Source organism: Lissotriton vulgaris, chromosome 6 (genome assembly GCF_964263255.1).
Source record: "Lissotriton vulgaris chromosome 6, aLisVul1.2, whole genome shotgun sequence".
Taxonomy (NCBI): domain Eukaryota; kingdom Metazoa; phylum Chordata; class Amphibia; order Caudata; family Salamandridae; genus Lissotriton; species Lissotriton vulgaris.
Window position 1 is genome coordinate 1,826,990,020 of NC_141694.1, and position 72,089 is coordinate 1,827,062,108.

General features: G+C 45.0%; 1 protein-coding gene across 1 annotated transcript; it reads right to left on the reverse strand.

Moving 5' to 3' along the window:
* Positions 1-6,616: 6,616 nt before the first annotated feature.
* On the reverse strand, positions 6,617-44,884 carry LOC147709570 (uncharacterized). Its single transcript, XM_086926048.1, is given in 4 exon segments — positions 6,617-8,159; positions 14,330-14,614; positions 25,203-25,374; positions 44,194-44,884. Coding segments are annotated over 4 exon segments (2,691 nt in total).
* Positions 44,885-72,089: the final 27,205 nt, after the last annotated feature.

Here is a 72,089-nt window from a genome sequence, read left to right on the forward strand (position 1 = left end):
ACCCGCCGGACTTATGACTACGCCACCCTCAACGCACTCAACACCGGCAGTATCCCTGGCTGCCACCGAGCCACCCCAGGACGCACCCACGGACCCTTCACCTGCCAATCCTGCGAGTTCTCCTGCATCCGGACCTGCACCGCACCCGCACCCGCCAAGCCGAACACCAGCAGCAACCACTTGAAGTGCATCCTGCTCAACACTCGCTCCATCCACAGACACGCCGTGGAACTCTGGAGCCTCCTCAACACCACATCTCCAGATGTCGCCTTCCTCACGGAAACCTGGATGAACGCCTCCTCACTACCCGACATCGCCATCGCCATCCCAGACGGATACAAGATCACCCGAAGGGACCGCGTCTACCAGACTGGAGGAGGCATCGCCATCGTCCACAAGAACACCATCCGCATCACGACCAACTCCGACGACACCCTCACAGCCGCCGAACACCTGCACTTCCAGATCCACACCAACCCCAAGACCAGCCTCAGAGGCACCCTCATCTACAGACCTCCGGGACCTCGCACACAATTCAGCAAAGACATCGCCGACTTCATCAGCCCGCACGCCCTCCCCTCCGCCGACTACATCCTCCTCGGGGACCTCAACTTCCACCTGGAGAACAACAACGACCGCAACACCACCACCCTACTGGACAACCTCGCCAACCTCGGACTCAAGCAACTGGTGACCACCCGCACCCACTACGCCGGCCACACGCTTGACCCCGTCTTCTCCTCCAGCAAGGACATCTCCTTCAGCCACGCCACTGGACTCCACTGGACAGACCACAGCTGCGTCCACTTCAGCTTCAGAAGGACCATGCTCCACCACCACCCTCAACAGGTTCCCTGCAGAAGCTGGAACAAGATCACAGCCGACCAGCTCGCCACAGCCCTGAGCCAGAACCCTCCCGCAAGCTCAGCGAACCCCAACCAAGCTGCCAACAACCTCACGAGGTGGATCACCAACTGAGCAGACGACCTCGCTCCACTGAAGACCCCCATGCCAGATCCGGCACCAAGAAAGCATCCTGGTTCACCGACGAACTCAAGAGCTCCAAGAAGAACTGCCGGGCCCTCGAGAAAGCCTGGCGCAGAGACCCCACTACAGACAACATGACCACCCTCAAGCTCGCCACTCGAAAACATCACCAACTGATCCACGCCACCAAGAAAACCGCATTCAAGGAACGACTGGACAACAACGCCCACAACAGCAAGGAACTCTTCAACATCGTCAAAGAGCTCTCGAACCCCAGCGCCGGAAACAACGACATCACTCCCTCGCAAGACCTCTGCAACTCACTCACCTCATTCTTCCACAGCAAGATCGCAGACATACACAACAGTTTCAGCACACAGCCGACGCACCCTATGACCACACCAACGCCCCCCACTACCACCTTCCGCGCCTGCACCCCGATCAGCACCGAAGACACCATCCGCACGATGAACTCCATCCACTCCGGATCACCAACCGACCCCTGCCCTCACCACGTCTTCAACAAGGCCGACTCCGTCATCGCACCACATCTACGGGACATCATCAACACCTCCTTCGACACCGCCACCTTCCCAGAGAGCTGGAAGCACGCCGAACTCAGCGCCCTACTGAAGAAACCATCAGCAGACCCCACCGACCTCAAGAACTACCGCCCCATCTCGCTCCTCCCTTTTCCCGCCAAAGTCATCAAGGAGACCGCCAACAGACAGCTGGCCGCCTTCCTCCAGACGAACGGATTCCTTGACCACTCGCAATCCGGCTTCCGGGCCAACCACAGCACTGAGACCGCCCTCATCGCAGCCACCGACGACATCCGAACCCTGCTCGACAACGGGGAAACAGCGGCCCTCATCCTCCTGGACCTCTCCGCGGTGTTCGACACAGTCTGCCACCACACCCTAGTGCAGCACCTCAACATCATCGGAATCCAGGAGAAGGCACTGGAATGGATCATCTCCTTCCTCGCCGGAAGAACACAGAGAGTCCACCTCCCCCCGTTCAGATCAGAGGCCACCGAAGTCATCTGCGGCATACCACAAGGATCATCACTCCACCCCACGCTGTTCAACATCTACATGAGCCCCTTTGCGGCCATCGCACGCCAACACAACCTCAACATCATCTCCTACGTCGATGACACTCAGCTGATCCTCTCCCTCACCAACGACCCTGCCACCGCCAGAACCAACCTACACTAAGGGATGAAAGACGTAGCCGAGTGGATGATGAACAGCCACCTGAAACTGAACTCAGATAAGACGGAAGTCCTCATCCTGGGATCTACGCCCTCCGCCTGGTATGACTCCTGGTGGCCCCCTGACCTGGGCAGCGCACCCAAACCGACAGACCACGCACGCAACATGGGCTTCATCCTAGACTCCTCCCTCTCCATGACCAGACAAGTCAACGCCGTCTCCTCATCATGCTTCAACATCCTACGCATGCTACGTAAGATCTTCCTGTGGATCCCCACCGAAACCAGGAAGACGGTCACCCAGGCCCTCGTCACCAGCCGACTGGACTACGGCAACTCCCTCTACGCCGGAAACACAGCAAAACTCAAGAAAAAACTCCAGCGCATTCAGAACACCTCAGCACGCCTCTTCCTGGACAATTCCCGACACAGCCACATCTCTGCACACCTGAGAAACCTGCACTGGCTCCCCGTCAGCAAGAGAATCACGTTCCGACTCCTCACCCACGCACACAAAGCTCTCCACAACCAAGGCTCAAGATACCTCAACGACCGCCTGACCTTCTACACCCCCACCTGCCAGCTGCGATTGACCAGCCATGCCCTTGCCGCCGTCCCCTGCATCCGAAGAGCCACAACGGGAGGAAGATCCTTCTCCTACCTGGCTGCCAAGACGTGGAACACCCTACCCATCCACCTCCGCCTGGCCCAAGACCACCTCGCCTTCAGGAAGCAACTCAAGACCTGGCTGTTCAAGCAGTAGCGGACCCCCCTCCCCCAAGCGCCTTGAGACCCTCCGGGTGAGTAGCGAGCTATATAAATGCTTGATTGATTGATTGATTGATTGATATGCTGATGACACTCTGCTCATCCTTTATCTTAGCATGGAGCTGTATACTATTAAAATAAACTTCTTTAAGAGAATCAAAAATGTCAACAACATCTACAACAACTATAACTAGTCTAAAACACCTCTGCCTCACTCATGATCAACATTTCCTGTAATACTCATATCACTCACTATGTGATACACTTACACTGCCCCTATGACAAGTACAAGTATTTTTTTATCCTGATCACCTTCACTCACAAAGTAATTCTCAACAGCAGACTAACCTTTTTTAACAGCACTAATCTTCCTAGGCCAATTATTTTCCCTAAAATTTGGGTTGGAAAAACACTAGGTAAGAATTTGGTAAGTCAAAAGGCAAACGTTGTTTAAAAGTCAATTGAGTATCATTACAATGAGTCCAGCCTTTTGGACATTTTAAAAAAGCTGTGTAATGTCCTGCTGTTGTAGAAGGACCATAATGGAAAATAGTTGCTACAGTTACAAAAGTTCTTCCTGAAAATGATAATTGAGAAGCCACAAGATTTTTAATTAAAGTTGTCAATCTTGTTCCATCGGGTCTACATCGTTGGAGCATTAAAATTACACACTGTCTATATCTTTGTATAAATAATGTTGATAACATTTGTGAGTTACATTGGGTACAGACCATGTTTTGATTTGCTTCTCTAACTAGATTATTAAAAGACACTGATTTGCAGTCTGGTAACGTCAAATATATAAATCTTCCAGTGTCTATTTCAGTACTACTTGAAAACGAACAATTGTCACAGTCATGTTGCCATTTATAAGAAAGGCCAAAAAGATTTTCAATATCTATCTATACCTTCATCTTGTAATACAGCAAGCACATACATTAGAAATTCCTGACAATCTTGCTGAATATTATGTGAAAATTGATTTAGACCAGAACATATGTCTAAAACATTTCGAATATCAGAAACACTTTCTATATTTGTTTTACCACTGCTACATTTCTCAAAGACAGAATTCAACAAACAACAACATCTTTGATCCCGATTTTCAACATTCTGTTGTTGTAAAGTTTGAAGAAAAAAAACAACATTAACCACTACATTAGCATAGCAGTTGACACCAGAACTGTTTTCAAACTAAAATCCAACAACCTCTTCAATACTATCCTTTTTCTTTTTGCTTACAATTACTGGTTCATCTAGTTTTTTTCTTGTCTCTACAACCTCGCTACAATTTTTCTCATATCTTCTTTTTCGACCTACCACAAGCTTTTCAAATAAAGGATATTGAGGTAAATTTGGAGCATATTCTCTTCCTAACCTATTATACTCTTTCACACAATTTAGATCTGCACTAATCTTTGTCTCATCAAAATCAATCAAGTATAATCCAGATAAAGTTCTTACTCGAGATAAAGCAAAATATGCCATACCCTCCTTGAACACAGTACTTCCAATATTCACCAAAGCACTATCTACACCTAAACCTTGAGATTTATGAATAGTCACTGCATATGCCAAACAAACAGGAAACTGTTTTTGGCAGACATATACATCTTTTACAAGCAAAAATTGAGTCGAACAACGACTCAATTGTTGTACTTGCAATTTCATCAAATTTGATTTTCAAAAATTCAATGTCATCTCTATTTGGGTAATTCACAAAATCAACAACATGACCCATTGCTCCATTTACTAAACCTCTTTCCACATGTAAATTACGTTGTAAAATAATCCGACAAATTAAACATGCATATAGATTCTTTTCTAAGCCAGCCGTTTTAGATATTGATTTGTCTAAAAAATCCAATTTTGACTTCAACTTTTCTGACAAAATAATAGTAGCTCCTTCATGCTCTATTCTATCAATATCTTCCAGTTTTATAATTTCTTGATTTTCTAGCTTTAACATTTTTTCATTGAAGATTGAACATTCTTGCAGAGTTGGCATCAAGCATATCACTGATTTATTTTCTGCAATTTTTCTATATATATTCTCTGCACCAACATTTTCCTTTGGAAACAAATTTGAAAGTAATCGTGACTGTAAAGCTTCTTTGCCATGTTCACTCACTTTTCCAATTCTTATATCTTGAAGAATACTTTTATAATCAGCATCCTTTGCCTGTCGCATATTTGTAATGAGTTCTGTATATTCAAAATATGACCAAATATTAACATTTCCAATGCTTCCCAGGCACTTTCTGGTGTCTTCATGTGTAACTGTTTTAAATACTGGTTGTCCTTTCACAGGAGTTAGTTGGGGTAGATCTCCAAAAACTATGACGTGTTTGCCTCCAAATAACTCTTCATACTCTGTTTTAAGGATTTGTTGTATTATTCTTAAATGCACAAAGGCAAGCATTAAATTTGATACCATGCTTAGCTCATCAATAATGAGAAGTTTCATTTTTTTCAGGACTCTGGAAACTTCACAACAAGCTTCTCCAGATAGCTTGTGGTATTCTAATTTATTTTCGTGCTCTACTGGCAGCATCAATAAACAATGTAAAGTAATCCCTTTAATGTTATGTGCTGCCAACGCAGTTGGAGCGGTAACGACACAAGAGAGTGAAGACTCAGTTGTTTTCTGTAGATAAGTTGCAATTGCTTTAATTAGAAAACTTTTTCCAGTTCCTGCTTCTCCACTCACGTACAGTCGGACAGGTTTAAATGACATACATAAGCACTCTTTTTTCTCATGACATAAACTATGCTCAATCTGCTCTGTCACTTCATCGTATATTTGTTTTTGCTCAACATCGTATATTTGTTTTTGCTCAACATTTAGTTGTTTTTCCAATTCTTCTAAGTTTATTACATCCTCCTCAGCTTGTTCCATTGCTCTTTCCACATCTCATTTCTTTGTTTCACCAGACATCCTTCAGATCCAATCACAGCATATATACCTTTATTGATATCTTTTGTAATATTCCTCTTAAAAGTATAGCTTTGCAGTACTTCATAGAGACAAACGTTCTCAAGATGATTACTTCTATTTGGATAGTATGTATCCAACATATTTGTCTTCAAAATATCTGTACTGTTTGGTTCTTTCTCTGCTAAATACTCAATTTCTTGTACAGATTTCAAAACTCGGTTTCGTGTTCTTGCAAGACCTAAACTCACCCAAATGATTGTTCTAGATTTGGCATATAGACTTGTAGATGACAAGTGATCTGAACATTCATATGCTCCAATTTCTCAATGAGACAACATCTTCAAACTGTAGCTGTACAATTTTTTACTTAGGCTCTTTTCATGATAAATTTCCTCCCACATTTCCTTTAGTTCTGTCTTTTCAGATTTCGTAATGTAAGATGTTACATATCGAGCCACAGCAATGGAGTTGTCTGCAACATATTAAATATCCATGTTAGCATTCCACATGGACAAAATGACTGGGTTATAATCATTTATGTATTTTGACTCTTCATTTCTTCTTAAGTTGTAGGTATTTTTCGGAGATTTTCTTGTGACAGTATGTCGCAAAAATGACATAAAATTGTTCACTCTTCCTTTTGATAATACTGGACGTGGAAATGCAAATCGACATTTTGTGTAGAACTTATCCTTAGATTTGTACTTTCAAAAACAGTATGTTCCACAACGATTGGTTTGAAACTGTAAGACTTGATGCCTTAAATTCTTTTCCACTGTACTTTTGGGCACAGCACATGTAGAACATTGTTCAATAAAATTCATCACTGTGTCATCTGAATCTGTTCTAAATTTGGGGGCATCTTTGATCCATAGTAGCATATGTATGTGAGGAGCACCTCTTGCTTGATACTCCTTTCTCCAAAAGAAATCCAGAACCTCTCCAAGGGGAGGATTTTTTTTGTTTGTGATAAAAGACATCATAGCTTCAAATCTATGATAGAAATACCTGCATACATTAACTGGATCCAAAGAGCACAGTTTTCCAGGTGTCTTGTATTCTATATTTTTTATGTTTGCATTTGCCTCTCGAAGAAATTGAAGTAAATCTTCCCAAGCATGCTCAGCACAGCTTAGAGTAAGGAACCATGTAGGAGTTCCTAAGTTTCTTAGCATACATTTCAAATCCCCATGATGACAGTACCAATACTCGTTAGTACCACGCTGACATGCCATGAGATTAATTAGCTGAGATTCCAAAACAGTGTCTTTCTGTTGGACTTTGTCCATAAAGTCCCTTGCCAAAATATTTTGCAGATGTACTCCACTTTTTAGTATATGGTTCACTGCATAAGAAAGTCTAGATAAGTCACTCTCAAACAGAAGATGAAACAAATATGGATTACATTGGTGAAACCTTGGAACTTCTGCACATAATCTTGATGTCCGGTATTCAGATGCAGGAATCTTCACAGGTCGGTCATCATATCGTCCACCTTGAAATGTTGGAAATAACTGAGGAAAACAACGAGCCTCCAAGCTCTCTTCCTATACACTAATGGGACGTCCTTTCGCTTCTTTCATTTGGAATAACTCAACAGCATTCCCCATTACTTCTTTGGAATGCAGAGGATGAACACTATAATGTTCATAAATTTGTTCACTTCTGGACACATCCACTTTTTCAATTTGCCCAGCTGACAAATCAATGTCCTCTTCTACAGTCGTTTCCTCTTCTCCTACATATACATTTTTGTAGTATTGATTGTTTTTTACCAAATACAACGTTGCCTTTTTCACTTTCCTAACATCCACTAATTCTTGCCAGATTTTCTTACTCTTTGTAGGAACGCCAATAACTAGAATAACTAAAGGTTCCTCTTCCACTTTTTCTACACCAATTGTTTCAATATTTTTGTTTAAATCTAGAGGCAAATAGACAACTCTTCCCTTTAATCCTCTCTGTAAATCTGAAGGAGGCAATTTCCCTGTCTTAGGCTCCATGCGAACAATAGCCTGAAATGGATGCACACATTGAATCATAATAGACTCATAGGTATTTAAATCCATCAGTTCAGAAGGAATATTTACCAACTCAAGATTATTATGCACAGCTCTAGCAGGCATTTTGGTATCATTTAATTTATTATAACAATATTTACAAATACGTTGATCAGAACCCAAATCAAAACAATTCTCTACCAACAAATAAGTTGCAAAATCCTTCCACTCATTATTATTTTCCTTTTCACTTTTTAAATATAAATCAACTAACCTAGTCTGATTCTTATAATGAGTTCGTCGACAACACACACAAGAAAAGTTTGGCCTTTCACCTGAAATGACCTTAAACCTTGTAATTTCTTGGTCAAAATTTTCTGTACTAAAATTCTGAAAATTTTCTTCGATATTTCCTTCTATTAATGTATCAGTTTCTGCACTGTCCTCTTTTTCACGAAAGTAACTAACCTCAATTTCATCACAATTGTTCTTTACATCTAACACATATCCATGCAAAAGAGCACTGTTTAACTGTTTTGGCTTAAGTGTTGAACTTTTTGCATAATACAACCTTCTCACTAATTTCCTCACTTCGGTATGATGCACTGCTACCATCCTAAAATGGTGAAAAACAGTCTGGCATACTTTTCTAGAAAGACAAGCCAGAGAATGCCCTTACAAACCCGTTTTTTCTCTCAGTCCGCAAGGATCTAATTCTTGCAACATTTTAATCTTTTGTTTAAGACTTTTCTTAGTATACATACGTAAGAAATTACAAAACAAATCAATTGAATCCTGTCGTACACATACTACTACAATTTCAAGTGTACATTGGAGCCTTAGGACATCTCCTTAAAACTTCATCAGCTAACACCTCTTCTGCACTTCTTGGGACAATTTTCTCTTTCTCAATCGGACAACCGTCCTTCACCTCATATGCTCGACCGCTGGTGTCAACTGCATGCAACAAATCATTAGTCTGAAAGTAAGTCTCTTGTTAGACCTGGCATCTTTGGCGTGGTTTTCCCCTATCTTTTTGCCTCTACCTCCTGTATTTTTGATGCTGTGCTGGATTTCGTCTTTGCTGGTTTAGATGCTTTGGACACTCTGCCACTGCTGATCAGTGCCAGAGTGTAAGTGCTCCCTATGTAAAGTGTTATTCTGATTGGATATACATGATTGGCATATTTGTATCACCATAAAGTCACGAAGACTGACGCACACCCCATCCTCAGAGCTGATGAGCTCGTGGATCGGTTGGGAGCTGCCCAGTACCTCAGTACATTCGATTTGACTTCTGGGTACTAGTAGATTGCCTTAACTGATGGGGCCAAAGAGAGGTCAGCATTTTCAACGCCAGAGGGGCACTTCCAGTTCCGAGTCATGCCCTTTGGGTAGAAAAATGCCCCTGCGAAGTTCCAGAAACTGGTTAACCAGGTACTGTCCGGGCTGGAGGAATTCAGCGCTGCATACCTGGATGACATTGCTGTGTTCAGCTCCATGTGGGAGGAACAACTGCAACACCTCTGCATAGTGTTGAAGGCTCTGCAAAGGGCAGGCCTCACTATCAAGGCCAGCAAGTGCCAGATAGGGCAGGGATCTGTGGTGTATTTGGGACACCAGGTGGGGAGCGGCCAGGTGGCGCCCCTACAGGCCAAGATCGATACCATTCTGGCTTGGGAGCCCCCCAAGACCCAGACAGAGGTGAGAGCCTTTCTAGGACTCACTGGGCATTACAGACGGTTTGTCAAGGGATATGGCACCATTGTCGCCCCCTTGACAGAACTCACTTCCAAGAAGTTGCCCAAAAGAGTTGACTGGACTGACGCCTGCCAAACTGCTTTTGATGCCCTGAAAACTGCAATGTGCACAGCACCGGTGCTCAAGGCACCTGACTTTTCCAGTGAGTTCATAGTACGGACAGAGGCTTCAGAGCATGGTGTGGGAGCAGTACTCTCACAAGTCACTGAGGAGAATGGAGACCAGCCAGTACCTTTCATTAGTAGGAGGCTACTCCCCAGGGAACAGAAGTGGAGTGCGATTAAAAGGGATGCTTTTGCTGTGGTCTGGGCTCTGAAGAAGCCGAGGCCCTACCTGTTTGGGACTCACTTCCATGTTCAGACTGACCACAGGCCCCTCAGATGGTTAATGCAGATGAGGGGTGAGAACCCAAAACTGTTGAGATGGTCCATCTCCCTACAGGGAATGGACTTTACATTGGAACACCGTCCAGGCACAAAGTACGCCAACGCTGATGGTCTGTCCAGGTTTTTCCGCCTTAGTGAAGAGAACTCCCAAGAGGGTTGGTAGTTCTCCCCACTTTCAGCTGGAGGGGACACGTGTTAGACCTGGCATCTTTGGCGTGGTATTCCCCTATCTTTTTGCCTCTACCTCCTGTATTTTTGATGCTGTGCTGGATTTCGTTTTTGCTGGTTTAGATGCTTTGGACACTCAGTGCCAGAGTGTAAGTGCTCCCTATGTAAAGTGTTATTCTGATTGGATATACATGTTTGGCATATTTGTATCACCATGAAGTCCCTAGTAAAGTGCACTGGGTGTGCCAGGGCTGGTGACGGCAAATGCTACTAGTGGGCCTGCAGCACTGATTGTGCCACCCACAGGAGTAGCTCTAAAATGATGTCTCAGGCCTGCCGCTGCAGTGCCTATGGGCAGTTTAGAAACTGCCATGTCCTCCTGGTCAGTGTCCCCACTGACCAGGCCTAAACCTTCCCTTTTTGTGCACATCAGTCACCCCTATGAAAGGCCCAAGGTACCCCCCTGGACAGGGTGCAGTGTATGTAAAAGGTAGAGCATGTACTAGTGCAGGTGACATGCTCTGATAGTGAATGGCAGCTATTTTCATTTTTCACTATTGTAAGGCTATCTTGCTCGATAGGTCAACATGGAGGATGCTGGCTACAGTGGTTAACAGCATTTCTTCCCATAGGAACAAGATAGGACATAAGTATCTAGTATCCCTGAACTCAGAATTTAATAACACATCTTTTAGGAAAGGTTGTTTTTAAATCCTGTGTTTGAGAACAGCACTTTTAGAAAGTTGCTGTTCTCTTGTCTGACCCTTCTGTGTGCCTGGGCCTGTTTGTGTATTGACTGTCTGGATTGAGAGTGACAGGGGCTGGGGATTCCCCAGGAGGCTGGCTGAGTCAGCCCTAGGCTGAATGACTGCATTTGCAACCTGAGTGGTGGGAGGAGTTAGCACCTGGGCCTGAAAGGGCGGTGCCTGCCTGCCACAATGCTGGCTCCACCTCCTGCTTGGCGGCTGACGACCCTGCCCCTCACTCTGAAAGGAAAGAAGAAGCCAGAAAAACAAAGTACTCAGGAGACACCCGGAACTGGTTCAGACCGGGCTCAGGACCCACATGCACAGAGAGAACAAATACTTTAGGGGTATAAGTACAGGACCCCTGGCAACAGAAAATTAGATCATCCTGGAATCAAGAAGGAACCTCTGCCAAGGAGAAACCTGAAACTGAAGAAGGAAGACTGTCCTGCTGTTGCTCTGCTGGACTGACCTGTTGCTTTGCTGCCAAGGAAAGGGGAAGGACTTTGCTGTTGTGCTGAGTCCCCAGTCTTGAAGGAATCTCCAAGGGCCTGAGAAGAGCTGGCTCCCTGTTCTGAAGTCCCAGGAACAAAAGGACTTCACCCCCAGCTTCCCTGAACTCTGCTGAGAGAGTTCTGTCCTTCCTAGAGTGCTTGATCCAGTTGTGGGGCCTTTGGAAGTTGTACCTGAGCTGGAAAGCTGGAAACTAAGATTGAGAGACTTTTGCAATCGAAAAGTGTTGTATCGCTCGCTTGTGGAGCGCATCCCCGACAGTGCGAGAAGTTTCCCGCCGCTACAAAGGTCGAGATCATCGCAGCGCCTGACGCCCCTGCCAGAGCCGTCGCATCCTTCGTTTGCGGGATGCACCAGACCGGTGCTGGAAAGTCGAACATCGCTGCGAGTGTCGTCGCAGAGCCTGTCATCGGTGGGTGAGATCGCCGCACCGCTTGCTTGCGGACCGCATCACGTCGCTGCGAGCATCGTCGCAGAACCATCGCATCGAGGAGCTGCGAGAGAGAGGATCACCGCTGGACCACCCATCGTCGCCCCGGAGATCGTCGCAGCCCCTACGAGATCGTCGCATCGTGCCTTTGCGAGAACAGACTTCCTACGGAACCTACGCACCGGAATCCATACAAGTGGCCTTCCTCCCCATACAGACCGGATTCGTCGCAGCACGCCCGCTGCTGCAGCGGGGTTGTCGCATCGCCTCCCCAGGGTCTCAGGAGCAACGCATCGCTTGTTTTCCACCGCACCAGCTTCTGCTTTTGGAACTTTGTTGCAACTAAAAGGTACTGTGAGTAAACGTGACGCAACTTTGAACTTTTCACGCATCAGTGGTTTATTTTACCGCAACCTGAAGAACTTTATTGCAAACCTAAAGAACTCTTTTTGAAACCATATTCTTGAACTGTGTATGTTGGGTTTTTGTCGTTTTGGTCTTGTGTAGTTTAGAATAAATACATTTATTTTTCTAAACTGTTGTGGAGTCAGTTTGTGGTGTTTTCATTGTGTTACTGTGAGTGTTGGTACAAATACTTTACGCATTGCCTCTGGTTAGCCTAGACTGCTCGTGCCAAGCTACCTAGAGGGTGAGCAGGGGTTATCTTAGAGGGTTATCTCCTTGCCCTGACTAGAAGCAAGGGTCCCTATTTAGACAGTGGTACCTACCTCTGCCAACTAGAGACCCCAGTTCTAACATCTCTTCATTAAAAAATGGCTCACAACTTGAACTATGCTTCCATTCTCCAGAAAAAACATTACAAAAATTAGCTCTATTAATTAGTCTTTTCCACTTACTTTTCGCTTTCAAAAGATTGATTGCCTTGTCTAGTGTACAAATTCTATTGATTACCAAAATAAACAACTTCTTTTTTAATTCAAAAGCCTGATCAACAATACTTTCTATTCTTTTTTTCTTATAAAAAGCTGTTTTCCTTTTAGAAGTCTTTACATTTTTTAATAAATTTAATACAACTCTGTTATAAAACATTCTCTTGTGAATTTGAACAAACTGACTTTTTCGTCTATTACTATAGACAATTTAATCGCCCCATACTTTTCCATCATTTTTCTTTTTTATCTGGTTTTTCTTTGTCCTTACAGATAACTTTTTATCTTTTCCACATTATCCACACTTTTTTACTTTGGGTTAATATCCTTATAAAACCCTTTGTTGTCTTACCAGTAGCCCTCTTCTTTTTCTCTGTACAATGTTCTTTAGATAAATCTTGTAACTGTGTTTTTTTGGACAAGTAAGCCTGTTTATATTTTTTTCTTCTGGCATTCTTTGTAGGCATGTTGGTTTTTCTTTCAGTAGATAATAACAATCTATTGTGAAGAAAAAAAACATGTTATAGACCACTACTAACATACTACATAGCAATTAGAACAACTATATGATGTAAACACTGGTTCACTGTTATGTTATGTTATGTTAAAAAATTTATACCACGCACGTACACCGAGACGGTTTCTTGGCGCTCATAACAGACATAACAAACTGAGGCAGGAAGCATTACTCGAAGGCTAACTTAAAAAGGTGAGTTTTCAGGGTTTTTCGGAACAGTTCGTAGGTGGGGCAGTGACGAAAAGAAGAAGGGAGGGAGTTCCAAAAAGTGGGACCTAGAAAAGAAAACCGAAGGTTCACTTCATAAGTAAGTTTAAGGTACAGCAGCAGTGTCTGAGCAGAGTAGGAAATCATGCAGTGAGTGCTGTGCCTGAGTTCATGGCAGTGCAGTGGTGTTTCAACATTATAGGGGAATTTGCTGAGAATGGTGTTTCAGGGTTCAGAACAGTGCAGTGGTGTTTAGGCAGTGTAGGGGGTCGTGGTGGGATTGATATTTCTGACTTTAGAGAAATACAGTTGTGTGTAGGCAGTGTATGGTATCAAGCAAGGGCTACGAGTAAAAAACACTGGATGTCCTAAAGTCTGACTCACTCCATGAGTACATGTATTCCCATGTCTTAAAACATATACACCGAGCAAGTGATTCTGACACAATATTTTAAAAAACACACTGACTTGCATTCTAAATGAAAAAATGATAGAAATATGCCTTGACATTCACTGAAATGATTACTACATGTTAGAGAAAGAGTTGGTATGGCATTTCTACTGCACAGCCAGGATCTTCAGTACACAGCATAGAGACTATTTGCAAATTAAGAGGCCTGACAGACGTACTGCATAGCAGTTTCTAGCACTACATATCCTAAAGCCTGACTCACTTCATCAAAACATGTATTCCCATATTTTTAAACACATCAACTAACCAAATTATTACAATAGTACAAAAAGACACACTCGAATCATTTTTAATTCTAAATCATAAACATATTCTTAAAACATTTCATACTGTAATAAAACATCCAGCATGATTTCATCTATGATTTCGTTTGCATTGTCCTCAACTTCAAAATTTGCATTTTGAAACTCAATGTCATCTACTACTTCTATCAACTCATTGTCCAAACTTTGATCAAAGAAATCACTGCTTAAATCTCCTTCTCCATTATCTTCTTTATCAGTGTTGTCTTCAAAAGATACATTTAAGTCCTCTATGACTCCGTTGGAAATTTCAAAATTGAATTGAAATTTGTCCTGATTTTGATCCATTATATATAGTACAATGTTGCTGGTCCTTACAAAACAATATAAACACTTAATTATATCATTTTCACTAATAGATAATAAAAAACTATCTTTATCAACTTCATAAGTACATGTATTCCCATATTTTTAAACACATCAACTACGCAAATTATTCTGCCTCATTCTTCTGAAATGAAAACTGACTCACACTGTGATCTTAGACACAACACTTTCCCTTGCAATTCAGTAAAATAATTACTACAATGAAAGGGAGTCTTGCTGGGAGTATTCAGGGTTTACAGCACTGGAGTTGTGTTGCAAGAGTTTAGAATATTTTTCTAGGAATGGAGTCTCAGGGTTTTGGACAATGAAGTGAAGTTCAAGCAGTGTAGAGAGTCAAGGTGGGACTGAGAATGTACAAAAAAAATCACTGAAATAATTACTACATGCTACAGACACAGTTGCTTTTGCATTTCAACAGCACACCCAGCATCTAAATTGCACAGCATAAACACAATTTGAAAATTAAGAGGCCTGAGACACATACCGCATAGGACTTTCTATAGCTACATCACCTAAATCATGACTCACTTCATGATTTAGGTGATTTAGCACACAGAGGGAGAGAAAGTACAAACAAAGACAAAACAAGTAGAGCGGGGAAAAATTTAACATGGTAGCACTGTCTAATACACACCAACAGCCATATTATAATAGGCCTCTGCAGATGCACATGAGAGGGTGCAGGCAGAGGGAGAGGGTTGGTGCAGACAGAAAATGAGATATTGCAGGCAGAGACTAAACTGGTACAGGCAGAGGAAAGATGGTGCAGGTTTGCAGGCAGAGGGATAGAGGTTGCAGTCAGAGAAAAGATGGTGCAGGGAGAGGGGAAGATGGTTCAAGTAGAGACACAGATAGTGCAAGCGGACACAGACATGGTACACACAGAGGATTCAATGGTACAAAAGAGAAGAAATGCTGGAAACAGTGAAAGAAATGTTACATGCAGAGGCTAATTGGAGCACACAGAGGGGGAGATAGTGAAGACAGAGATAAAATGGTAATCGCAGAGGGTGCGAGACTACAGTCAGAGAAGGAAAAGATTTAACATGGCAGAGCTGTCTAATACACACCAGCAGCCATATCATAATAGACCTCTGCAGATGCACATGAGAGGGTGCAGGCAGAGAGAGAGTGTTGGTGCAGACAGAAATTGAGATAATGCAGGCAGAGACTAAACTGATACAATCAGAGGATAGATGGTGCAGGGCTACAGGCAGAGGAACAAATGGCGCAGTCAGAGAAAAGATGGTGCAGAGAGAGGGTGAGATGGTTCAAGCACAGACACAGATAGTGCAAGCAGACACAGACGTGGTACACACAGAGAATAAAATGGTACAACAGAGAAGAAATTCTAGAAACAGTGAGAGAAATGTTACATGCAGAGGCTAATTAGAGCACATAGAGGGGGAGATAGTGAAGACAGAGATAACATGGTACAGACAGAGGGTGCAAAACTACAGGCAGAGAAGGAAAAGATTTAACATGGTAGCGTGGTCTATTACACACCAGCACCCATATCATAAGAGGCCTCTGCAGATGCACATGAGAGGGTGCAGACTGAGGGTGCAGGCAGAGGGAGAGGGTTGGTGCAGACAGAAAATGAGATAATGCAGGCAGAGACTAAACTGGTACAGGCAGAGGATAGATGGTGCAGGGCTGCATGCAGAGAGACATATGGTGCAGTCAGAGAAAAGATGGTGCAGAGAGAGGGTGAGATGGTTCAAGCAGAGACACAGATAGTGCAAGCAGACACAGACATGGTACACACAGAGGATAAAATGGTACAACAGAGAAGAAATGCTGGAAACAGTGAGAGAAATGTTACATGCAGAGGCTAATTGGAGCACACAGAGGGAGAGATAGTGAAGACAAAGTTAAAATGGTAAAAGCAGAAGGTGCGAGACTACAGGCAAAGAAGGAAAAGATTTAACATGGTAGCGCTGTCTAATACACACCGGCAGCCATATCATAATAGGCCTCTAAAGATGCACATGAGAGGGTGCAGGCAGAGGGAGAGGGATAGTGCAAACAGAAAATACATTTCCAATTTACAGCACTATCTCTATACCAGCATTTAATCAAAACATGAGACACAATATCAAAATAAAGAGTACCCTATAAGCAGAGAGATGCAAATTGGGAGGAGACACAGGTGACATTATAGAAAAAGGTGCAAATATAATTCTTTAATTTACACAGACACTCAGTGTGATCCTAGTCAAAAATGTTAAAACCATACATTTTACCAAAACACATATACCACAGTAAATCATTCAAGAGACAGAACACAGCCCATGTAAATGAGCACTACATTACAGTGCAGAAACCTGACTCATTTCCAAAATACATTTCTAATATGTTTTTTTTTGTACTTTTATAGCGCACAGCTACCCGCAGTGGGTTTCCCGGCGCTTGTACGAATACCACAAGGGAGCCCTTCCTGGCTTTCCCTGTGAAGTGTCCACTCCTGGGCACCGCCATGGTGCACACCAGGCATCCCTCACGTTGTGGGGGCCGTTGTGGAGACTAAGCAAGCTATTGCCCAGAGTTGCAGCATGGGACCCATGATCAGAATAGGCACTGAGGCGAGAATATCCAGTCAGGGGAATTCATGAGACCGAGACCCGCCGGGGCAGGAATCGAACCCTGGTCCCTGGTCAGAGCTCTGCATCGAGGTCTGCCTGCTCTAACCATTGAGCCACACTTCTCCACTAGTTGCACTAATGCACCATTAGTTTTTTGCCAGCATTACATCCAAACATGAGACACAATGCAAGAAGAAAGAGGCCCAATATGCTTGTAAATCTGCCCAAGAGTGTATACAGCACTCTATCTATATTAAGTGGGTCATTGCTAAGAGGAGGTCTAATAAAACAGAGAGTATTATGAAGAATGCAGAGGCGGGAGTATAAAAAGAAAGGGGAACATCAGGGGACAGTAAAGACACCCACAATAGAGGGAACACAAGAAACAGTTAAAAAAATAGCACTCTCAAGAAAGACAAGAAAAAATAAGGAAAGATCGGAAATTTCAGAAAACAAAGGACAGTAAAAGCAGAGAGAGGTAGACTATGAGGAGAGACAGGGGAGATTGTAGAAAAATATCAAAATGTAATTCTTTCATGTAGACAGACACTCAGTGTGATCCCGGACCAAAAATGTTAAACCATATATTACAACCAAAAACAATACATGGTGCAGGGCTGCAGGCAAAGGAGAGTTGCTGCAGACAGAGGGCAGATAAAACAGAGACAGGGTAATATGGTTCACACACAGAGAGATAAATGGTGCACACAGAAACAGAGATAATGCACACAAAGGGATAACATGGTACAGCAAGAAAGAAATGCTGCAAACAGAGAAAGAAATGTTACATGCAGAGGGGGGATGAAACACACAGAGAGGGAGATAATACATACAGAGAGAAAATGAAACAGAAAGAGGGTGAAAATCTACATGCATAAAGAGAAAAGTAAGTGTAGCCCATTTGAGGGAGGATCCTGCTGATGCCCCCGTCCTTGTAGGAGAGAAAACACCCACTCTCCTCTTTGCCGACGATACTCTTCTCATGTCAAAATCCCCAATGGGGTTGCAAAAACTACTCGATCGTTTTTGCAGTTTCTGTACAGACAGGGGGTTGTCAATAAACACTTCCAAAACAAAGCTGATGGTGTTAACTAATAAAAAGAAACATAGGAAGGTAAACCTCAGGCTGAATGACACCCCGCTGGAGGTGGTAGAGGAATTTGATTACCTTGGGGTAAGACTTTGTAATAACCTGAGCTGGTCTGCCCATATCGCCAAAATGGTTTTAAATCTCAAAAGGGTTGCAGGAGTAATTCTTAAGAACCAGCGCCGATCTTTCAGTAGACCCATAGCCCCCACCCTGGCAATTTATGAAGGGAAAGCATTAGCAGCGGCAGTTTATGGTTCAGAACTTTGGGGGGCGGAAAATACAAAAGCCTTAGCTGTGGCCGAAAATAAGTTTATTAGAGATTTGGTCTCGCTACCCTTATCGTCCCCACTGAAACCCCTTTTTCTTGACATGGGCAAAAAATCGGTTGTTGATCTAGTGCAAATTCGCCCCTTGCTATTCTGGGTTCGTCTTAGAAGGACCCCAGAACTTTTTAACTATGCTCAGGTTTTGGATGAGCTGATCAGTTTGAACGTAGCAAACAAAATTAAATGGCTCAACAATTTAAAGAGGCTTGTAAAATCTATAGGTCTGGAGGAGAGTTGGATTTCGCAATTACCACCCCCAAAAGCAATTGTCAAAAAACTTTATTGGGATTGGGTTGTTGCTAAAGAACACATGAATCCTAACTGGGGTCATCTAACTAGTACTTTCCTTGATCACAAGCCCCTTAGGAAGTTAGAGCCCTTCTTGGATTTTATCCAGGTCCCTCGCGATAGAACATTGTTTTTGAAACTCAGATATGGGATTCTACCCCTTAACACATTCAAAGTAGGTTGGAAGGGATACAGAGGAACAGAGTGCAAATGCCCAGGTTGTCCCTGTCCAAAAGAATCCTTGGGCCATTTCCTATTTGCATGTGTAGCCTACAAAATACCTAGAGGAAGGTGGTTGAAACCTGTCTGTAGGAACTTAGGGGTGAGGGATCATAGATTAGCTATGCGTATTTTTTTAACAGATGTTTCTTCAATGTACATGGTCTGTGGGGTGGCTAAATATGTAGCGAATGCTTGGCTCATTAGGTCAAAACTCGTACCCATTGTCTGAATTGTTTTATGTACAGTTTATTATGGATTTATTATGGTTACTGTATACGTACTTTTATGAAATTTTGTTTCGAATAAAGTATTTCTAAGAAAAAAAAAAAAAAAAAAAAAGTAAATTATTCTGCTAGAATCTTCTAAAATGAATACTGACTCACACTATGACCTTAGACACATAACGGAAATCCTTGCAATTCAGTGAAATGATTACTACAGTGAAGGGGGGATCTTTCTAGTAGTGTTGTATAAAGAGAGCAAGGGTGAGGGAGAGAGAAAGAGGGAGACAATGGAAGGGAAGGAATAAACAGAAGGAAGTAAATCAGGTGGAGAGAGGTAGTTAGAAAACAGGAGTAAAGGAAAGGGATAATGACAGTGAGGAAAGAGATATGAGGGTGAGGAATGGAGAGTGAGAGAAAAAAAAGCATATTAAGAAAAAGGAAAAAGGAGTAAGTGAAACAGAGGGATTTATAGACAAGAGAGGAAGGTAAAAGAACAGTGGTGGAGAGAAAGGAACACAGTGAGAGAGAGTGAAAGAGAGGGAAAGTGAGTAACTTCCACATTAGAACACATTTGTATTATTAACTTAAAGTGCACAACATATATCCCCTTACAAATTAACAACTCACCTTTAAAAATGCTTTTGAAGATTTAGAACAGTGTCAATCACCCACCAGATTTTCTTAAGCAGAATCTCTGAAATGTACCTCAGACATTGCAACCACAAAATGGCCCTGATTCCCTCTAATTTTTCACACATATCCATGAACATGGCCAATGAAATTTCTTCTCACACAAATTCAAAACCAAATTAACATTTGAATTGGTTGTACATTTCAACACTTTCAAGCTCACATAATGTTCAACCTTCCCCCACTGCTCTCTCTGCCTGTTACCATGGTCACTCTCAATAGAACACCTACCTGAACTCAAAAGGTGAAAAGTTCATCATTCAATGTTGCAAACCAAACCAGCAAGTGTGTTTGACTTCTCAATATACCAGCTTATCCTGTGCAATGTTCTTTTCAAGGACTTTTTCTAAACCATAGTTTTATTCCTTTTAACCCCTTCAGTGTTCATGACAAGGTCAACTCGTCATGGGTTTTACCTGCGCTGTGCTTATGACGAGTTGACCTTGTCACAAACAATGGGAAATCTGGAGTAAAAGAACCCAGCGGGAATTGCCTATAGCACCCAAGGTGTTAAAAATCAGTAGTATGCACCCTAGTTTTCAATGTTAAATTATCAGAAACCACCAATCATTTCTTTTTTTTTCAAGTGCACTGAATCTCATCCACATTTTTTTCTAAATTCCTACTTTTCAAACTGCCATTTCATTTCCAGAGCTCATCTGAGTACAACCAGATCTCCCTTCAAGATGCTTAGAGTGTGGATTGTAGGACACAGCTTTATTTTCTGGAGTGAAAGGTATGCATTGTTCAAAGCTTTATTTCGATATACACACACGATATCATAAAAGCACATACAAAATTTAAAAAGAAAAACCACAATTCATAAACCTTACATTTTACAGTGTTAGTTACAGTAAAAACATTGGTGTTACAATAAATAAGTTAAGAGGCATATTAAACATTAGCAGCTTTGTAGAGTTAAAAAATGTAGTTAAAAACTAAGTCATCTCATAGCTTTTGCTCTAATTGCCCATACCCAGCTCAGAAACTTGGCAACCCCACAAACTAAAGATGTACTAGTGTCAGTCTTAAGTATTCTTAAAGCTACAGAATAATTGCTAGTTCCTAGCAATAAACATGCAGGTTTTAGCCATTTCTGTCTCGATTTTGCATAGGCTGGGCATGCAAAAAAAACATGAGCGATGCTTTCAGTGACACCTCCACAAATTGGGCAGTCAGGTCGTGTTTGATACGGAGGCTTCCACTTACAGGTGTAATCGTGTAAGGGTAGGTTTCCCAGCCTGAACTGAATAAACAGTGATCTATCCCTTGTTTTTTTATGAAATCCAAGTAAGGCTTCAAACAAGGCTTGGGTTTATGCTGTTTAAACTCTTCGGTCAGCCTTCCTTGGTTTAGGTCCCTTAGATCTTGCTCGTCCACCCAATTCCAATAGACTTGCTTAATTTCAAGCTTAGATAAGGGAACTCCTAGCTCCCAATTAATTGGCAAACCGATGTCATTCAAAAGCTTCTTAATATTACGAATCGAGCTGACTGTGTGGGAGCCATTAAGATTCATAACCTCTATCAAACCATCAAGATACTTAGAGAGCTCAGGGGTCCGCCAAAGCCTAGCCCAAAATAAAAGCGGTCGCAGCCTGGCTAAATCCCGGATGGAGCGGCGACCCAGATCGCTCAGTAATGGTTTGATTGGGGTGCCCATTGGGAGGGATACCAGCTCTCTAAGGAACTTATTCTCAGAAGTGGTGAGACCGCTAATGCATTCAAAGCCCCACAACTCTGCCCCATAGAGAGCGCTGCCAACAGCCTTTGCAGCATATATATCCAAGACAGGGGCAACGGGCTTAGAGGTGGACATACGATGTCCCGCCCCAAGACACCAGCCACCCTTTTATGGTTCAAAAGCATTTTATCAATATGGGCCTGCCACTTCAAGTTTTGAGAAATTCTAATTCCCAGATAGTAAAATTCTTTTACACGCTCCAATGGTTCTCCATCAAGAAAGAGGGTGGACCTGGAGGACTTACTAGGATTAAAATAGAGGAGCTTAGTTTTCGAGGTGTTAATGACAAGGCTCCTAAGTTCACAAAACAAACTGAAGCGATTCAACAACTTTTGCAGGCCCACAGGGGTTTTCGAAACCAACAAGGTGTCGTCTGCGAAGAGTAAGGTGGGACATTTATCGCCCGCCAGGACCGGGGCGTCTGCATCTATTTCAAGCAGAAAAGTGACCACACCATTCACAAACAGAGAAAAAAGTGTTGGGGCTAGCCGCACCCCTGTCGTACCCCATGCTTCACAGGAATCCTATCTGTTTTTTGCCCCTCGGAGCCCCGTCTAATACGAGCATAGGTACCATCGTGCATGCGTGCCAAAAGGTTTAAGATTGGAGGCGGAATCCCCATCACTTTCAATATAGTCCACAGGCAGTCTCGAGGAACCAGGTCAAAGGCGGTCTTCAAGTCAATGAATGCCAAATAAAGACCGCCTTTGCCAATGGTAACCACTTTCCAGTGGAGGAGTAACAACCTGAACGCTTGATCAGTTGTACCTGTGCATGCCCAAAAGCCAGCCTGGTAAGGGGAAATGATCTTATGTTCCTCTGCCCACGAGAGGATCCTCTCAAGGAAACCCTGCCAACAAATTTCTGTCCAGCGTCTATTAGGCTAATTGGGCGGTAGTTGGCAGGGTTCTCCCTAGGGCCCTGCTTGTAAATGGGAATCACCTCAGCCGCCTTCCAAGAGTTAGGGACTGGTGAACCAGCCATCAATGCATTTATTAGGATGGTGAAATATGTTGCCCAACCATCGGGGTTAGCTTTAAAAAGGTCACCGGGCACACCGTCCTGTCCTGGGGCTTTCGCAGATACTATTTTGGCTATTGCAGCAAGAACCTCCTTATTATTAACTCTTGTTGGCGTGAGCCACCCGGAACCATCAACCGGAGCACCGCTCAAATGCCCAGGGGCACCGGGCAGGTCATTCCCACCATAGAGTTTGGAGAAGTGTTCAAACCATTTGTTGCCTGTGATATGATTTGGAATTTGGTTCGAGCTGCACCCAGATGATTTTCTAACTAGTGACCAGAACAGGTTACCATCCTTGCTGTGACTTGCATCTCTAAGATTTTCCCAATGGGACTCTTCCCAAGCCCTTTTGGCGGCTATAATTGCCTTTTTATATGACAATCTGGCCGAGCGTACAGATACTGGATTAGACGATTTAAGGCGGAAATTAAATTGGTTTTCCTCCTTATACAATTACTATCAAACCAGTCCTGCAATGGCTTGGTAGTTGCCAGGCTCTTCTTTACTGGGACCGTAAACAACTTGCCAATCTGATCCATAGTGGCAGTATAGATGCTTTCTACCTCTGCTGACCCAGCCACCTCGTCACAAGCTACAGATAGCCTTGCTAACTGCTCTGAAAGGATTCCATCCAGATCCCGCAATCTAGACTCATCCAGACAGAACTTAGGCCACTTGAGAAATCTATTACAATTAGATGGAATAAGTTGCTTGGTTAATAGACCCTCGCTTTTTAAAGGTATGCACTCCCTTCTGTGCCATGGGTCTAGCAATGTAGGGGACAGAGGGTTATGGTCACTCTCCACCGATGGTATAATGACCATATCCACTACGGACTTCCAAGTCCTCCTATCTATCATTATGTAGTCGATCCTACTCTCACACAACACTCTATTATAGGTATTAGCACCCTGAGCATCGGAGGTAGTACGGCCGTTGGCAGCTCTTAAACCTGTTTCGATCATTAAACCATTTAATTGAATGACTACAGGAGACCATCTCCGCACGGGCTTAAGGGTTAGGGACGGAACGCCCCATTGTGCATCGTCCTCATGTACTCCTAAAATGTCCTCCACTGCCAATGTTTCGAATGAGCAGTTAAAATCCCCAGCAACCAGAACTAAGGAATCAGGAGCACACAGCCTTAGCAAGTCAGGTAAAATGTCAATTGTGGGTGATTTGCCCCCCCCCTGGGTACCTCTTACATATACATTAAAGAATTCCCAAACGGAAGCACCATTTATACCCTCAATGGAGAGCCTCATAATGTCCGGGCAAGAAGGGGTGTGGTGAGTAATCTTAAGATTAAGATCAACCCTTACCCACATTATGAGCTCACCAGAGGGACGACCACGCCCAATCGAGGTAGCGGGTACACAAAAGCAAGAAAATCCCTGCATATGCAGCGGTTCCAGACTCCATGTCTCCTGAAACATGCAAATGTCGAACCCATTAATAAAACCAATCCAATCTGGTAACAAATGCTTGTTTCGCAGACCTGCCACATTCCATGAAACAATTTTAAGATTGCTAACATTATCCCCGTCATGGGCTAAGACACTTGCAGTTTCACCCAAGGTCGGGTTGATATTAGTGTTTGTGATACCAGCAGGGTCCGGGGCTGTGGCAGTGGATTTTATACCCACTGACAGTTGCAATGCAGGTAGCTCTAAGAAGTGGTCACCCTGGGGGGAAGAAAAGGTACTTATTTCTCTTGCAATAAGGTCTGGTCAATCCACTGCATCCAGACAGTCATAACGATTGTAGTGGAAGAAGCTATCAATGTTTGCAGGGGGCATAGACCATTCTCCTTGTGCTACACCCCTCCTGCGCCCAGGAACCAAGGTCCATCCATCTAGTTGAGAAGAAAAATGGCCGGGGGAATAAAAGAAGGTTAGTGGGAGGGAGTGGACAGTCGTGCCTATACTTGGGTATCTCCAGTTGCAGATGAAATCTACAATTCTAGGGTTATTGAAATTGATCAAAATACAGTCTCCCCTTATGTTTTTAGCCAGATGTCCCACCCATGGGGTCCTGCGAATCATAAGTATTTTACCCACTAGGTGCAAGGGCAAGGGTCTGTTCACATTTAACCAATGTACTACCCTATTCCATAGTTTTGTAGGGCTTTCCCTTTCGTTTTTTGCCCAGTTCTGGGGCCCCCGCTAAGACCACCACAAATGGGCAAACCTCCGGAGGTACGTTTAAGATCTTTTTACCCGCAGTAGGTTGGTTAATCGGTGCCCCCCCACCAGTCATATTTTGGTCTGGAATTTTCTTACGTTGACATGAGTTATTCACATTGGGACGAGTTGTTTCTTTGTCAGTAGGAATAGCCACAGGAACAGATATAACCGACTGGGATGTACCTACACCTACTGACCCCTTATTGGTTACTGGAGTGATCACTTTTTCCTTAAGGGTTTTAAGCAGTTTAGTCAATTTAGGCAATTTAGTGACTGAGGGCAAAATAACTCTGAGATTGGGTTCAACAAGGCCCTTAACATCACGTTTGATCCTTTTTAGGTGGACCTCAATCTTGCTCAACCTCTCTTCTAGTGGAGTTAACAGGACCTTAACAGTGTCATAGATAATGTTAGGCTCACTCTTCAACTCCCTCTGTCGCATTTATTGGCTTGGTGACCCATCTAGAGCCTCTACTGCCCTACTAGGCGGTATAGAGACTGTTGATCCGAGAAGTGAATTAGCACCAGGTTGCTCCACGATGGGTGGGTTTGCTTTCCTGCCCTTGCGACCTTTATTTCTCCTCCCACCTGCATTATTAGATGGTTGGTGGGTCTTTTTAGGTATTGCCCCTGGGTCCTTCCCGCACTGTTGCCTAGTATTATATACCTTTACTACACTAGGTACAGTAGGAAACTTTTGAGGTGACAACAGCAATGATTCTGAGGCTGTGGACTGGCTACTAAGGGTAGTCTGTGACAGATTACAAAGGGGTGGCTGTGGGATTGGAAAGGTATGCAGCAAATAGATGCTTTCTCAACCTTGATTTACCAAATGTGGATATTATATGGATTGGCCAGAGAGGATTGAGATGTCACCAATTGATGCCATTGGTAAAATCCTTTTTGCATCTCCCACACCCTGACCTCCTAATTGTGCACTGTGGTGGAAATGACCTAGGCACTTTGACTGGGGTAGGTCTGGAAATGCTTTTAAAGGACACCTTTGGGCAATTGATGTCACTTTTTCCACAAACTACCTTTGTATATTCTAATATATACCAAAGGCAAAAATGGAACTTGTCCAACCAATATTGTCCGCAGATTGAGAAAGCAAGGAAACATGTGAATAAGTCTGTTTCTGCTTTCCTCAGAGACTATGGTATGGGTTCTATATACCACGAAAACTTGCGTTACAACATGCAAGGCATCTATAGGAGAGATGGTGTACATTTCACAGATGAGGGGAATAGAGTCTTCCTTTTAAACTTTAGACTCTGCATCTGTCCTTACTTGTAGGTACAAAAAAATACTCAATGAACACAACGGCTCTTTTTAGAGCCAACCAACATCTAAACCCTCAAACTTGTTATTTAACTGTCTTTTTTTGTTGTTTTTTTTCCACCGTGCGAGCACCGTGGGCGCACCTGGCACTTTTTATTTAAAAAAAAGGTTTTTTTGCCCTTTGGGGTCTTTCAGGGACCCCCTGAGAAGGCCTAGGGGGTCAGGAAGACTCTACCCTGCCCCCTTTTCACGTTCTCCACTTTTGATTTTGACTCTCTTCTGAAACTATACAAAATGGTGGCTGAAGGGTGCAAGAACCGTGCGCGCACCTCTCGATTTAAAAAAGAAAATGTTTGTTTTGCTCTTTGGGGTCCTTCAGGGACCCCCTGAGAAGGCCTAGGGGGTCAGGGAGACTCTACCCTGCCCCCTTTTCATGTTCTCCACTTTTGATTTTGACTCTCTTCTAAAACTACACAAAATGGCGGCTGAAGGGTGCGAGCACCGTGCGCGCACCTCGTGATTTTCCCCCCAAAAAAATTAATGGTTTTTTTGGCCTTAAGGGGTCCTTTTGAAACGCGTAAGGCAAAGTGAAGGAACTGCTGTAATCAAAACGTACGTGTGGCGCTGTTCATACCAAGAATTAAAGGTTAATGGTCAAACCTTCTCGGCTGTTCGAGTGCTTCCTCATTCGTGTGGCAGACCTAGGAGCAAGATGTAACAGCGGCAGCCCAGCCGCAAGGAGAGCAACCGCCTGTAAAGGTGGGGGCCACAAAGAAGGATCACCTACCTCATTGTGGAACAGCACGAGTTGGATAAGGACAGAGGCACACGTGGGGGCTCATCCAGAGCTTAGGCTCAGATAGAGTGACACGCAGTTAAGAAAGTGCATCCATCCAGGAACTGTAATACTTCAACTCCCACAATGCTGAGGGGCGTGGCATGGCTTACTTAGCTAGCATGTGGGAGTGTGCACGCATTCTTTGCATATAAGACTCTGAAGAAGAGAGATTTCGAAACGCGTAAGGCAAAGTGAAGGAACTGCTGTAATCGAAACTTACGTGTGGCGCTGTTCATACCAAGAATTAAAGGTTAATGGTCAAACCTTCTCGGCTGTTCGAGTACCGACTCATTCGTGTGGCAGACCTAGGAGCAAGATATATATATATATATATTCACTGAAAAAACCATAGGTTTGACACCAGTTATAGTTAGCTGGAAATTTTACTGACATAAAACCATTGAAATTCCCATGTTATAGTTAGTTGGACTCACTATAACTTGCGCAACTGCAATGCACTGCTGATGATGTCACATATTACATCACTCATGACATGGTCAGTGACATCACTCATGACATCACTGATGACACCATCCAGTGAATGTGTGTCTTTCTGAAAAATAAATATGTTTTATATATGTATTTGTAAAGGACGATGGAAGAATAAATGGTTAAATAAGAGTGTAAATGGATGTTTTTTTTAAAAAGAATTGATTGGTTAACTGCCTTATTAAGTGTATCTTAGTGAATACATATATTAGCGAGTAACTTTTAAATATTGTAATATATCTATCAGTGTTTCACTTTGTGTATAAGTGGCTGCATGGGTTGGTGACTGACTCACTGTTTGTATGTGTTTTGAAGACAGCATATGTGCAGGACTGTATGGGTGGATGAGTGTGTATATGTGTGTGTTAGTGAGTGAATGACTGTCTCACTAGTGTCTTTATCAGTAACAAGATATGTTTTAATCTAGTATATGTGAGTATTGATGTATATAAGTGAGTATATGAGAGAGTGAGAGATTGTAAGAGTTCCTGTTTAAATAAGTATGTGTTTCTATAAGTGATTGTTTAAGTGAGTATGTATGTGTAAGTTTCCTTAGAAGTAAGGTGGTAGTTTGTGTATAGTTCAATATGCAAATAAATGGATGTTCAATAGTGTAGCAGGGTTTCGGTTCTCCCACAGAACTGTGCACAGAGATCTAGAACCTGGGTGAGTTAGGGTGACCCAAAACTCACCTTAGTATCAGAAATCCCCTTACCAAGCTAGCTACAGTGTCTCATTGGTACTAATAACTTCCCAATTACTTAGACAACCCAGAACATGAACTTAGGGTACCTCAGGTATCGTGGAACACATGAACACTCTTTCGTTATATAATCATTACAAACCAAAACGGGGAGTCAAAGAACACACGTGCAAGTTTGAAATGTTTATTTTTCAATGCAAGGTTCTCAAACGCAGTATCTTATATAATATCAACATACATATTATAAAAATCAGAGTTATCAGCATAGTCACTAGTACATAATAAGCGAACGGTGATAGCATATTATAATGCAAAATCAATAGAAATTCTGTATCACCTATATTTTGCGCACCCTATTTAGCATACTATATTATATCTAAGAAGGTCTCATTTGGGTTTTTAGCAGGGCGGGCCCATACCTCTAATGGTCAGTAGGAGCAGATCACATCAACAGCTACCAGCTCTCTGCATGCGAAGCATTAAGTGTGTTGATTCATTCCCTGTAACTCTATCTTAAACCCGCGTAGAGCCCAATGTTGGCAGCAACATTATTTGTGTTATGTCTAATGTGTTGCGAGGATCAGGCCTTCAGCAACCTTGTGTTAGGTTATTCTTAGAGGGTGCAGTTCTCAGTGTGCAGACAGTTGTACCAAGTGTACCAAGCACAACTGATATCAGAGCAATAACATATTATTCTCAAATAAATCTTTCGTCTAGGTTGAAAGCTACAATAACAATTAGGTGTCGTGTGCAAACTGAAGCCGAAGGAAAATATGATGTTTAAACATTTAATAAACTCATGCTAACTTAACACAATATATAGAAACGCAGTAACCATATGACACCCCCCCCAATGATCCGAGGACGGTCAAAAAAGGAAAAAAAAAACAAGCCAATACTATAAGAAAGGCAAAACATGAAAGCAGAGTTCAACAATATTGAGCCACGCTAAATGTATGTAAATGTATATAAGAATTAATAATACAAAATATGTATGAATGCCTATAGTGGCCACAAAAAATTTAAAAAAACTTGAACTTGAGGCCATTTATAAAATCATAGGCCCAGAACATATAAAAGTCGAATGTTCATAACATAAAAGGCACCATTCAGATTTACTAAAAAGTCACGTGCCATAATATTGAAAGTCTCCAAAGCCACTCATGGGTGGATAGAATATGCAAAATAGGTAGCCACAGCTTCCAACATGAAATCACTGTCATCATCCGAAAACAGTTCAGCCATCCAATTTAGCAATGGGAAAGAACATACGTGCTCCTCCAGCACCGAATCCTCTAGCAACATCAGAGGACAACTCAGTGGGTTCTCGAGAACGCTATGTGCCAGAAAGTCATGCGCCGCTGCGGATATGTCCCACTGACCCATTAGTCCATGCATCGCTGCCACGGCCATAACCCTTTCGCCAGAACAAACCAACTCGTGAGCAACTACGGGGCTCATCAGCTGATCAAAATCGACGTCAGGAGAAGTCGTCAAGCAGAGACACAAATCAATGGCCCAGTTGAAATCACAGCTCAGGCAATGAAACACAGGCTGGACACATGTGAAATAGGAAATTCGAAACGATAATCCAAAAGCCGTGCTTAAAGTCGCAAGCGGCAAGGTTCCATAGTACTCAAGCATCCGGTTGCGAAACAGTGTTAGAAGGGGCTGAACGGCTCCTAGCGCAGGATGGGCATCCATGTTTTATAAAGCAAAATATCACCAAAACGCCTGCAGACAAAGCCAGCAAAACAGGGAATCCGCCAAACAAACTTGCGAATATAGAATGAAAGAACGCAGGGATAATACCAAATACTTTTTCAAACGTAGTCACGAGACCACTGCTAACCAATTTAAAAAAATGTGCGAGCCCAGACGTGGAGGAGGCATTAAAGATCTGATGAACCAGCTCGCAGAAATGAAACGGCAAGTCAGAATTTAAAAGTGCCTGCACCTCTGTGCGAGTGTTAGCTATGTGAAGGACATAAGTTTCACGGGCCGAGCTCAGGGCCACTTCTTTTTGAGACAAAAGAGCTCTTATTCGGCTCAAACCGCTGAACTCCGCTCTCAAGGTTGGGATTCGCGGCCAAATGGAAACATCTGAATTCCCATGCGTGGGTGGATATAACACGTTCTTGCAACACACCACACGTTCTGATACAGTAACCACATAGGCGATACCGACCATTAACCCACAACACACTTCGTTATTCAAAAGTAAATAACTACCGTTAGACAATAAAGTGAATGTGGGAACTATTGCAGGAACCGGTGTGCCTTTCAAGACACATGCTAAATTAGGTCGGTCCTGATTACAAGAACCATGCAACTGGATGTGCCTGCATATCAGTGAACGGTCAGGCGACTGTGTGCATTCTTCACCATTCAGATTCACTTCCATTCCATCCTTTAGACATCTGTATGTGTATGGTAAAGACCATGTCTCATGTAGGAAAGCACTGCCTAGTGGTTCATATCGCCCTATAGCAATATATTGCATACAATTTGTAAATTTATACAGAGCAAATGGTAAAGTAATAATACCATGGATAAGCCATGTAGCAGCAGCTGCCTCAGCAACAGAAAAGGGCAAAGATTCTAATTTTTCAATGTGTAACATAGAAAATGATGCATCTCGCATGGAAAGCATGCGCTGCTTGTCAGTCAAATTAAATGGGGCACATAGTGATGAGACGTTCATGTAACTCCAAGGCACTCGACCAGCTTTCAGAGTCTGTAGTGTCCAAGCAAACTGCATAACAGAACGCAATTGATTTTGACCATGATATAATACGGACACTTCATCATGCACAATGTCAACAACAGAAGAAACAATATTGTTCAACGTGTAAATTCGGGAAGAAAGCATGTTAATACTGTTATCGACAACTCCAAGTACTTTTTCTAAATTTGCTTGGTCAATTGCCCTTAGGCGCTTAGCAGCCTCAATTTGAGAAACTTTCCAAATTTCATTGTAAACTGCATAAATCCACCGTTTAGATCTACCCTTAATCGGGCCTTTTATGAAATCATTTAAATCCACATTTTCAGTCAACTGAGACAGATGTAGTTTAACTGCAGCTAACGTGGAATGTTGTAACCAATTCTGACACAGTTTCCCCACAGAGTAAGTGGTGACACTATAATCAGTTTCAAAACGTGGATCTGGTCTAACTAGTGTGAACCCTTCAGCCAACCCCAGAAAGCGACGTTGGCAAGAATCAGCACTTCTTTGCCACAACAGCCAACCCTTTGGATCCAAACTGGATACATTAAAGGACGAATTGTGTATTAGAGACTGTATCTCATGAATAGACAAATCAGAAAAATTACCCCAACCTGAATATTCTTCCAATTCGGGGATAATTGGTGTATTTAATTTCTTGGAAGTAGCCAATCCAAAGCATGTTGTTTGGGAAATAGTAGAATTTAGTTACAACATGTGATTCGGGATGAGACATGCACGGAGCAAAGCCTCAGTGCCTTGTTCCTGCCAATCTTTGGTACCCCAAACCGATTTAAGGTCAATTATTCCCTTCCAGAACTCGTAGCCATCTACAGCTAATCTGTCTAGAAAGGACTTCGAATACAGCAATTTTGTATCCGTAAGTCTAACTTTGGACATGGACTTTTGTGTCATTTTGAAATAAAATGACTCAGGATTTGATTGATTAAAGTCTGTAAAATAAGTGTATTTTTTCAGAAATGTATTTGAGCTGCCTCCCAATGGAGCAGGGCAGTGTTCCCACTGTGTGTAATTAACAGCAACCCTCCTGGAGTTTTTCTTATGTAAAAAATGATTACCATAATGTTGAAAACAAAACAAATCACCATAATTAATAGAATCTAAATACAGATCCTCAGCATCAAAGGCAGCATAGTATTTCAAATCAGAGAATAATGCTTCTACAGCCTGAATATCCCAATCATCAGAACGTATATTTTGTTTAATCACATCCCCCATGTTTCCTCTAAGCACATTCGGAACATTAATCACTTCAGTGGGCCCATGTATTTGAAATCTAACCGCATCCCACACAATCCCATCAAGGACAGGCCAAGCAGTAATGTTGACTGTATTCAAGTTTCGTTTCAGTCTGTGTGCTGAATGTGAAGAGGAAAGAGGGGCCAATGTTCCATTAAGGTACCGAATTCCTGTTTTTTTTTAACGTAGTGACCATCGATCAGGCGGAAAAAATAAAACACAAAACCAATTGACATAAAAAGATAAAATGAAAATAGAATCAACCAAACGTATGTCCAAGAGGGAATTAAAAAATGTTTTTTAAATAAAGTGGCATATTTCGCAATAGTTGATGGTTTCTTTGAAAGTTCCGAAACAGAGTCAAAAGAGAATCTGGACTGGTCACCAAAAATGAGTTTGCAAATCAGGCATCAATAAATCAGCAGGGTAGGTGTAGTTCAGCTCATCAATGTTAGTAACAGGAATAGTATTTAATAAAGGACTGGATATGGCAGGCATCTCGAGGGACATCTCCTGTTCTGCACCAGAAGTTATTGCCAGCACAGAATGCCTCACCATGGTAGGACAGGAAACAGCCGGTGTCATGCTATGAAGAATCGGTAACCCTGTGTGTCTTGACATTGTCAATAGAAATAAATCTGTTTTCCTTACGACCTGGAAGTGGTGGTAAAATGACTGTTCTTGTGCCCTTCACTCCAAGAACTCGAACCGGTGCACGATATGAGGGACCAAACTCTTTCTTGTTATCGATCTTCTCTCGAACCAGTTCTCCAACTTGGGGTAGCCAGCCAACTACCGGGATCTGCAACGCATCTACCGATGTGGAGGGCAAATGTTCCTTTGCTAGACTGTCTCTGGTCTTTTGTAGATCCTGTAAAACATTGCAATGTTCATCTACGTCAAAGGCCGTGGCCTGGGCCTTGCAGTCTAGACCATCGAGGTCAGGGACGTACATCTTGATACCAAAGAGCATTTCGTACGGGGTCCGCCCACCCAGAGACCTTCTAGGGAGATTATTAAGCGCACGCTGCACGCCATTGAGGTGGGCTAACCAGTTTCTGCCAGTGCCTATAACTCGAGCTGTCAAAGATTGCTTTAAGTCACGGTTCATTCGTTCCACTACACTATTACCCTCGGGTCTGTACGGACTCGAAAATTTGACTTGGACCCCCAACGAAACCATAGCATCCTTATACGCCTTAGAGGCGAAAGCCGGACCCTGATCCGAATGGAAGGTACCACAGGCAAAAATCCCTATAAAGACTCGCAAATCCTTGATGACAGTTCGTGAATCAGCGCTCCGATGTGGCCATACCCACACAAAGCGTGTGCATGAATCAACTGCTACTAAGATGTACTTGTACGCAGTATCAGAAGAAAATGAACCGCAGTGATCCAAATAAACACATCCAAGCGGTTTATTCGAGATGTACAACTGTGTCTGAGGCGGACGCGCAGCAGTAAAAGGCTTAATCTGTTTGCAAATGTCACATTGAAGGAAATAATCGCGCATCTGTTTGTACAGTCCCCGCCACCAGAACCTCTGTTGTAGCGGAGTTACAGTGGCTGAGACGCCCGTATGCGCAGACGCCACACCTTCATGAGCCACTGTAATCAAAGCAGCCCTGCGATCTGAGTTGGGAACTAGACGTTCGCCAACATCAGGAATTTTCACATAAGGAACCTTATTGGGACTTAAGTGGTATGTGTACTTAGAAGGGAACCCCGCAGGATGTTTACTTCCCTTCGCGGTCGCAGCAACAGCTGCCAAGATGTCATCATCTATTTTGCTTTTGGACCTCGTGACTGCTGTAACTAAGTATTTCGATACCGCTGACTTCGCTGCTTCATCAGCAAGCGAATTACCAACAGCGTGGACCCCCACGCGATGATGGCCTAGAGTATGAATCACAAACACGAGTGGCAACTTCTCTTTAAGTTCCGCCACTCTGACCCAGATCATTTTATGTTTTATTGTGCTACCTTTGGAATCACAAAATTCATTCTGAATCCAAAAGAACAAGTTTTCATTGTAAGACTGGACACAGTAGTAGGAGTCACTTACGATCAAAGTCGTCACACTAGGATCTGCGTACTCCAATGCAAGCATCAGAGCACGAAGCTCTGCTAATTGTGCGGTGCAGTGCCCAAGCGTCTGCGTGTGCACGACACTGGACTTGAACTCATCGTTCACCATGGCACCGACCACAATGGCACATGCGGAAATGTAGGCATGTTTAGAGCCATGCGCAACCTGCGCCGAACCGTCAGTGTAAATTATGCAATGGAAATCCTCCAACGGCCGCATTGCTAAAGGAGCAGGATGTACAAATTCATACTGTAAATACTCCTGCGACCGTAAAGTGGCATCAAAAATAAACGTGACATCCTGGGATGTCAAGGATGCAGCCCACTGAATCCACCTAGGGTGCAAAGCTTTGGAGTTTGGTACACTGGCTTTCGTAACTGCCTCCAAGGCAGGACACAGGGTAACAACCAACATGCGTTTTCCTTGTGAAAGGGCACGTTCTTTAAGAATTGCCATCTGTACAGCCGTTAAAACTTTCTCCACAGTGGAAAAACGCAGTTCAGCCGAAGTGTACAAGTGTGACTTGTAAGCAATAGGTACTGTATCTCCTTCATTAAAAGTCAGGTACGAGAAACCCACCGCCCCAGGGATAATTCTTATCACCAGGTTGGTCTGGTTATCACGAGTCTGTAAGTATTCAGAAGCGAGCAAATCAGCCTGCAAAGATTGCAGAATGGCTGAATGCTCAGGCAGCCAGCATGATTTGGAAAAATATGGTTGTATCAAAGCATATAAAGGCTTGATACGCTGGGCATACTCCGGAATGTAAGTCCTCCCAAAATTAAAAAAACCCAGCAAAGATTGTAATTTTTTCAGTGTTGTCGGAGAGCGCAACTGTGCGCATTTCTCCAGGAAGTGAGGTGCCAACCCCTTTCCCTCGTTGTTAAGCTCGTAACTGAGAAACAACACTGTGTACTCTGCAATGTGCGACTTTGCAAAGTTAAACTTGTAACCCATGTCTGCGAAGTTACAAATTATGCTATTTACTCGACACAGATGCTCCCAAAGATCGTCATCTGTGAAATAAATGTCATCCACATACGAACAAGCAACTGGGTCGAAGCCCTCCAGAAGAGAGACTATGCGGGCGGAGAATACTCCAGGACTATTCTTATAGCCCATCGGGAGACGCCAAAACATTTTTTGCACACCGCCGCATGTAAAACTGGTCCATTGGGAACTTAGACCATCTAATCTATGGGCATAAAAACCATTGGAAATGTCAAGCGTGGTTTTGAACCGTTTACGCTCAAGACTATTAACTAAAGCAGAGCCATGCGTATTCTGTATTGCGCAGTTACGGCAATGCGAGTTTAAATGCCTATAATCCAAAACCAAACGATATGAGCCGTCCAGCTTGTTTACAGTAAAAAGGGGGTTATTCATCGGTGACACACATGTTTCAATTACACCTTGATATTCCAATTGTTCAAGGATAGCCGCGACTGAAGCTTTGGCTTCACGTCGTATGGGATATTGAGGTTGAGGCTGCGGCTGAGACCGTAAAGGAATCTCGTGGCTTGGAGACAATTTATCCCAGCCACACTGATTGCGGTACACAGCCGGCGCAAGCGCCAGAGCCCACTCTTCTGCAAAATGCAGCGCTTCCACTCTCGGTACAGTGTGCGCGAAACTGGGGAGGATCACCTCCTCCCCTCGCGGAGCTGCGAGAACAAAAGGTGGGGGCCAGTCAGCCTCCCAAAGCAAAATGTCATACGTAGACAAAAGATTTTCCCAAAATACCCCTTTTACAGTTCGCTGCATGTCACCTTCGATTAACAGGACAATTTCAAAAAGACGTTCAGGGGGAGCAACTTGCGTATCAGCAGTTTCAATTACAACATAAGTGTCAGTCGCTGTCACCTTCAACAGTGGACGGAGGGCCTCTCTCACTATGGTAATCTCTGCCGCGCTGTCCAGCAAGGTCAGAGCCCACGTCAGATTCGGAAGCCGCGTTCTCACTATCTGGGGCATATTGATGCGCTGTCAGGGCGGCGACTTTCTTCGTGGCAAACTGTGGTCTCTTGGGCGTAACGCCTTCCTGCTGATCTCCACCGTTACGCGGGCGGGGCTGACCACATCCTTGCTGGCCACCCTGGCCCCTGCCGCCCCCTCCACCACCGGTTGACGGGGCCGATGAGTCCTGAAAGGAATGAGGAGAGCGTTGGTCAGAAGCCTGAAACCTTTCAGGTGATTTAATCATTGCGCGATCGCGCAAATCATAAACTCGATCCGACTGCGCAGGCAACGGAGACGCAGGAGCAGAAACCTCTGTTTGTTGTTGTTGTTGCTTACCCTGATTCTGCTTTTTAGGCCAAATCTGCTTCTTGTAATTTTGTTGACCACTAGTTTCCGAAGACTGACCCTGGGGCTGCTTTTTCTCTTTATCAGAAAAAGTCTTAAGTCCCTTTGCATTGCGGCCAAACGTTTTATAAGCCGCCACAATTATCCTTGCTAACTGACGGGGTCTCTCGGCCTCGGGAATTAACGCTAAAGCGTTAGCAACCTGAAAGTTCACTGCATCCCCCTTGACATTTGCAAGGATCAGATCGCAAACTATATCAAAGGTGCCACATAGGCGCATACCCAACTCAACCGCCGACTCCGGTCCGTGTTCGTCTTGAACACGTTTAAGGACCGCACCCAGATTGGTCACAGACGGGGTGCCATAGCACCTCGAATAGACCGCTGCAAAAGTCTTACCCCAGGTCTCACAGTCGACAAGTTCAGGGGCCCAATCTTTCGGTAAACTAAGCGTAAGAATCTGGTGTTTGTCACCAGGATTCATATTAGGAAACACAGCTTCCAGCTGGCCGAATTTCTCCGCAAGCCAGGAAGGAAAATCATCCTTATTCTGGGGCTTCTTGCCCATTACGGAATTCACCATGACAGGATTGATTTTTAAACCAGCCTGCTCTGCTCGAAGCTGCGCACCCCTAGGGACTGCGTCCTGAACATTACGGCTCGTGTAATGAACAAGTGCCCTAATCACTTCAACCGCAACCTCGTGAAGACGTCGCAGGTCACCCACGTTACAAGTGGCGCAATTAGGGGGAGGAGTAAATCCAGCCAAAGCGGGCCATGGTGTGCCCGGAATGGACAAAGGACCTAACCTCGGAGCGGTTAAAGCGTGTCGTAAGGCGCCACCAAACCAAACTCCATGCTGCCAAGCATCAATAGGAACCTCCAGTGCCCTGTATGGAGCATACGCAACCGGTACAGCTGAAGCAGTGTATGAATGGAACACTCCAGTATTAGCGTTCACCGCCGGAAATGTCACCCACAAATAAAACAGTTCGTATGGGTAAGCATGTTCCGCGCTCACCACCAGAACCACAGCCAAGCCTTCCACAGGGACATTATAAGCCCGCAAGTGGTCACGCACCGCAATGCGACTATGCTGTGGGATGTCCACGGCTTGTGCCATGGTAGCACAGGAACTCGAAAAAACAAAGAATACTTTGTAGCACAACTGGGTAGTAATTCAAAGAAACCGTTTTAGATAAATTCAAGCTTGAAAAAGACCTATTTCAAAAATAGGTAGGTTGTCCCACACCACCGTTTTCCGGAAACAGGAATGAAGGGGTTAAGATTTGAATGATATACTACTCGAGTGTCATGATATAAGGCCAACAACGTATGGGCGCCATGTAGCAGGGTTTCCGTTCTCCCACAGAACTGTGCACAGAGATCTAGAACCTGGGTGAGTTAGGGTGACCCAAAACTCACCTTAGTATCAGAAATCCCCTTACCAAGCTAGCTACAGTGTATCATTGGTACTAATAACTTCCCAATTACTTAGACAATCCAGAACATGAACTTAGGGTACCTCAGGTATCGTGGAACACATGAACACTCTTTCGTTATATAATCATTACAAACCAAAACGGGGAGTCAAAGAACACACGTGCAAGTTTGAAATGTTTATTTTTCAATGCAAGTTTCTCAAACGCAGTATCTTATATAATATCAACATACATATTATAAAAATCAGAGTTATCAGCATAGTCACTAGTCCATAATAAGCGAACGTTGATAGCATATTATAATGCAAAATCAATAGAAATTCTGTATCACCTATATTTCGCGCACCCTATTTAGCATACTATATTATATCTAAGAAGGTCTCATTTGGGTTTTTAGCAGGGCGGGCCCATACCTCTAATGGTCAGTAGGAGCAGATCACATCAACAGCTACCGGCTCTCTGCATGCGAAGCATCAAGTGTGTTGATTCATTCCCTGTAACTCTATCTTAAACCCGCGTAGAGCCCAATGTTGGCAGCAACATTATTTGTGTTATGTCTAATGTGTTGCGAGGATCAGGCCTTCAGCAACCTTGTGTTAGGTTATTCTTAGAGGGTGCAGTTCTCAGTGTGCAGACAGTTGTACCAAGTGTACCAAGCACAACTGATATCAGAGCAATAACATATTATTCTCAAATAAATCACATCTTTCGTCTAGGTTGAAAGCTACAATAACAATTAGTTGTCGTGTGCAAACTGAAGCCGAAGGAAAATAGGACGTTTAAACATTTAATAAACTCATGCTAACTTAACACAATATATAGAAACGCAGTAACCATATGACAATAGTTTATTTGCATGTGTGAGTAACTTTTGGATGACTGTCGGTGTGTAACAGGATGTATAGGTGTATCACTACATATGATGAGTGAGTATATGTATGAGTGACTATATAGAACTGTTGGTGAACGAGTGGATGTGTATATAGATGATGTAATTTCTGAATTGGTTGTTGTAACTGGTATGGGCATCTCCATTTTTTTGAAAATGTTAGTTTCTATTTTTGAATATGTGTTTCAAGGGTTACATTACACTGAAAGGATATCTGTCACTTTCTCACAAGGATGGTGTCAGTGATGTCATGAGTGATGTCACTGACCATGTCATGAGTGATGTAATATGTGACGTCATCAGCTGTGCGTTGCAGGCGAGCAAGTTATAGTGAGTCCAACTAACTATAACGTGGGAATTTCAATGGTTTTATGTCAGTAAAATTTCCAGCTAACTATAACTGGTGCCAAACCTATGGTTTTTTCAGTGAATTTAATAGGTTTTTTAAATGCTAATTCCTAACTATAACTGGTGTGGAACCTATGGTTTTATCAGTGAATTTCTTAGGTTTATTAAATGCTAATTCCTAACTATAACTGGTGTGAAACCAATGGTTTATTCAGTCAATTTCAAAGGTTTTTTAATGCTAATTCCTAACTATAAGTCTCACTTTATAAGTAAGACTGTTAGCGCTCTAGTTGTTCTTTAGAACACTCTGGTACATTCTGTCATTGGGCTATAGTTGCGCTACATCTGGCTGATATTTGGGCTACATTTGTTTTTTTTGTCTCTGGTGGCCATTTTTGGGCTACATTGGGCTACATTTGGGCTCTAACATATATATAGCCCAATGTAGGCCAATCTATATTTTTTTCAAAGGTAATTTTCTTAAAAACCACTGGAGCATATATCTTGATACATAGCAAAGGCACATCGGGCTACCAGTCCCTACAATTTTGCCTTTTTTTTTTTTGTATATTGTTTTTTTTTGCCTTGGAGCGCTCCCGGTGCGCGCCCCGGTGAGCGCCCCGGAAAGCGTAGTATTATGAAGCACCCCGGGGCGCGTACCAGGAATCTTCCTGTTAGCGCCAATATCGCGAACGAAAACATGATCGTGACGTATCGCGTAGCCGCATCCGCGTGATACGCACGGCGTAAGCGCACCCGGAAGCACTCAAGCGAATACGATCACGCAACGTAAGCATCTGACGCGCTTACACGACACGCCCCGGGGAGCGCCCCGGTGCGCGCCCGGGGGAGCGTAGCATAAGCGCGTCTGGTCATGTGACCTGAAAATAACACTTTTCATTGGTTCATAACAGTTTTGGTTTCATAATGATGAAGCCCCTGGTCTTGTGACCTGAAAATAACACTTTTCATTGGTTCAGCGCAGTTTTTTTTCCAAATGATGAAAGACCCCACCTTTTTTCCTTATTCTGACTTTGTCCTTTGACTGAGGAAGACCTGTTTGAACATCTTTGAGAAATATTTTGAACTTTGAAATGGCTACAGTAGCAGCAGCAGCTGGAGCATCTGCACCACCACCACTACCACAACAACAACCAAGAGGACCACCACAAGATTACATTGGTGGTCAACAAGAGGAGGAAGAGGAGGAGGAGGAGGAGGGGAGTACAAGATGGCTGGAAGAACACAATACCCCATACCAGCCAAGACCACACATTGTATGGGAGTTTTTTTCGATCCCAGAGGGCAAGAAAAAAGTCAATGCGGCCAAGGTGACTTGCCTAATCTGTGGCACAGAACTTTCTAGGGGGAACCCTAATAAAAAATATTCATTCGGAACCAACACGATGATTAGACACATGCAGCACAAGCATCCAATCAACTATTCTGCTGCAGAGATGAGGGAACTGACCAGTAAACCTCCCCAATCTACAAGCACCACCTCAAAAAGAAAGCAACCCACTCCGTCGGGACCAGAGGCAAGTGAGACGATCCCTTCCATTCAGCCACGGTTTGTGGATTTCCGTATAACATGTATTTATTGTGGGAAGACCATCTCCTATGGTGAACTGAGCATAAAGCTCATCCTCCTTGCTGGGGACAACCACAAATGCCCCAAGAAACCCTAATTTTTCCTTGTTTTTTTTTTGCTCCAGTTGAGCCATTTTCAATTCCCTGTTTTTTCGTTTCTCCCCATGAAAAATACAAAAAAAATATAAAACTGTTCAGAAAACCCCAAAAAAGTAATAAATGTTCAAAAAAACAATAAAAAAATATAAAACAACAAAAAGAAGAAAAAAAACAGTTCTTTTTAGAACTACCTCCAATTTCTAAAAAAACCTAAATTTTTTAAAAACTATCATTCATTTTTCCCCATGGGACGCTCCCCGGTCCGCTCCCCGGTGCGCATACCGGGCGCTGCCCCGCGCAAATCAAAAAATATATATATATATATTTTGTACCGCGGGGCCCTTTTATAGCCCCCACATCAAACCTAGGGGGTCAGGGGGGGTCTACCCTGCCCCCTTATGGTCATTTCCCCCTTTTTTTTCCACCTCTTGTGTCTCTATCCTACCGAGACACAAGATGGCGGCTGGTCCGGACTGTTTCGAATGTTTACAGACACCCGAGAGCCAATCAGCTTTCCTTGCGCACCTCGCGTGTCGTGCCCGGTGCGCTCCCCGGTGCGCGTGCCGGGGCGCTGCCATTGATATATATATTTTTTTTTAACCTAAATTACTCAAAAACCACTGGAGCACATATCTTGAGACATACCAAAGGCACATCGGGCTACCAGTCCCTACAATTTTGCCAGGTTTTGTGCAAATCCATTCAGCCGTTCGGGCTAAAAGTGAGTTCGACCGCCCTATGGAAATTAACATGGGGAAAACACGTTTTGGGACCCCCTTTTATCTAGGCCCCCGCTTGACGAATCCCCCCCACATTTTCAGGGAAGGAGCGGAGCGGGCCACGAAGTTTGAGAAATTTGCGAAGATTCGTCCACCGGCGCCAAAGTTATTCCCAATAGAATGTTGCGGATTTCCTATGGAAAGTAGATCCTAACTGTAACTACCTACTGGCGACTGCCAGTAGGTAATATATATATATATATATATATATATAAATATATATATATATATATATATATATTACCTACTGGCGGTCGCCAGTAGGTAGTTACAGTTAGGATCTACTTTCCATAGGAATATAGTCAGTCAGTCAGTCAAAATACTCTTTATACGATTTTTGTTAAAATCATAAAAGGACACAATACAAATACAATTTAAAAACATCATGTGATCTCATTACAAAAATTTTTTTCTACATGTTGACTTCATTTCACCGAATTGTTACAAAAATTTACAAGTTTATTACAAATGTTAAAAATTCTCTGTTTAAAATCAAGTTTATATTAAAATAGGGCTATCTGGGGCAATCTTTTCTTCCTTGATCTAAATGCAGCAGTTAAATAACAAGCAACACTAAACATAGTGTGAGTATCTGCCAGCATTGGAGGAAAATTAAGGCTGGCCTTATTTGAGTAAAACCAGCCGCCTTCAGGACAGGAAGTAGATATTTTACCCTCTCTCTACTATAAAAACCACAGAAAAATATAAAATGGAGGGTTTCTTGTACTGAGAATTGATCACAGCCACAAGGTGGTCCGTCTTCAGGTTTTGACCACACAGGGAAATTTCCTAATGAATAATGAATTAAGTTCATCCTGAATTTTGTAAGTAAGAGTCTATGGAGTGGATTAGTCACTATTTTTAAGTATGGTTCCAAGGAGGGAGAGGTCGTTAAAACTATGTGTGCCCTTACCATGGGTTTCCTCAATTCCAACTCCTCTCTTGCCATGCAAGCCCTCTCCAAAAACGCTTGCTTAATCCATCTGACATCCACCCTTCTGATGTTAATTGGGTCGTTAAAGAGTTCCGGTCTCCCCAGCATAGATAAAGTAGATTTGATATATTTCAGCCAGGGAATTCTCATGGCATTGTCCCTTGCGATAACGTCTTTAAGAATGGCATGATTTAACGTTAGCTCGGGGTTCAACCATGTTTTGGCCCAAAAAAGAAGCGGGGCTAGTTTTAATTTATCAGTGATGTGGGGCAGGCCTATTTCCTCATGGATCGAGAAGGTGGGTGTGGAATTAGGGACAGATAAAATGTTCCTAATAATACCATTTTCCACCCTCTGTATTTTTACCATGTCTGCATAACCCCATATTGCGGACCCGTACATGGCAATGTGTACACACTTACTGTTATATATTTTAATCACCGCCTCCATTGGTTTAGCTCCTAGTCTTTTTGTAAAGGCCAACAGGGCTGATGATGAACGTGCTAAGCTAAGACTCTTTACTTTAATCTGGGGGACCCAGGACCCTCTTTGGTCAAAAAGGACCCCCAGATAAGGAAAAACTGGTACCCTAGAGAGAATCTCCCCCTTACAAATAAATGATTTTTTATGCAACGTGTTTACTTTATGACCAATGATCATAGTATGGGACTTAGAAACATTAATTTTCAAATCTAAGTTCTCCATAAAGGAGCCAAAGCGGTCCAGAAGGGTCTGTAGGCTGATGCCTGTTCGTGCAATTAGGACGGCATCGTCCGCGTATAGGAGGGCTGGTATCTGAACTCCTCCTACACGCGGTACATCAACCATTCCTGTTTCTAGGTATTTCCCCAGCCCATTTATATAGATGGTAAAGAGAAGGGGGGCCAGGATGCAGCCCTGGCGCACCCCCTTCTCGGATTTAAAACTTTCCGTGCACCTTCCGTCCCTGGTAGCTCTTATTTTGGCATTAAGATCCTGGTGTAGCCTTGCCATAAAGGCCACCAGGCATTCTTCTATGCCTAGCTCTAGGAGGAGAGTCCATAACTTACTCCTGTTCACCAGGTCGAAGGCCGAGGAGAGGTCCATAAAAGCCAAATAGACTGACCCCTCCCCGGCCACCGTGTACCTGGAAACCAGGAGGTGAAGATTGGAACATTGTTCCAGCGTCCCTCTATTTTCGCGGAAACCATATTGAATGTTTGAGAGCCCCCCATGATGTTCTAAATTTTCCCTTAATTTAACCAATAAGACTCTACCTAGGATTTTAAAAGTAGAGTCAATAAGGGAGATTGGGCGGTAGCACCCTGGGTCCTCCCGGTTTCCCTTCTTGAAGATGGGTACGATTATAGATGTTGCCCATGTTTCGGGTAGAGATCCTTCGTTTGCTACTCTGAACACTCTGGTCAATACTTTACTCCAGAGTGCTGGGCAATATTTGAAAAAGTCAGCCGGCACTCCATCAGGGCCTGGTGCCTTATTTTTTGTGGTTTCCATAATAGCTTTAAAAACCTCCTCTTCCGTAAACTCTACTGTGGCTAAGCAATGGTCCACCTCAGTAACACCTGTGGAATCAGAGAGGTTGCCTCCATAAATATTGCTAAAATGCTGTACCCATTTCTCGTCAGGAATTACACAATCTGTAATCAAATTGTCCTCCCCCGAGAAAAAGGAATGATTAATGATGTCCCAGAATTGTTTACTGTTTTTCAGGACATCTACATTAAGAAGATCATTCCAAGCGTTATTTTTAATTTCATTTTTCCTTGCCTTTGCGTTAGCTTTATGGGCCCGCCTCAAGTGTGAAATTAATTCTTTGTCTCTATCCTTAGCCTTGAGGGCCAGTTTCAGATCTCTATGAGACCTTGAACATTTGTTGTCAAACCATTTGTGAGGCTTTATGGGGTACTGTGGTTTAGGTTTTATAAGATCCCTGGAGGTTTGTGCACAGATAAAGTTAAAAGCTGTGACAACTTGATGATTCGAAGCAGTATGATCCAAACAAATTTCTATCGGTCCCTCAATTTTAGGAAGTAAGATTTCCATAAACTTTTCCTCCATGGCCATACCCCATCTGAGCCGTCTGCCCTGATCACTGGGCACCGCCATGGTGCAAACCCGGGATTGGTCCACCTGTTTGCGCCATAAGTCACTCCAGTGTATCTCAATTGACAGAGGGTTGTGATCGCTATGGGGTGAGACAGTTACTTTATAGTCTCTCGCCTTAGAAATCATGCCTGAGGAAATGAATATGTAGTCAATTATCGACCCATTAATTGGGCCTTTAAAAGTGGGAACCTTCTCATTCATTGCAGATTTATATGGTTCATACATGTTAAAATTAGCAAACAATAAATCAAGTGCCTCCCCCATTTTGGTGTGTTCAAAATGAGGGATGCCAGCTCCAATAGGAAGCTCTGCATCACGTGAATGGCACGGCAATTGACATTTGTGGCTGTTAAAATCGCCCATTAAAATTTTTTCGATAGGAGTATGTGAATTTTGACTGTATTTATTTATAAAATTCTCCAAACAATCCAAATGTTCAGATTCAGTTTGTCCTCCCCAGGCGTTATAGAAATTAATTACAAGTATAATACAACCCGGTGAGACTGTCCATTCTATTGCTAAGATATATGGAGAACCTGAATTCAACTGGTTAAAAGTCCCTATTAAATCTAGAGAGAAAAATGTAATGAGCCCCCCTTTCGCTCTCCCAGCATTACTAGAACTTGCTGGTATTATGAAGCTTAAGAAACCGTCTAGAAAAAAGGATAGTGAAGTATCCCAAGTTTCTTGAAGAGCTATAACCTTATGTTTAGAGATGTATTTTACCCATGTTGGGTCTGTTTTTTTAGCTCTTATCCCAGCAACATTCCAAGTCAGGAATGTACATGGAGGTGAAGTCACCCTCTCAGAGTTTGCTTTTATTGGTGATACTATAGGTGCTGGTAGTCAATCATTTGTGTTCAAGTCAGTTAGGGGATTGAAGCGGTTAATCAGGTCCATAGTTGGGCCTGTGTTATAATGTGTAGATGTATTTTGTCTGTGGGGGATAAAAAAATCCTAATGGAACCACCCTAAGACTGTCATTCTCCTGTATGTCTGATCCATCCCAGAATAGGCTAGTCGGGCAATGAGCGTTATTAAAATTTATCACCACACAATCACCTTTCATATTTTTAGTCCGTTTTCCCACCCATCCTACCCTTCTCGCTGCAATAATGCTGGAAGACGTATTTGATTCACCGCTGCTTATATCATCACACCATTTTTTTTCTTTTCCTATAAGTGTGAGAGTGGACTCCTCCTCGCCTTGCCTTAACGGGGGCACCCCTAGGAATACAGCTACAAAAGGTACTACCGCAGGGGGCAAATTTAGATGGATCTTACTTTCTAAGTAGCTAGTAGCTAGTTTCCCATGATGTTGAGGGGACCTCCTGTCGGGTGGTAAGTATGAGTGGTTGGGGAACTTGTGGCCCTACGCTATCTGATGCCATGGGCTCAGTAGTAGCCACTAAAAGTGGTGATGGTAACTTCTGTTCACTATGGCATTCTGAGCCCTTTTTATTCCCATTAGACATACTATCAAATTTTCTCACTAAATCGTCTATCAGGACACATTTTTTTAGCAAACCTTCGAGGCATGTGTTCATAGTATCAACTATGTCCTTTGCAATTCCCACTAGAAGGGGTTCGATTCGTTCCTCGAAAAGAGCCTCAAGATTATCCTTCAAAGACTCCTCCATCCCATTTCTGGCTTGTGGAAGTCCCTCCCTTTTCTTTCTCTTTTTCAAGGACAGTTTTGAGTTACCCAGTGGGTCCGAAGTCACAGTAGGTAGCAAAGTTTGGGATGCACAAGCTTGTGGTAAAGTGGAGACAGTAGCAGTAGTGGGTTTCATTATGATAACATCAGGCTCTAAGGGGATAGCTTGCACTTCGGGTAATACAGTTGTGGGGGGGGACTTGGCTAATATGCCCAGTTCTTGCTGTGCTGTGGCAATTTCTTTAGTTAGAGCCCCCACCGCAGAGGTAAGGTAGGACATGATAGAATCAGATTGTTTTGCCACTTTTGCCTTCTTCCCACCATCATCTGTAGTAGCTCCATTTTTCCGCTTACCCATTTTTTCTGGAAATGTACAGTGGGTGCCCAGCCCAGCCGGGTTCTGCCGTGGACTGCCATAGACTGTCCCGCCCTTGTCCCGGGCTTGTCCCGGGCTGCTCCCGCGCGCTCCCGCGTCGCGGGGGGAAGTCCTGGTGTTTTTGCGCCGCCTGGTGCCAAAACGTGGTGTGCGGCTTCCGGCCGCTAGGGACTCTGGGGGTTATAGTCTCTGCCCCCGCTGGATTCAGCACTGCGGCGGCGCTCGGTGACTGAGAGCGCCGCGGTTCCTTCCTGGCTGGAAATGGTCCCTTCCAACAACGCTGCCCCCCTGGTAAGTGCGCTGTGTCCCCCGCTCTGCCGGGGGAAGTCCTGGTGTTTATGCGCCGCCTGGCGCCAAAACGTGGTGTGCGGCTTCCGGCCGCTAGGGACTCTGGGGGTTGTAGTCTCTGCCCCCGCTGGATTCAGCACTGCGGCGGCGCTCGGTGACTGAGAGCGCCGCGGTTCCTTCCTGGCTGGAAACGGTCCCTTCCAACAACGCTGCACCCCTGGTAAGTGCGCTGTGTCCCCCAGGAATATAGTTAGGACCTAGTTTCCATGGGAAATCCGCAACATTCTATTTGGAATAACTTTGGCGCTGGTGGACGAATCTCCGGGAATTTGTGAAGAAAATGGCCTGCTCGGTTCCGCTCCTTCCCTGAAAGTTTGGGGGTGATTAGTCAGGTGGGGGTTGTGAAAAAAAGGTGGGTCCCAAAACTTGTTTTCCCCATGCAATTTTCCATGGGGCACCTTCAGCCAGGGCTACAGCCCGAACGGCTGAACGGATTTACACTAAATTTGGCAGAGAGGTAGAGTTCAGTTTGCAGATTGTGCTTTTTGTTAAATGGTGTAAATCCATTCAGAAGTTTCTGAGAAAATTACAAGTAAAATCATAGTGATATCTAGAGACGGAGTTCTGCAAGCGTACGGAAATCCGTACAATTACGAGCACGAGCTGTATACTGATTGGCTGTCAACTGTCTGTCAACACTCCAAACCAGGAAGTGTTGGCAGCCATCTTGTTCGTCGGTAGAACCGAGTCACAAGAAAACAGTAAAACAAAGTTGAGAAATAAGGAAAGGGGGCAGGGTAGAAACATCCTGACCCTCTAGGCTTGCTCAGGGGGTTGTACATGGATTTTTAAAGTCAATTTTTGTTTTTTTAAAATAAAAAATCGTGTCGTACGCGTATGGTACTCGTATGCGGTGGAAAAGGAAAAGGGAAAAAAAAGTTGAATTCCATTTTATCCATTAGGTCTCGGGGGGGGGGGGAAATTCCAGGGGCAATTTTTAGAGCTATATTTCTATGATAGTATGTAAAACTTTCTGGGTTTTTTCTGCACCAGTTGTACTCTCTACGTATGTGCACCCTTGTTCGCAATCGCACTCTTTTTTTCTTTTTCCCAAAGTTCGCCAAGCAAACCTCTCCTCATTTTAGGTATTAAATTTGCCGCTTTTTTTTTCCCGGGTCGTGTTTGTCATCCACTGCGATACTTTTGTAATATATTAATAAACATACTGTATCAATATTTATTTGAAATTTAGTGTCGAGGTGCCAAACGTTGATTACATACTCTGTCCTACTAGCATTTTAGTAGTTTTCCTACGTTATTTTTACAATACCTGTTACTTTCATTTTACCCTCCGCATATTTTCTCTGTGATCGATGAGATTTCCTGCCACAGACACCACGGTGTTTGTCCTGTGGTTTGAGGGGCGTCATTGAGGCCCACACACTTAATTTTGTAGGGTGGTAGGCATTGCATGGGGAAATGTCGCAAGACGTTTGTAAATGTGGTACACATTGTTTCGTATTAGTTTGATTTCTTTACCATGTTGTAGTGTATCCAGAGAAAATATAACTCAGTACATGTCAATCCTAGTCTTGAACATCTTACTATAGTACTTCAACATTATAAATATTATTTTTATTGTGGATCGTCACCCCCCACAAAGAAAATGTAGTATGTAGTTTTTTTTATTAAGTCAAGTCAAGTCAAGATAGCTTTATTCGGCATTATAAAAAGACCATAAAAGCACAATAAAAAACCATACCATGATACAGTTAAGTCTATCTATATTACAGCAAAAGAAAGCATTGGAAAAAGAAGAAAGAAAAATATATAAAAATCATTTATAAACACTTTATAAAAAGGTAATCTGTGGAACTCATTTAATTACATTAAGTCATGGAGCCTCTGGTTCTAACCACATATTTCAGATAAGTGGCAGCTATATTCACAGTGAGTTCATCGGGTAGCATATACAGCCTAATTAGGGCAGGTCGCATTGACGCAAGCCCCACCGCCTTAATAGTGGTAGCAGAAACCTTTCTCCCCCACTCATAATATTTACAGAAGAAAATACTATGGATGTTTGACTGAGTCGAAACGTCATCACACGGACATTTTATCAATAACACCGACCAGTCATTTGGAGTAGGGAATGTTACCATCCTAAAAAAGCAGTCTGTTCTCATCCTAGTTAGAAGTGATCTTGTGTAACTAGGGATTTCCGGGGCCAAATACGTATGAAGGCCTGGACCATGTAAAATGCGGCGATGGGAAATGATTGTTGACTTGGTGCCATCCAGGTACCACCTTCTATCTTCCAATAGTTCAAGACAAGAATCTTTTAAAAGTTTTTTCAAAATTAAAGAACATGTACTCGGGGTTGTGAAGAATTCGGGATGCCCAATGGAGTTCATAAAGTTGTTAATATATTGCAGCCAGATGATCTTCTTGGCCGCTGATTGATTCATACAGTCCAAGATGACGTCCCTGGTGAAACCCGTCTCATCTGACGTCCAAATCTTATGCCACAGCATCACTGGTGTGACTTTTATCAGATCTGTAATATGCACACGGTTTAGTTCTTTGTGACAGATGGTAGTGGAAACAGATCTTGGAACTGCCAGCAAATATCTGAGAAAGGCATTTTCTGTAATTTGGATTTGTTAGCAATCGGCCATCCCCCATAAGCCAGCGCCATAGATTGCAGTCGATACACATTTGGCTGCATAGATTTTAATCAAAGTATCAATGGGTTTCCCACCCAGGCGCTTTGCAAATTGTGTTACCGCTCCAATAGTACGGAAGAAGGCCAAGTTACGTGTAGCTATCGCTGTTGTCCAGGTTCCTCTATTATTAAATGTGATGCCTAAATATGAGAAAGATTTAGTTAAGCTTATCTTAGACTGATTGACAAAGGTTCTGCAGACTATCTTAGGCATGGTAAAAGTTTTACCTACGTTGATCTTCAGACCTCTAGACCCCATAAAAGATGAGAAACCAGTTAGTGCTTTTTGAAGGCCCAACTGGGTACATGATAAAATTGCGGCATCGTCGGCATATAGAAGTATTGGGACCGACGAGCCATTTATTTTGGGGTAATCAACTTCTAAATTGGTTAAGAAGTCTGCCACCTCGTTAATATAAAGGTTAAAAAGAAAGGGTGCAAGTATACATCCTTGCCTTACCCCCTTTTCTATAGGGAATTTCCTGGTGCACTCACCATTTCTGCCGTAGCGGACCATTGCTCCTGCACCTCTATAAAGTTCCTTGATAAAGCTCAAAATTGGGGGATCTAGACCTAACTTCGTTAGAGTTGTATGTAAATGTATTGGCATTTATATAGCGCACTACTTACCCCGTAGGGTCCCAAGGCGCTTCGACCGCTGCGAAACCCTTCCTGGCTTCCCTGAGAGATGGTCCCTTAATGGGTATCTCCAAGGTGAGGCCAGGCATCCCCGGTGGTCTGGTGGGGCCGTTAGTGAAGATGAGGCAAGCTAATGCCCAGAGTTGCCGAGTGTGATCACTGATCAGAGTGGGCACCGAGGCGAGAGAATTATCGAGTCCGCTGACCCTGGTCCAGAAACCTGCCGCGCCGGGAATCGAACCCTGGTCCCGGGCCGTTCTCTGCTCCCGGGTCTGCCGCCTCTAACCAGTGAGCCACACTACTTCACTGTTGACCATAACAGTTTGTGATCTACACAGCAAAAGCCGAGCTTAAATCGACAAATGTCATAAACAAATTGCCTTTTTTTGCCATCGTATATTTACTGTTTATAAGTGCCAGATTCAGGCCTTGCTCGACTGTACCCAAACCTCTCTTAAAACCATACTGAAATTTTGAAAGCACCTTCTCTTCATTAGCCCAGGTTTGTAATTTAGTCAATAAAACTCTCCCTGCTACTTTCATCAGCGAGTAGAGCAGGGAGATGGGCCTATAGCATTTAGGATCCTGTCTGTCACCTTTTTTAAATATTGGTATTATAATGGCTTCTTGCCACGTAACAGGGAAACCCACTTGGCTGTAGGCATACAGGACATTTGTGAGAAGGGGAGCCCAGAGATCCAGACTTTCTTTAAATATGTCAATAGGAATTCCATCTGGGCCTGGGGCTTTTAGATTTGCGCTATCACAAATGGCCTGCTCGACTTCTGCTGACATGAAAGCTATATTCAGAGGAAACTTGTCTAAATGGCAAATTGACTCTGGGTGTAGATCAAAAGAATTGTTTGCAGGAATTTCACAGTAATTAGTCTCCAACAGATCCTCTTTTTTATATAGGCCCGTGAAATAATTGACCCAGTCATCCCCGGATATCACAATTTCGAGAGAGTCAGTCCTGCTTTCTACAAAGAATGGGGCATTAACTTCTCTCCAGAAGGAAATGTTGTCACGAAGGGCGCTAGCTCTAATTAGTGCTTCCCAAGCATGCTGTTTGAGATCGTTTTTCCTATTAGTTAGGGCCTGTTTATACACTGTTCTCGCTTCTCAAACTACATTAACATCCCTCGGAAGTGTCTTTAGGGTCTGCAATAAAGTAGTATGGGCTTTAGTACAAGCCGAGTTGAACCAACGGTTCAATTTGCTCGTTTCCCTCTCTTTGCTTTTCCTAGTCAGTTTTTCCTTTATAGTGGCCACTATCTTACTATAGGCTAGTTTCACCTTCTCCGGAGAAGGATCTTGTTCCAAGCACGACATGAAGTGCTCCTGATCTTTTGTGATTACTTCTTTTAGAAAGTTATTAGGATCAACTTTCGCCCATTTCACAGCATATCCATTTCTTTTGTAAAGTGAGATAGAATGACCATATAATTTATCGGGAAGGCTTACTGCGTGGCCATCGTGCCAGGCTTTATACAAACTAATACTAATTGGGAAATGATCACTAATAGCTAAATTTTCAGTATCAAAGCCCTGAACATGTCCCTGACTATTGTTCGATATCAGCATAAAATCAATAGTGGTCCCAGACCCATGCCCATGAAAGGTTGTTTGAAAGTCCACTACAGGTTCACAGCGTTCATTTGCAAATCCTAGGTCCCATTCATGCATGAGATGATTTAACATGGTACCAAACGTGGAGTGAACAAAGTGTGTAGTCGGTTCGCCTTTAAGATCGGTTATGCCACAAATGTCCGCACCACTAAGGGGACATAAATGGCAATTGAAATCACCCATGATAAGGATGCAGTCCGCTTTTCCTGCGCCCAGATTTAGGATGTTGGTAAGGTCCTCTATTGTATCTTTCGGTTCTTCTTTCCCGATATTAATATAAAAGTTAATCAGAAAGAAATTCATCCCCTCGCCAACAACATAAAGACCTTGCAGGGATCTGCACACTCTGTCATTTGCCCCTTCCCCTGCTAATTTCTTCACTTTAACTTTCGCCAGATTCGAGACGTATGTACAAAGCCCACCAGATCCCCTGCCTCGGTTACCCTGCGTAGACGGCGTAAATATGGTGGAATAGCCCGCTAAATGCGGCTCTTCCTGATCCCAACACTCTTGAAGGCGGATGATGTTGTATTTCCTTACAAATGACAGAAATAGCTGATCATTCACTTTCTTATGAAGGCCCCCGACATTCCATGAGGTCAGGAACAGGTTAGATTTCCTCAATGGTGGTGACAGAACTTTTTCAGAGTGTTGTGGGCTCAAATTATTAACTTCGTTATATCCTGTTGGGTCTAGCGGACCTTTATTTATATTTTCTTGTGTTGAAATAACGGAGAGTTCCGTATGTGGTATGCGGGGAGGGTCAAAGTTCAAAGTAGTCTCGATTGAACTATTAAGGGGCTGATTTGATTGACACAGCTCAGGTTTATTGCCTAGGGTTGAGGTAGTGGACAGAGTACTACAGTCCTTATTCACCCTTGATGAGTGCCGTGATGGTCAGTCAACCATGTCCAGGTAATCATACCTATTTCTCAAGGGGATGCCCCTCCATCCATCCAGGTTGTACTGGTTTCTCCTTTGCAGCCAGGGCCTAGGTTCCCAGTCTCTCGATCTAGGTCTATTTCCATTCCAATGACCTACTTGGTTCTAAGACCAATCCGCACCATCCTCCCAGTATTGGAAATCTACGTTGTTATATGAGTTAGTTGGAGGATAAAAGAAGGATAGACGATAAGCGTCAATCCCCCCCCTTTTTTTCCAGATCAGGCCAGGAGCAAATATAATCCACCGTGACGGGGTCACCACAGCTGACTATGATGCAGTCACCCTGTATGTTTTTTCTAGAATCCCCAATCCATACAACTCTTCGCACTGATGTGATGCTACTAGAATATGGGGATTGAAGAGGTCTGTTTGTACCTAGCCACTGAAGGACCTTATTACGGAGAGACCACGGAGGTTCATCCGTATTTTCCATCAGCTCAGGTACCCCCGTAAGGATAACTGTATAGGGCGTCGCCTCGGGGGGAAGATGAACAGGCCGCCTAAACCTTATTGCCTTCTTGTTCTCTTCTCCCTTAGGATGTGTGACCAGCACTTTAGAAGAAGGATGTATTTTAGGATTTTGCTTGGCTGACCCCGCAGGATCCTTGGTTGTGTCCGGAGTGGACTTAGAGCTGTCTTGGATGGTGTTGGACTTTTCCTTTACTTGCCCAGCAGTGGAATCGGCAGTGACTTGTACAGTTTTCCGCTCAGATTGTGTATCTGCAGATTTTATAGGTTCTGTGACTGGGATTTTTTAAACAGTTTGTGCTAATTTAGGAGGAATACCCAAGGCTTTCGATTTAGCCCCCCCTGAGATCACAGGAGCCAGGGTTTTCTGATTACAAGGTAATGTAGTTAGCTTCGCTAACTGTTTTTCGATGTGCATTATGCTTTTTTCAACTGGTTGGAGATAGCATTTAAAAAGCTCCCCCACGCTGGTTAATAGGTAGGCGTTAGAGGCACATCTATCACAGGAACCCCCTGTGCTTCGCATGCTATCCAGAATTTCCTGAATATTAATCACAGAGGTGTTAATATCATTTTGTGAAAACCGAGCGGAGTGATTTACATCCGGGGTGTTTGTTGAGAGTGTTGGTTGAGTAGGATTAGATTTATTCCCCTTTAACTTCTTTGTCTTCTTTTTCTGTTTGGCTATGGCGCCTTCCCTCTTCCCTTTATCCTTTGTTTCCGGTGACACCACGTGATTTTTGCATTGGGATAGATCCGGTGTTTTTTCTAGGTCATCAGATAAGAGTGAGTTAAGTGACAGCTGCGAAACAGACAAATCGACTGTGACAGGGACGGTAAGGATCTCTGCCACTGTTTCATTTTGGCTTACAAGGGAGGTAGTTAGCCTTGACTGTGTTGGGGTTTGCGCGGAAGCTAGGGGCCCTAGAGAGGACCTCCTTGCTATTTCCAGCTCTTGCGATACCCTCCGCTCCATCTGAGAAATACGTTGATTAATCACCTCGTTGGTTCTGGTGATGAATAGGTCTATAGGACCTGTTATTTGAGCTAGATTCTGTGCAGTTTTACTTCTTGAACCTCTTGTGGAAGACATTTCACCACAGAGGAAGTAGGGATAAACCTAGTACAAGGTGGAATCGTCGTTATCACACAAAGAGTGGGAAAAACGTTAGGGTGGAACTAATTAAACAATGGAGATAGGCAGCACGATAGAATTAACAAATGCACATAACATGGCCCAGTCCAGTCTTACCCTGTCTTGAACGGGCTTAAACGGGCCCACCCTTTGCCCGGGCTTCGCCCGGCGTCCCGCGAGACGGGTCTGATGCGCTTTTTATGCGCCGCCTGGCGCTCCCCGGTGACACGGACCCTAGCAAGGGCTTCTGGGAAATGAAGTTCTCCCCTCGCCGGTCTCCTCTCAGCGACCCCGCTCTAGCTGGAATCAGAGCTGGCGGGCCGCAGGAGACGGGCGGGCGGATCCGTGCAAGCTGTCAGGGGTCAAGGAGGAACAGAAAGGTCCGTGGTACGCTCAAAGCGAGGCGGTATGGCGTCAGCAAGGGCTACAAGGATTCCCCCACTCAATGGGGCTGATGCGCTTTTTATGCGCCGCCTGGCGCTCCCCGGTGACACGGACCCCAGCAAGGGCTTCTGGGAAATGAATTTCTCCCCTCGCCGGTCTCCTCTCAGCGACCCCGCTCTAGCTGGAATCAGAGCTGGCGGGCCGCGGGAGACAGGCAGGCGGGTCCGTGCAAGCTGTCAGGGGTCAAGGAGGAACAGAAAGGTCCGTGGTACGCTCAAAGCGAGGCGGTATGGCGTCAGCAAGGGCTACAAGGATTCCCCCACTCAATGGGGCTGATGTGCTTTTTATGCGCCGCCTGGCGCTACCCGGTGACACGGACCCCAGCAAGGGCTTCTGGGAAATGAAGTTCTCCCCTCGCCAGTCTCCTCTCAGCGACCCCGCTCTAGCTGGAATCAGAGCTGGCGGGCCGCGGGAGACGGGCAGGCGGGTCCGTGCAAGCTGTCAGGGGTCAAGGAGGAACAGAAAGGTCCGTGGTACGCTCAAAGCGAGGCGGTATGGCGTCAGCAAGGGCTACAAGGATTCCCCCACTCAATGGGGCTGATGCGCTTTTTATGCGCCGCCTGGCGCTCCCCGGTGACACGGACCCCAGCAAGGGCTTCTGGGAAATAAAGTTCTCCCCTCGCCGGTCTCCTCTCAGCGAACCCCCTCTAGCTGGAATCAGAGCTGGCGGGCCGCGGGAGACGGGCGGGCGGGTCCGTGCAAGCTGTCAGGGGTCAAGGAGGAACAGAAAGGTCCGTGGTACGCTCAAAGCGAGGTGGTTTGGCGTCAGCAAGGGCTACAAGGATTCCCCCACTCATTGGGCTGATGTGCTTTTTATGCGCCGCCTGGCGCTCCCCGGTGACACAGACCCCAGCAAGGGCTTCTGGGAAATGAAGTTCTCCCCTCGCCGGTCTCCTCTCAGCGACCCCGCTCTAGCTGGAATCAGAGCTGGCGGGCCGCGGGAGACGGGCGGGCGGGTCCGTGCAAGCTGTCAGGGGTCAAGGAGGAACAGAAAGGTCCGTGGTACGCTCAAAGCGAGGCGGTATGGCGTCAGCAAGGGCTACAAGGATTCCCCCACTCAATGGGGCTGATGCCCTTTTTATGCACCACCTGGCGCTCCCCGGTGACACGGACCCCAGCAAGGGCTTCTGGGAAATGAAGTTCTCCCCTCGCCGGTCTCCTCTCAGCGACCCCCCTCTAGCTGGAATCAGAGCTGGCGGGCCGCGGGAGACGGGCGGGCGGGTCCGTGCAAGCTGTCAGGGGTCAAGGAGGAACAGAAAGGTCCGTGGTACGCTCAAAGCGAGGCGGTATGGCGTCAGCAAGGGCTACAAGGATTCCCCCACTCAATGGGGCTGATGCACTTTTTATGCACCACCTGGCGCTCCCCGGTGACACGGACCCCAGCAAGGGCTTCTGGGAAATGAAGTTCTCCCCTCGCCGGTCTCCTCTCAGCGACCCCACTCTAGCTGGAATCAGAGCTGGAGGGCCACGGGAGACAGGCGGGCGGGTCCGTGCAAGCTGTCAGGGGTCAAGGAGGAACAGAAAGGTCAGTGGTACGCTCAAAGCGAGGCAGTATGGCGTCAGCAAGGGCTACAAGGATTCCCCCACTCAATGGGGCTGATGCGCTTTTTATGCGCCGCCTGGCGCTCCCCGGTGACACGGACCTCAGCAAGCGCTTCTGGGAAATGAATTTCTCCCCTCGCCGGTCTCCTCTCAGCGAACCCCCTCTAGCTGGAATCAGAGCTGGCGGGGCGCGGGAGACGGGCGGGCGGGTCCGTGCAAGCTGTCAGGGGTCAAGGAGGAACAGAAAGGTCCGTGGTACGCTCAAAGCGAGGCGGTATGGCGTCAGCAAGGGCTACAAGGATTCCTTTATTAAGTTTTATTAAAAGAATAACTGTAAATGAAACTTAATGATATCTATATAATAAACAACTAGAAAAATAACTTTACAAAAACAATAGCATAAACAAATTGTGAAGTTGACTCCAAAAGATGTACGATTGGTAATCTACAAAACAAAAAAGAAAATTAGAGTTTAGAATTATGTAGATGTGACTAAATGAGCTGAAGCATTACAAGTCAAGGTAACATTACGATTTTACATGTGCAGTGTGGCGTGTACATTTCAGTTCTGTTATAGTGCTGTGTTCAAGTGGTGTCTATATGGAAGTGCCTACTGCGTTAGTGACACAAAAGTGGCAGAACAGGATTGTAAATATGCCAACTTATTTCTAATGCATTGCAATGAAGGCATCGTATATCTAGGCCTCTGTGCTTACAGTTGTATAAACACTGGAGAAGTGTGGCTCAGGGGTTAGAGGCGGCAGACCCGGAAGCTGAGATCGTCCCTTGACCAGGGTTCAATTCCCCGCCTCGGCGGGTCTTGGGCTAAAAAATTCCCTGGACTCGACAATTCTCGCTCCGGTGCCTACTCGATTCACGGGTTCACACTCTGCGACTCTGGGCAATAGCTTGCTTAATCTCCACAATGGCCCCTCGCGGCGGGATGCCTGGCTTTCACCTTGTGGATACCCTGCCGGGGTTATCTCACAGGGGAATACCAGGACGGGTTCCCTAAGCAAGCGCCGGGAAACCCTTTGTGGGTAGCTGTGCGCTATATAAGCTCAAATACATTTACATTTACTGCGGCCGAAAACACTGCGGACAGTGGAATTCACAACTTCAAGTGAAGTACGGAGACAGCATTTTCTATAAGTTTAAAAGAGAAAGAGAAATGATGTCACAGAGAGTGAGAGAGAGAGAGAGAGAAAACAACGTGTCGCAGAGTCTGGAGTTGAGATTGTTTCTAGAAAAGTCAGGCGTAGATTTAGAAGCTGCTTGTGTCATTTTTCCCATGTTAAAAGTGATAGAAAAGTGTCATAATAAGCTTGTAGATCTGTTTGTCATACTGTTGTAACCTATTTGTTTTCCATAGCCCAGCACCATGTGACTCTGGGCAATAGCTTGCTTAATCTTCCCGACGGCCCCCAGCGCCTAGAGACCCTTACGGGTGATTGTGCGCTTTACAAATGTGGATTATTATTTATTATTATTAAATATGCCGACTTATTTCTAATGCATTGCAATGAAGGCATCGTATATCTAGGCCTCTGTGCTTACCGTTGTCTAAACACTGTGGCCAAAAACACTGCGGCCAGTGGAATTCACAACTTCAAATGAACTTTTCTTCTACACGTCTGAGACAGCATTTTCTATACGTTTAAAAGAGAAAGAGAAATGATGTCACAGAGAGTGAGAGAGAGAGAGAGAGAGAACAACATTAAAACTGTGTCGCAGAGTCTGGAGTTGAGATTTTTTCTTGAAAAGTCATTCATAGATTTAGAAGCTGCTTGTGTCACTTTTCCCATGTTAAAAGTGATGGAAAAGTGCCGTAATAAGCTTGTAGATCTGTTTGTCAGACTGTTGTAACCTATCTCTTGTCACTGTTTGGAGGTAATTATACATTTTACACAGTGAAGCTGCTGCACACTACCGACTGTCTCCTTTCACAAATGAAGGTAACACTACAGTTTTACGTGTGCAGTGTGCCTAGTACATTTCAGTTCCGTTATAGTGCTGTGTTGAAGTGGTGTCTATATGGAAGTGCCTACGGCGTTAGTGACACAAAAGTGGCAGAACGAGATTGTAAATAGGCCAAGTTATTTCTAATGCATTGCAATGAAGGCATTGTATATTTAGGCCTCTGTGCTTACCGTTGTATAAACCACTAGCTGCTGTGTCACTTTTCCCATGTTAAAAGTGATAGAAAAGTGGCGTAATAAGCTTGTAGATCTGTTTGTCAGACTGTTGTAATCTATTAGTTGTCACTGTTCGGAGGTAATTTTACATTTTACACAGTGTAGCTTCTGCACACTACCGACTGTCTCTTTTCACAAATGAAGGTATCACTACAGTTTTACGTGTGCAGTATGCTTAGTACATTTCAGTTCCGTTATAGTGCCGCATTCAAGAGGTGTCTATATGGAAGTGCCTATTGCGTTAGTGACACAAAAGTGGCAGAACCGGATTGTAAATAGGCAGAGTTATTTCTAATGCATTGTAATGAAGGCATTGTATATTTAGGCCTCTGTGCTTACCGTTGTATAAACACTGCGGCCGAAAACACTGCGGCCAGTGGAATTCACAACTTGAAGTGAACTTTTCTGCTACATGTCAAAGCAGACAGCATTTTCTATAAGTTTAAAAGAGAAAGAGAAATGATGTCACAGAGAGTGATTGAAAGATGGTGCTCTACGTGTGGAAGAAGCCTTCACTGTAATCAAGAGAGTTAATCATTTCAATTTAATTAATGTTCTATAGAGCAGAGTGGAGATCGCAAAGTCCAAAACTTTTAAAAAAGAAAGAGAAACGATGTGAGAGAGAGAGAAAGGGGAAATGGACATTAAAATGCGGGAGAGACACACACGATAAGGGAGGGGTACGTGAAGCCAGAGGCGCAACCACAGTCAAAAATATCGGGGGGCTAGAAGAAATTTGGGGTGGGGGCTTACGTTCAAGCAAGAGTGAAGCTGCAGGGGCTGTAAGCGGGGGGGATATTAAAGCCTCATTAACAAGCAAAATGTGTTTGAAAGACTTGTAACGTACTCGGGTACGACTGTGTATGGGCCCAGGAAGCTATGTCATCCTAGCTGAAGCCCCGTTAGCCCAATTTTTTTGCGCTTGCTGTATACTACAGATTCTCTTTTGACAGATAAGTTGTCGTTGTTTCAGAAATAAGCTTCTTTGCTCACATTGTGCTATTGCCGTCGTCCGTGTTACATAATCCATTGTGAAGTTGGACATCTAAAAGATATTAAAAGAAAGATGTTATGATTGGTAATTGTAACAATATTAATTTGGAGTTGGATAATATTGTGCTTTATAGACGTTGCAGGGCCGGTGTTCTATCGATAGCCTCACCCCATCTGTCTGTACACCCACGCGTTTCCACGCATGCGCATAATTCTGCGCAGCCGCACTATAGTCCATGTCTTAGATGCATGTATTTTTAAGCTCCCCGCTCAGAGTTAAAGTATACAACTGAAGTTCATTAAGACTGTGGTCGGTTGGGATTTAAGTTCAAATACGTTAAATTAACAAAGAGCCGGAGAAGGGACCAAAAGCTAATTCGCAATACAGATTATACATTGTTTCGCCTTGGAACCTTTTTATGTTGGTTACAATTATCCAATATATTTTTGTAGGTTCCGAGGCTATGCAATGGCATCATCCATGCTACAGCGCAAAATGGCGGCCCACTTAGATAAAACTGAATTGAAAAGGCCTTTTCTTTCTATATTTTAAGCGGGTCTCTCTAGGGCACGGACTTAATGCTGAATATTCCATCATCATTAAGGATATTATGATCGCCGAAGGACCGCATTTTGGATTCTCTACACCTAGGGTGTGCACAGTCAGACGGGGGAGCACGAATAGACAGGCAGAAACTGCATGTATCGGCACCCCTCTGACGTAGGGGGTGCACAAAACGACGGGGGTGAGCATATAGTTAGAACACCGGACTGGCTACCGGGCATTTTGACATTCGGCAGAGCTGGGGGCTGATTTCGTTGATGGGGACCTGCGTGTGCAAAACTACATTCATTTTACATTGTAGATTTCAAAGCACACACAGGTCTCCATCTACGAGGGGGCGTGGCTTGGACGCCGATCGGGATGGCGGCGTGAGCTCGCAGCTCCGCGCGGAATCCCGCTAATTCTCCTGTTTTCGGGACCCTAGGCGACCCGAAGACGATGTTCCTGCCCTCTGAAGTGTAAGGGGACAGCTGGGCGCAATCGGAGAGTCACTGGGGGACTGCTGGCCCCGAGAAGATCGAGTGAAGAGGCGGCCGAGGTGTTGCCGAGGGTGAGAAGAAAATGGCGGCGAGGAGGTCGGACGGTTCCGAACTTCGGCCCTGAACCAAGTTGTCGCCGAGTGGCACGAGATCCTGCACTTGGCTGCCCGAGGCACTAGGATTGGCGGTGCTGTGTCCTGAGACCAGGGGACGCTGACCTGATTCACCCAGGAGCCCGGGGACCCTCGTTGGCCACCGCTCTGAGACTTATCCTTCCCCCCTCAGGCCGGAGGGGGGTGACGGAACGGAGCCCGTCCACCTGGCCATTGTTCCTGAGAGCGTCGGCGGGGACATTGCGCTGCCTGGTGCCCGGAGACCGGCACGGACCCACGGGCGTGATCGCAAAACGGGCGACAGGACTTGTGACGCAGCACCCTGGCATGGCGGCGATCGGAGGGCCGATGCCCGGGAGTCGCGAGGGGGACTCGGCGACATCAACTCAGCTGAGTGAGAGTCCCTCCCCGGAGCTTGACCAGGAACAGCGGCTGAACCGGCGATTGGATGCCATCCTTGATGCGATCACCTCCACTAAGGAAGCATTGCACAATGACATTGCCCAAGTGGCCACGGGCCTGGGGCTGCTACGCGCGGATCACGCGAAGCTGGCAGACAGGGTCAAGGACCATGACCAGCTGTTGCTGGACCTGAAGCCATCGGTGGTGACCGCGGAGCACAGGATCACGGACATTTTGGCCCGACTGGACTCACTGGAACGGAGGGCGGAGGATGCCGAAGGCCGCAATAGACGGAACAACGTGCGGGTCGTAGGCCTGCCGGAACGGATTGAGGGGGAGGACGCGGTGGCCTACATGGAGAACTGGTTCCGCACTGTGGTGGCACCGGAGGGGCTTACTCCTTTTTTTACTCTGGAGCGAGCTCACCGGGTGCCTGCTCGCCCGCCGGGGCTTGGCCGCCCCCCCCCGACCGATGGTGGTGCAGCTCCTCCACTACAAGGACCGGGATCTTCTCATCCAGCGGGCCAGGATGTCGGGCCCGTATGGGGTGGAGAACAGTAAGGTAACGATCTTCCCGGATTACACTCAAGCGGTCCAGAAGAACAGAGCATCGTTCCTTGCTGTGAAGAAGGAGCTCAGGGAGGAAGGCATCCAGTACTCCTTGCTCTACCCAGCCAAGCTGCGGATCATTATGGACGGTACTACGCACTTCTTCCAGACTCCGGACGAAGTTTGGCAATGGCTTGAGTCATATAGAGCGGGGACGGACAAATCACACCAAAGTAGGCGAGACCAACCCAAGCAGCCCCGGGTGAGGCAGTCACAACGCATCAGATCCCGCAACAGGCGCCAGCGGGAGAAGCGGGAGGCTCAAATGGCGGCGGAGAAGAGGGATGCGCTCGCAGCGACGGCGGCCATTACAGGGTCGCAACAGAACAGTGAACGGGCAGAAACGGACTCGGGAGGGGAAGGCAGCAGAACAGGAGAGGAACTTTCAGAGGCGGAAAGTTCGAAGGGGCCGATAGTGACCCCACAGACATCGGATGGTATTTTCTGCGGCTGAGATAGAACTGGGACTAGATCGGGACTTCATGGTAGGGTGATATCCTGTTGATGGAGGGCGGGTTGCCGGGAGGGGGAGCTGTGTGCATTGGATGGGATGAAGGTGCGGGGTGCGGGCTCCGCTAGCTGGGGTCGGCGGCGACTCACCCCCCTTGGGCCCTTAAGGTCGACTGTGGTGGAGACCACAGGGTAAGAGTGTGAGAAGTTGGTTCAAGGTTTGGATGGGGGCGGCCACTGGGTTTGGGAAGTGTTTCAGTTTTGGGAATGTTCGGGGGGGGGGCAACTGCAATGGGGGGGCCATGGACCTTTGTTTTTTGATTCGGACTGTACGAAGTTGGAATGTGGACATTACCTAACTTGAAATGCCTAACGTGGAATGTCCGGGGGCTGCGGACCATGGTGAAACGTCACAAAGTACAAGCATATCTGGTACGCAGGGGGGTTCAGATTGCTATGCTCCAGGAGACTCATCTCACCAAAAAAGAGCGCGCTGCCTTGCAGAAAAGATGGCGGGGCCAGGTGTTTGGCACCACTTACTCAGCGTATGCCAGGGGGGTGTTGATCTGGGTGAGGGCGGGGATACCCTTTCAGGTGCTGAATCAAGTAGTAGATCCGGATGGCAGGTATGTGGTGGTGGAGGGGAGGTTATATGGACGGGATGTGGTTTTCTGCTGTGTCTATGCACCGAACACTGACCAGGGCCGATACTTTGATAGTCTCTCGGGGTCCTTGGCCTCTTTCCTGGCGGGTCCGATAGTGTTAGGGGGGGACTTCAACTCAATTACGGATGTTGCTCTGGATAGGTCCCATCCCCCCCTAGTGGACTCTCCGGTGCGCAGGCTGGCCGCGCACAGGAAGGACTGGCAGGAACGATGGGGGTTGCTGGATGTCTGGAGGGAGTGGCACAGGGGAGCCAGGGATTATTCCTTTTATTCCGCTCTCCATGATCTACATGTCAGGATCGATTCGGTGCTTTGCGGGGTATCCCTGGCCCCATTGATTACCCATGCGGAGTATCTGGCTAGGACTATATCCGATCATAACCCCCTATTAGTGCACATTCAGTGGCAGAGAGAGCGCTCAGTGATACCAACATGGCGGCTTCGGCCGGAGACGCTAGAGGACTCTGTGTTCAGCGATGCGGTTCGGCAAAGCATAGATAGTTATTTCGGAGTGAATGAGGGCACGGCTGCGAGTAGGTCTATTGAATGGGATGCGATGAAAGTGGTGGTGAGAGGGGTGTGTTTGGGTAGGTTCTCGAATGCTCGTGCGACTGTGCTGAATGACCTAATGAAAGCGGAAGAAACTTTGAGGGACTTGGAGCGCCGCAGGCCGGCTAGGCCAGGTCTACAGGCCCAGTTGTTGGAGGCGAAGGAAGTGGTTGCCACCGAGACGGAACGTTTGAGGTGCTATGACTATAGGCAGTACATCATCAGGGCACACGCAGAAAGGGACAAGGTGGGTACCCTCTTGGCCAGATTAGCTAACCCGGAACTTAGGGGCTGCCCGATTCTCGGCATTAATAATGCGCAGGGAGAGATGGTGTACTCCCAGGCAGCGGTATTGGAACGATTTAGGGGGTATTATGAGGAACTGTACAGGAGTCAGCTGGGAGTGGGGGTTCAGGACATCGCGGAATACCTGGGGGAGAGGCAGCTCCCGGTCCTGGACGAGGAAGATGTGAGGGAGCTGGGTAGCCCGATCACGCTCACGGAAATACGGGTGGCCATCAAACATATGGCCCGCAACAAGACGCCCGGGGTGGACGGACTGCCAATTGAATTCTATCAACAATATGTGGACAGCTTGGCGCCCAGGCTGCTGCGGAAGCCTTTGAGACGGGGGCATTGCCTGGGTCCATGCGGGAGGCCTTGATTGTACCGCTCCTCAAACCTGGCCGGGATGCCGCGGATGTGAGGTCTTATCGCCCGCTGTCCATGCTGACGGTGGATTATAAGATCCTGAGCCGAATCCTGGCCACCAGGCTGGCCCCGCACATGACGGGTCTGGTACACAGGGATCAGGCCGGGTTTATACCCACGAGGAGCACGGCGCTGAATATCCGCCGCCTGGTGGGAATAATGGACGCCATCTTGGACAGGGAGGGAGCACCGGCGGTTCTGTCCGTGGACATCGAGAAGGCCTTTGATAGCTTGGAATGGCCTTTCCTGGATGGAGTGCTAGAGAGGTTTGGCATGGGCGAGGGGTTTCGGAGGTGGACGAGGGTCTTATATACCTCGGCGACGGCGAGAGTACGATTGGGTGGCCTGGTGTCTGCGGCGTACCCAGTGGGCAGGGGGACACGACAGGGATGTTCTCTCTCCCCCCTATTGTTTGCCCTGGCGATGGAACCCTTGGCGGTCCAAGCGAGGTCAGGTGACCGATACGCGGGGATAGTTAGTGACGGGCGGTGGCATTATATATCGCTATACGCGGATGACTTGCTCCTGTACCTAGCTGACACCTCGGGGGCAATGGTTGGAGCGATGGACCTGCTGTCTAAGTTCCGCCGGCTATCGGGCCTTAAGGTCAATTGGGCGAAGACTTGTGTGTTTCCGCTGCGAGCGGGATCGCCAGCCCCTAGCAGCGATTTGGGTGTAGTATGGGAACCCTCTTGCATCACCTATTTGGGTGTCCGCATTTACCACGCGGCTGCGGACCTATTGGAGGGCAACATCGGCCGCTGTGTCCGGGCGCTGCGGGGCAGCTTGTCTTTCTGGTCGACCCTCCCGCTGTCAGTCCTGGGCAGGATAGCACTGTTGAAAATGGTGGCGCTCCCCCGCTTCCTCTATTATTTCCGAACGCTGCCTGTCTGGATTCCCCAGGGGGTGTTTAGAGAACTGCGGTCAATGATAATTGGCTTTCTTTGGGGGCATGGCCGCCGTAGAGTAGCCCTGAGCACGCTACTTCGCCCCAAGCTGGAAGGGGGCATGGCTGTGCCCGACCTTGAGCTGTATTATCTTGCAGCGCAGCTGCAGGTCCTTACACAGAACGTAGCCAGGGTGTTCCGGGGCCCGGAGGAGGACCGGGATCGGGGAATGCAACGCCACGTGCTGTCCTACATCATTATGCAGCAGCGGCTCGAGCTACGGGCCCTCACCATGGAAGAGCGGACGCTCCGGCTGTGCTGGCAACGGAGCCTTCGGAGAGCGAGGGCATCGCGGCCTTATGCCCCGGAGATCCCGATCGGGATGTTGACGGCATTGCCGCACGGAGGAGAATGGTCCCCGTTGCTGGATTGGGAGGAGGCGGGATTGCAGGTGGTGGGCGACTTGTACATAGATGGGGCCTTGGCGCCGTTCGAAGTGCTCCGGGACCAGTTCGGGCTGCCCGCTGGGGGCTTTCTCCTACACGCGGCAGTAGTTGCTGCCATACAAAAGCATTGGAAAGAGGGGCTCCTGGAACCCACGACGACTATGGCGTGCCAATATGTGGTGATGGCGGCTGGCACGTTTAAAGCTGTGACGTGCCTCCATAATAGGATGCTGAACGAGGGGTTGGAACCACTCCAAGGGCTCAAGGCTAAATGGGAGGCGAGCATCGGCCGGCCCATACCGGATACGGCATGGGGTCACATCCTGCGACGAACGTGGAAGGGCACTAGAAACACGCGTTTTCAGCAGGTGCATTTCTATGTGCTCCATAGGGCCTATTTAACTCCTGAGAAACTACAGCGGTACTTTCAGGTGCCGGATGCCTGTTGCCCGCGGTGTTCGTCCCAGGGAGCGGACATGGACCACTTGTTTTGGGGGTGCCCACAACTGGGGACCTATTGGGCGGAGGTAGGGGAACTTCTGAATGAAGTGACTGACAGGGAGGTGGAATTCGACATGGCGGCGTGCCTATTGCTCTGGTTCCCGCATACTAAGCACACCAGGGTGACAAGCAAATTCATAGACCTGGGCCTGATATTGGCACAGAGGGAAATATCGTGGCATTGGAAGTCCAGGGGGGGACCCTCACTGCGTAGATGGAAGAATGAGTTGCTGCGGTGGTCTGACTGCGAGAGTGTGCTCCGGATGAAGCAAGCTGTAAAGTTGGGGAATGAGAAGGCACTGGATGCGGCGCGTGCATGGGAGTTAGTGGTACAGGCTATGCGTGATTCCTTGGTAGAGGATGAGGATGGCGAGACCTAAGCCGCTGGACACCGCGGGGCGAACACAGAAGTATAGCTTCACGCACTGTAGTGGACCCATCCAATTCGACAGGACGAGGCACACACCTTAGCAGTTGCCAGGGGGGGGGGGCTTTGGGGGGGTTGGTTGTTGGGTGTTTGGGGAGGGCCGGAAGCCATTAGATGGTCACCTGTTAGGGCCTTGGATCTACTGGGACGGTGGTTACTATGTGGAGGGTAGAATGGCTGGGTAGTGTGGCCAGGTGCGACAACCCATGGCGCCTAGGGCAGGTCCCGACAAGGGCGACATCACTGACTATCACTGGGATGGCTGACGGGAATGTTGTTGTGGGTGGGGGGGTAAAAGCAGATACGCAAAACGATCTTTCAACCAGGGTCCTTATGGGACGTGCACTGTGATGTGTTCCTCTTGAGCGATATAATATGCCGCCCGGCCTCCGGGATGCGGGCTGAATGGCTGTGTACGACTGGGAATTCTTATTGGACGAGGGGATCTCACAAGTGTACTGGCTGCTTAATTGTATCCTGTGGTTTATAACTCTGCAATAAAAATATATTTAAAAAAAAAAAAAAAAAAGGTCTCCATCTACGAAATTAGCCCCCACCGCAGTGACATCAACCCCCAGCTCTGCAGAATGTCAAAATGAACGGTAGCCAGTCCGGCTCTGAGACGTTGATTGTCACATTTCTACGAAATGTTTGTATTGTGAATATATTCCGGACATTTCAGCGTTTATAAAAACGTTACTGCTATTGGGAAAAAAATGTAAACATGTAAATTAATAGATTATGTAGGAGTACGTTCTTCTAAAATACTAAGTTGCATTTTTGTATGTAGTCAGCAACAACCCTTTGCCTCCCTCCGATGCGTACTGAAGCCTCACTGCTCACCTTTTTGTGGAAAAGAGACCTTCTTCATGATGTATTCCCGATCTCCAACAAAGAAGTCTCATATATGGTGCTGAGTCTTGATATCTGTCTGGGTAACGACATATTCGTGCTCCCATCATCATTATCACAGGTTCTTTACCCGCTCAGTGCTTCGCGCACCACTAACTCAGTGACCAAAGAGGCCACGCATGTGGTAGTGGGCCCCTTGTTCGGTGGTTTGGGATCAATTCTAAAATGGCGTACAACACGTGAGCTTCATCTTTTTTTGTACATAGGGTCACATGTGTAGTGACGAATACGCTGAATGGGTGTAGTGTGGGTGTATACCAGCCATGAGGGAGTGTGTGTGTTGATCTGACAACTAGACTTGCAACTAAGAAATCACTACAATGGAAATGTGTGCCTCATAGTGTTGTTGTTTTTTCCTGATAGCGTGAGAGTGGCTTTCTTATTTCTATGTGACGTTACGATACAGTCACTATGTATGTAGCCTATTTTGTGACGCATTTTATTTTTTAATGCGTTTCAAAAACTAGTTGTGGTAGGGTGCTTTTTAATTAAACTGCGAAGTGTGCTTACGAGTTTGAGTGTAGTAGTATTTTTTCTTTTTCTATTTTCTATTCTATTATAATTGTGCTGACTTTTCTCCTTTAGCGTGCAGTACTATATTATTTTATAAAAATGTATTACTGTTGAAATCATCTTTGAAAGTAGAATGTAAGCATGTAAGCTGCTCTCTGTGACGAAAAGCAATGCCGGCTCCCCCAGGAAGTGGGGAGCCGGCTGGGACCGTGGAGCCTTTGGGGCTCTTCCCATGGTCCACAACGTTAGATTTGAGCACCGGGGGTTGGAGTTCTTCGGGGATTATAAAAAATTAGTGAAGAAGGCTATTTTTTTATGTTAGATTTATCGTACGCATAACAAGCACATATGGACGATGTAGCGTGCGAAGAATGGAAGTCGTCCCATAAGTGTACTGAAGGAAGAAAAAGAAGAATATTTTTAAGGTATTTATGAAGTGTATGTGTTTAAATGTTGGATGGCTCTAAAAAGAGCCCTTGTGTTTATTGGTAGATTTTAGTACCTACACGTAAGAACCAATGCAGAGTCTAAAGTTCAAGAGAAAGACTCTGTTTCCCTTATCTGTAAAATGTATACCATCTCTCCTATAGATGTCATGGATATTGAAACGTAGATTGTTGTGGTAGATGGACCCCATTCTATAGTCTAGGGGAAAGGCAGAAACAGATTTATTCACATGTTTCCTAGCTTTTTCAATCTATGGACAATAGTGGTTGGACTGCTTCTGTTTCTGCCTTTGGCATATATTAGAATATACAAAGGCAGTTTTGGGGAACAGTGCCATCAATTGTGCAAAGGTGTCCTTCATAAGCATTTCCAGACCTACCCCTGTCAAAGTGCCTAGGTCATTGCCACCACAGTGCACAATTATGAGGTCAGTGTGTTGGAGATGCAAAAAGGATTTCACCAATGGTATCAATTGGTGCAACTTTAATCCTCTCTGTCCAATCCATGTAATGTCTACATTTGGTAAACGTAGGTCTTTGTGAATTCCTTTCCGTTCTGCGTACCTTTGACTCCAGAAAATATAGCTTTGTCCCACAATCCACAGTGTAAGCATCTTGAAGAGAGGTCTGGATGCACTCTGAAGGTCTCTGTAAATGAAATGGCATTTTGAAAAGTAAGATTTTTTCTAAAATGGTGGACAACATGCAGTTTTGAAAATAGAAAAGGATTGATTAGTTGTTCAAGAACATTCTACACTAAGCTAGGATGAATGTTTCTGTGTTCTAAAAGGCTGATTTTTATTGGTTAAGAAAAAGTGATAGAAAAGAACGTTACAGAAGATAAGCTGGTATATTCCCAAGACAAGCACACTTGCTGTTTTGATTTGCAACAATGTATGATGAACTTTTCACCTGTGTGCTGAGTTAGGTGTTCCCTGAAGTGTTTCTATGGTAACTGGCACATTGTGGAATGGGGGAAGGGTTGAAAGTTTTGTCAGTTGGAAAGGGTGCAAAAGTTCAAGCAGTATAAAAGTGTGTTTCGTTTTGATGTAATGTGGGAATAAATGTGATTATTTATTTATTTGTATATGTGTGTAGATTGAGTGTGTAGATTGACAGGAAAGGTTTGCTATTTGCTATCGGACTTCCTGTCCCCCTAGGACAGCTAAGGGGGGTTCACAATGATCCGAAGGTCAAAATGTTTGATGGCCTTTGCTGAGTCTTTGATGGCCCTGGGGACCACCACCTCCTAGGGCCGGCTCCTGTACTGTTACGGGCGCCTATCCCTGGGACACTGCTGTTTGCTATGGCTGGGCGAGAGTTGTCTTTCAAGTAGGAAAGCAGATTGCTTCTCGTCTGAGAGAGCAGCATGTAAGCTGGTCTCTCTGACAAAAAGCAATGCCGTTCCCGAAGGACGCAGGGAGCTGGCTGGAACCGTGGGGGTTTTGGGGCTCCCACCACAGTGCTGAACGTTATATTTGAGCCCCGGGGGATGGGGTCCCCGGAGATTGAAAAAAATGAGTGATAGGTGCTATTTTTTTAATGGTATATTTTGTGTACGCGTACTGTGCAAATTCTGAAAGTCATTTCATAAGCGTACGTAAGCAAGAAAAAAATCAATAATAAATATATAGTTTACGGATATGTATCAAGTTTATGTGTTTATATGTCGATTGCTTGTAATGAGACCTTTTCTTTTTATTGGTACTTATAAGTAAGTGATTATGCATAGTCTAAAATTGTTGAGGAGCAGTGTTTTATACAGTGCTGAACTTTTGACCTCTGTTGACAGGTGACGTTTGCATGATCTGTTGGGGGTAGGGTGGAACGTTATGTCAGTTGGATAGGTTTGAAAGGTTAAAGCAATGGAAATGTGTGTTTTATTTCGAGTTAATGTGTGAAGGATTCTACTTGGTTATGTACATGTAGGTATGTGTAAAGTGAGAGGGAAAATGTTCCATTTCGTGGTTCTGGCGCAAACACTGAACTAGAGAGATTCTGTATAAGAATATCTACTGTGTTAGTGGCATTCTTTTTAATCTACAAATCAATTTGAAATGTGAGTTGATAAATTGTATGGGAATGTATGTGATGAATGTTTGTACATTAAGGAATTATGGGGCATATTATCAAGACAGGCAATAAAATTATTGACGCTTAATCGGCAGAAAACTGCAGATAAAGCAGCGATAATCGATAATAGGCTTGATAATATGCTGTATGCAATTCCAATCGAAGTCCATGTTAGATGTGAGGGACATCTGACCTGGGTTTTGATTGGAATTGCATAGAGCATATTATCAAGCCCATTATCGCAGATTCATCAGCAGTTTTCTGCCGATTAGGCGGCAATAATTTTATCGCCTGCCTTGATAATATGCCCCTATATTCGTCCCTTGTTAAGCGTTTTATAGTAGTAAATGTGTTTTGCTATAATGCATGCTGTTATGTTTTATTGCTTAATATCACATTGTGTGTCTGTGTAGTTTAAGGAATTATGTGGCATATTATCAAGAAAGGACGATACATTATCGCTGTTTTTATCGGCAGGAAATTGCCGCTAAAGCGGCGCTAATGGGCTTGATAATATGTCCTTGTGAATTCCCATAGAAGCCCAAGTTATGGTGTTAACCTGGGCTTGTATGGGAATTCAAAAGGCCATATTATCAAGCCCATTATTGCAGCTTTAGCGGCAGTTTCCTGAAGATAAAAGCGGCGACAATGTGTTGCTCTTTCTTCATAATATGGGCCTACAATTTTTCTTATATTATCCTCTGTGGTGATATTACCCTTCTTTGTCTTTATATTTTCCTATTTCTTCTCTTATTCCTTCTGTCTCCTCATTTTGTTCCTATTCTCTTCATATTTAAGTTTTTCTCTTGATACTCCTTGTTATGTCCTCTTTCTTGTTTGTCTCCCTCTGTATATAGTCTGGGTCAATTTACAAGCCCCTTGTGCGTCTTTGTTGTTTTATTCTGTTTGATGTAATAGTGGAGGAAATATTGTAGTAAATTGCTCATGTATTTGGAAAATGAGTCAGTATTGTTCACTGAAATGTAGTAATTATATACATGGAATATGTATAGTCATTTAAACGTTTTTCAGAAGTAAATGGTAAAATGCATGGTCTCATATTTTTCTGTCTAATATCACACTGTGCATGTGTGTACATTAAGGAATTAGGGGGCATATTATCAAGGAACGGTGTTAAAATTATCGCCCTTTTATCGGTCGGAAAGTGCAGATAAAACGGCGATAATGGGCTTGATAATACACCTTTGTTATTTTGTATAGAAGCCCATGTTAACACCAGAACATGGGTTTCTATGGGAATTAACAAGGGCGTATTATCAAGCCCATTATCGCCATTTTAGCGGCAGTTTCTTGCCGATAAAACAGCAGTAATTTTAAGACTGGTCCTTGATAATATGCCCCTATATTCACACCTTTTTGTATATTTTCTACACTCTCTTGTCATACTCCCTCCTGTCTCG